This window comes from Aphelocoma coerulescens, chromosome 10 (genome assembly GCF_041296385.1).
Source record: "Aphelocoma coerulescens isolate FSJ_1873_10779 chromosome 10, UR_Acoe_1.0, whole genome shotgun sequence".
Taxonomy (NCBI): Eukaryota; Metazoa; Chordata; class Aves; order Passeriformes; family Corvidae; genus Aphelocoma; species Aphelocoma coerulescens.
This window is the reverse complement of record NC_091024.1, coordinates 18,067,763-18,138,440: the sequence shown is the minus strand read 5'-3', so window position 1 is coordinate 18,138,440 and position 70,678 is coordinate 18,067,763. Positions and strand designations below refer to the sequence as shown.

Sequence of the window (70,678 nt, the reverse complement as noted above, 5' to 3'; positions counted from 1 at the left end):
ACTGCTAGAGAGGAATCACACAGACATACATAAGTTAATTATACAGGATAAAAAAAAGAAAACCAGAACATTTAGTAAGCCAGATGCTTTGTTAATCACTTTATGTGTACTACTTAGGAAACAAATAAATGACCCTGTGAGTCAGATCTATTACCTGCTGAATCAAATATTTTGCTACTCAATCAGATACCTCATCTCTTAAAACAGAAACATAGTTTCTTAAACGATAGGCAATATACTGCCTTGCATGTCATATAACATGATGTCCATCCACTGGGAAAAAACACAGAAGCAATGAGGTGCACCTGGAGGGTAAAGATAAGGTCACAGATGCTGCTGGGTAGAGCTCCCCCGGTGAGCTCTGTGTGGCTCAGGGGCACCACAGGCTGGAAATAGAGAGTAGATGTGCCCCCTTTGGGCACTGCAGCTGCCTGCATGGCACGTTGTGTGCTGAAGACAGGGCCATGAGCACAGCCCTGGCAGGTTAAGAACTACAAATAACCACCAAATGTCCATCCATCAGTCTGGACTGTCACAGGAGTTTGCTGCTGGGGAGGAGGACCCAGCCTGTTATTCAGCATCAGCCCCTCACTACCACCAACCCCCAAAATATCAAGCATTTGTGGGGGTTTCCTTGCTTGGAAAAATAAACATTTCCTGAGTTCTCATAAGCACAACTGCCACAAAGGATAATAAACCCCATAAGTGGTTAGAAAACTGAGGCCCTATTAATGATTTCCTTTCAGTCATAACTGATTAAATCCACACAACAGAATCCCAAGATGTTGCTAATGATAGTAGAATCTGTCAGTATGTGAGACACTATAAGACTTTGTGAATTAAAACTCATTATTGCCCTAAATTATATATAAATTTCTCCCTTTCCTTGGTGATATGCAACATATTTTTTCTCCAGGGCAGTTAGATGATGTCAGCACAAATTACTGCTTTCACACAGTGCAGATGATAAAACCAGAGGCATTAAAGAAACTTACAAAAGCCAAATCTGAGGAGACAGAAAGAAGCGCTTCCTTTGACTTGGAAATAACAAATTCTGCTGTGGTATGATGGGCAAGGCAAAAAAAAAACCAACTTAATTTGGGACACTGATGGAGCTTCAAAAGTTTCACATACTTAAAAATCTAAATTCAATTTGGATTCTTGCTCTAAGTTATCAAAACCCCTCATCAAATAGAAGTGCCTGTCTTTAGATACTCATATCTCTCCATTAAATGTATATTGATGTGTAATTGGGTTATTATCTAGCAAACTAAGGAACTCTATTTTCAGCTTGGAAAAATAGTGAATATACAATTAGAGTGTTTTTCTAAATGGTTTCCTATTCTTTTAATTTTTCTTAGTATATCAAAGTTGAAGGAAGGGCAGAGGAAATGCTAGTGGTTACATGACAGGTTCACAAGTTCTATACATGGCAAAGTTTGCAGGCAGTAAAACCCCAACAGATTGTCAGACATATGACTCTATAAAATTTTTTTGTTACTGAGATAGAAATACTGAATTTTCAAATCCAAGGCCTGGGAATTGCTTTATTATCCTGCATAATATCCCTTTACTATGCTTCCATTACTGCCGTGTGTGCACCAGCAGCCAAGCTCTTGGTTGCCATCTGCTGTTCCTGGTTCTACACGTCTAGCACGGCCAGGCCATGACAAGGAGACTCCCAAGCATTGTTAGGAACCGGCACAGCTGCTGCTTTCACACACAACCTAGGGTCCGGCTGGTCACATGGAGAGTAATCAATGCCCTCTCAAACCCAAATGCAGAGCACGAGTAGGAAGGTTCAGTAGCAGCAGATCCAGTAGACTGGCTATGGATCATTTGGTGACCATGCATTGGTATGAAAGCCTTCCTTCCCAGGGCTGCCGTCCTTTTGCCAGCTCTGTGCTCGCCATCAAGGTGACTGGCAGCACTCCCTGCTGCCACCCCCTGCTGCCACCCCCTGCTGCCACTCGCCCCCGTCCTGTACCTGGCTGTGGACAGAACTAAGAAAGATCCCACTTAGACTTCCACTTCAGCCCTGGCACCATTACCCCCTGCATCCAACCTGGAGCTCCGTCTCCCAGCTATCTGCTCTGGTATCAGACCTCTGGGTTCCAAGTCTCCCAGTGCCTGCTACTTCCCAAGCTAAGAAGGTATAAAAGCCCTAAATTTAAAGTATTAATTTTGGAGCCTCTCTCTAGGCCAGAATTAAAGCTGTACCTGCCCCTCCACCTGTGAGACCTTTTCCACCTGTGTTTTCAGTTCCATCCCTCTCTGCAGTGCAGCAGGAACAATCTGACTTGTATCCAAACACTTGTAAGTGACCTTGAGGAAAGTCCCTCATATTGAAGATTTTATGCATAGTGCCTTCCCATATTTACAGAATCACATGCCCTGCTAATCTGTCCTGGCCACATTTCTTTACATTTAACATGTTTAATTAATCAGTTTAGAGAGATAAAATTCACTTCATGACAGACAAGCCCAGGATCCATTTCATTTGCTTGTTAAGGAAAGCAAAAGCCTCTTTGGTAGTAGAAGTGTGAAAGCCAAAGTACTAAATGGCTTCCTTGTGTTTTCATGATTCTTTTTCATTCCTTGCCATCCAAGCCCTCTACAAACATTAGTTAATTCTTTGCAAATCCTTATCTTTGCTTTACACCTGGGGAAAATGAGCAAGGATGGTACTTATCTAAACATAGCCCCAGAGACTCACCGGTAGAGCTGAGAACAAAGCCCATGTATTTTGGCTCTCAGTCTTGTATCCTAAAGCCCTCTTTTTTCAGTGCACTTTTTCATTTTTCTCATTTTGAAAAGTAGCAGTTCCAAATAAAAAGGTTAACCTCAAACAGTACAGTTGTCCTTCACTCTTCTCCTGCTTCTCCATTTGAAGGGATATGCAGATACAGAAGTCATGATTCCCTCCATCTTGGGTGCAAGAGAAAAACCTTTGGACTGTGCCACAAACAGTTGTGAGTTTATTTATTTTTCTGGCACACAAGTGATCTCAGTAACAGGAGATTAATCCACAAATGCCAATGTCTCATCCTAAAAGCCCAGTGTACAAAAGAGCCATTACTATCCTGGCATGGGCCCAACACAGTGAAAGCAAGGAAGGAGGTAGCAGTGGCCAGGTCTGTCTCACTGAAGAGCAGTGGTTAGAATTCAAGTAAAACTCTTCACAATTTTGCAGTGAATGTGTTCTGCACCACAGCACTGCTGGGTTTTCCAGATGACCAGGTATGTACTTATCCATTGCTATTAGCATCCTGTAGTATAGAGAGGCCTCTTGAGAAGCAAAATCATTTTACTGCCAAAAAAGTGACCCTTCTAATACCAGTCTGTCCAGTACAAAGTTTGCCAACCTCATGGATAAAACTCACATCACCCTACAGTCCGAGCAGGATCTGCAGGCCTGGCCCTGCAACATTAAATTCCAAAAAAACTTGAAAAGATCACGTTTGATTTATTCATAGCATCTACTTTTGGTGAACAGTAGAGCTTTTCTCATTAGCTTACCAATTACTGCAGAAAACATAGTAGTAAATGGTATTAAAATTTCAATCTGCATAGTTGACTGTGCATTTGCCTTAGCCCAGGCTGCTTATTCTTTACTCTTGGGATAATGATGTTTTATTTCACAGCAATGTTATTATATGCATTAAAATTTTTGACACCCATGGTAAATAGTTTTTTGCTGTAGGTTTTCACTACAGGACTTTTCACATATTTCAGTAGAAAGGTGTAAATACTGAAAAATGCTGGAAATAAATCCTTAGTAACTGACTCTTAGGCTCTGTTTGATAATAAAGTGATGAGGATTAAAAGGGGCAATTCTACTGAATCTAGAAAACACTGTGAATACTAAAAAGTTACAAATAGACCTTTACCAAGAGGTATAATACACTCTGTCACTACACCAAAACTGGAAACTGCACAACAATTACAGTAATTCAGCAAGTAAAGAAGCACAGTTTCTTAGTCAGAATAATGTAGCAAGACACATAAACTTAAGAAATTGTTTCCTACTCCTGGAATCTACATTTAGAGTTTTTAATTCAGAAAGTAAGAGCACACAAAAATGCTTATGCTGCATATAGAACACACTGGTATTGCCAAGGATGTGCATATACTTAGCCCCTTATTATTAACTTCATACAAAATACAGGCATTGCAAGAAAGGCTACAGCTTTATTTACAATGTTTTCAAAGAATGCATGACTGTTTGCCAGTCATATATTGGGCACTCAACAGGTTTTTGTGCAACAAATCTCAAAGCACATAAGAGGAAGCAAAAGAGACTAATAAAAATAAGAGTATCAGCTCCAAAACAGCATCAGCATGTCCAGCTGCTGCTTCTGCACTGCTTTAGAGAGCTCTCTGGACTCATTACACTTGTGCACTTTGAAGGTTAAAGATGTTGAAGGTAATCACTGACTGTTAGAGGCTTTAATATTATTGTCTAAGTACTCTACAAACACAACACACCTGTGACCCACAAAGCACATGGTGACAACTTCCAAAATTAACCAGGAAACAAAAGCACTGTTTTTCCAGGAGTGACTTGGTCTGCCATCAGGCATATTCCAGAGCAGAAAGGTGGCTTTTCATTTATCCATACTAATTCATATTTTAACCATGAAAGCTCTCATCCATTGCTACAGAGTCATTACTGTTATTAACATTGTCCCAGTGCTGTGAGTGGCAATTCTCTGGGACATTTTGGGGGTTTGGAGCAGATTCTGATGGGATAACATACAGTATCATCATTTGAAACCCTAAAGGAGAGTTATTTACCTGATTTGGTAGCATCCACAGCTGTTTTGCACTGCCATTTGCAAAAGCTTGATGGTGTTTTGCCTTGCCTGAAGACAGCTTATTACAAATACCTGTACAAATTGGTTAGAACCCATATGGGAAGGCAAATCATCTACAGGAATGCTGGAGGAAACAGATTTTATGATATGATTACCCACATAGACACAGTCCATCCCTGTAGAGTAAGCCTCTGGATGAAAACTAGTTCTCCTGTATAAAGTATCTACTAATCCAAAAAAAACTTACTAAATTCCAAAGCTTTAGATTACAACAAACTAGATGTTCCACATACCCCTGCCCTTCCCATTAATTTCTACTAACAGTTGTGAGCTCATCCAGCTGACAGTAATTGGAACTACAGTGCCACAGTTTTGTTTTGCCTTGCAGATTTTAAATCGGGCTACACTACAGCACTGTGAAATGAAGCTGCAGCAATACAATTTAACCCAAAAACATTAGCACCAGAACGACTGAGGCATCACATGTCTCTAATAGGACTGTTAGTGCACGTGTAAGAAAAAAAATTCCAAGAATGCAAAACATTAGCTCCAGCACAGCTGTTCTAATGAGCTCATCTAGGTAGTGGTCAGTAGGGAAAACCAGGATTTTACTTCCAGGGCCCTCTGGGTATTTGGAGAAGTTACCTGTAAGAAGTTCCATTTTCAACCGATCAGAAAGCAATGTAAGCCTTGCTGCTGATGACACAAGCCAGGACTTTTGGTAGATGTCATTAACTTCATGTCTATAAGGGGCTAGGAAAAAGAAATTGCCATTAGTTGACATTTTCTGTAGCAATTTTCAATCAGAAAGGGACAGCTGTTCTGTTAGTGCAACAGTAAGTCAGTCCTATGTGTTCTGAAACATCATTTCAGCATCACAACTACTGGAAACTAACTGTGCCCTTCCACCTAGAAGCGTTTACTTCTGCAGCAAACTCCCTGTACCAGTACTTGTGTCATTAAGGAAGCCGGCTATACCCCAGGTTACTTCCACTTTGAAAGCCCCAGCATTTCTGACTGGTTCTTTCCTAATGCAGACAGGAGATGGAAATCACGATAATAAATCCAAAGAAGGGGACTGCCAGTTTCCCTGGACACTTAAACATCTTGCATTCCTCATGCATCTGAGAGCTCTAATACCCTAAGGTATGCAAAGCATGATAGTACCAGTAATAACCCCCAGCCAGTTCAGTGAATGGCTCTCGGCCATGCCATTCCCACGCTTTCACAGTGCATTAACATGCAAATCCACAATATCACATATGCTAATGTATGCTAAAAAGGCTTTTCATTTCGGGACCTCAGCTTAATGAACAAATGAAATCCTGCAGCATCACTGTGGGGAAAACAATTGCAGTGCACAAGTGATGAAGGAAGACCTTGAGTGCTGTGTCACAATGAATGAACACAAGTGGATAGCAAAGGAAGGAATACGAAAACCAGCTGTGGTAATTCCTCCCTCCCACCTCAGCTTCAGCAGGATAACCAGAGCAATCAATGCATGGCCTGTGACCCTTTGGCTCTGTGAGGGCCCACTGCTTTGATGAAGCAATCCCAGCCTGTTTTGTTATACCCTGAGCGGCTACTCAGCTCTCAAGCACCAAGTAGCATAGATGATACAAGCGCTGTGACTTCAGGGGCCATACATCTGTTCCTTCTACAACGACCGCAAAAGCACAGAGCCTGAGTTGGCAGATGGAAGATTTGCCTTTGGGGAGAAATAGGTCACATATCAGAAAGTATCAACTGAGAAACAGATGCACTCTTTCTTCCCCAGCACACTGGCACTTTGCTCAAACACACCCTTATTAACTGAAGGCTCAGCTCTGAGAGCAATTCCCTGTACATTAGGAGAGACAATCTTGCCCAGCAGGCTCAAGAGTGTAGCACGGTCTCTGATGTACAAGCCTCTGACAAGGTACACGACAAGCATACTGTCGTGAGAAGCACAAAGTGGAAGGCTCGGAATAAAGACTTTACTTGGGACACACGACCTAGGATTTCTGACCGTTGCAAGGGAACAATTTTCCAAGGTCTCTTTTCTACATGCTGTTGATTAAACATGAGAAAAACAGAGAAATGGTGTTATATTTTCATGCAGTTGGTCTATTTACAGGTATTCACTGGGACTGCACTGGTATTTTAAGTCAAGTAGATTTCCCCACCATGACCGTTCTGTTTGTCTTACTGAAACCATTCTCAGTGCCCCTCAGGTCCCACACTATTTAGAATCATAGAATAATTTCAGTTGGAAGGGACCTTTAAAGGTCATCTAGTCCAACTCAACCCTACAATGAGCAGGGACATCTTCAACCAGACCAAGTTGCTCAGAGCCCCATCCAATCTGACTGTTTCCTTGGATGGGGCCTCTACCATCTACCACTTCTCTGGACAACCAGTCCCAGTGTTTCAACATCCTCATTATAAAAATGTTATTCCTTATATCTAGACTGAATCCACCTCTTTTAGTTTAAAAACATTTCCCCTTGTCCTATTAAAACATCTGTCCTTATCTTTCTTATAAGCCCCTTTAAGTACTCAAAGGCCACAGTAAGGTCTCCCCAGAGCCTTCTCCAGGCTAAACAGTCCCAATTTAAACCAATTCTAGCTAATGGATAGTGAATAAGGGAGAAAAGGGAGCGATGAAAGCGGAAAAAAGACTGAAAATAACAGGCAGTAACTTGCACAGGTGACCTCTGATACCAGGCTCAACTTACCAATTACAATCTGCAGCAAACCCAGCACATTTATGTTGGTATGTTTCACAATAAGGCAACAGTGTGCTGCAAAATTTTTTTGAGTACACAGAAGTCATCAACCATCAATTCCACTACACAGTCCACAGAACTTTTTATCATCTGAGACATTTGCATAGCACTAAATACAATAAATGCAGCTCTAAACAAAATTGATTACATGTATATGTAGAAAAGTTTAGAAGCTACAGGGGATCAAAGTTGGTTTGGTTTTTTTTTCTATCCATGGACTTTAGCCTGTCCTACAGTGCTTGCAAAGGGCACATAAGGTCTTCCCCCTTCCTTCTACACAAATCTTCCTATGGCAAGTCCCAAAACACATGACACTCCACACTCTGCTAAACCCTTCAGCTCTAAGAGATGAATTCCATAGAATTCCTCTAATGCTCCTCTGGAGTGTCTTTATCCGTACTGCTACTTCACCACAGATTGATTTAGCGTTCCTTAAAAAATCCTATCAGATGCTAATGACAACAAATTTTCTGTTCCTCTCTTGGTGCTCCCAAAAATTTTTTGGAGCTCTAGTTTAAAGAGATCACATGTGTGGGCCTTGGAGTGCAAAAGGGTTGGCAGTAGGTAATAAACTTTCTCTCATGACACAGAAAATAACCCTCTGCTGGGGCTATAATTTATTGATACTAAGAGGTTTTATGGCACAAAGTTATAACCAGCTCTTCCCACACAGCTATTCCCACCCATTGCACTCATTAATCAGAAAGCTTTTTAAATGTTATCTAGTAGCAAGAATTAAGCAGTTGTCTCTCACATATCATGTCCCCTAGCTTGCTCTTTCATTTCCTCTTTTTCAACATTATCACATTATGTTCCCTCTTCTTATTTGCTTTTCCTCTTTGCAAAGCTCTTTAAACAGCTGCAAAGGGGGAGGGACCACTATGCTCACGAAAATTCCACTTTGCAGAACGCTTCTGTCAGGTTCTACTGTCTGTCTCTTTCCAGGCATTTCATACCTCCAAGATTCAGGTTTGCTTTTACATCTCTTCCCTGTGCATCCCTGAAAACAGAGCCTATTGCCAGCTGTCTAAGCTGAAGAACAGTAATCCACCTCTCCTTGTTACTGCCAGGAGGAAAATGTACACCCTCGTTCTCTTTGTAGTGGGCTCCTTTTGTCTGAACGGTAAGTGACCTTTTCTTTCACATACAGTTTCAGAACAGTGAGAGCTTTTGGGAGTAGGAGGTAGGACAGTGACATAAGCTCGCAAATGATTTGTAACCATCACCTCAGGAAGTTGCTGACTTTAAGAGGATGTATAAAATTGATTATTTTAGTGTTGTTTTGAGCTTGTTTGATATCAGCAAATGCACTACGATGGATAGGGACAGACAGTTAAGTTGGATATAAAATTACATAACTGTAGGAGATGATAGTGATAATCACTAAATAATATCCCTTTAGATGCTCCCAGGATCATCTGTGATAGGAAAAGCAGATATTGTGCTGAAGGTGAAAAAATGAACCATGACGTGATCCATAAAATAAGACAGATCTCATCCCTCCACCATTATTTGCTCAAGTTCCTATATTTTGCAAAGTTCATACTTCCTAATTTTTAAAATTAGAATGTAAACAGTTTAAATTAAGTTGCCATATGTAAATATATGCTACAAAAAGCAAACATACTTCAGGAACATTTCCTTCAGTCTGTCAGGATTTCTTGGATATGTTTTAGCCAACATGAACAGCCTGACAGCAGCATGAAATAGTGCATTTACCATGGGAGCTTCTTCCCATGGAGAGGCTCCACTGAAGTGTTCTGAGAGAAACTGGCTGAAATTGAACCAAGACAAGATCACACATTTCCCATTATCACGTATTTCCCATTATTATCTCACACTTGTTTTGTTTCTTCAGTCTCTGAAAGGCAACTTTAAAAAACATCTGCTTTGTAACAAAAGAAGAGTGAGGGCCCACTTCAGATTTTTAAATTATACATTTTTAAACTCCTGAGTCTTTCCTTTTTTATATGCATTCATTGCAATGGAAAAATTAAAAGTCTTTAAAATACAATAAATTCACTGCTAGTTCCATTGGAAGAATAAGCATTCCAAATCAGCATGTGTTGTTCTAAGAGGTTATGAAAATCTTTTTGCTTGAGAGTATGTTGAGAATTAACATAAATTCAGAGAAGATAACAGGGCTGTTTCATTGCTGCTTCTCACTTGCTCTTTACTAATTACAGATGGGAATTTGGTATGTCACTTATTTGTGAGAGAGTAAAGAACTAAAATGATAACACATGCTCCAATGTTACTTCTAAACAAATACTATTTCAATGTTTATCGCAATAACTGAATTAAGGGAAACACAGAAAATATGCCTTATGTTAAATTTTGAAATGTAGACAGTGGTAACAGTGGACTTGCCTGTATCTCTCAGCATTGCTCCTTATTCTTTTCTGTGGAAATCACTCTAACAAATTTGTCATTACACTGAAAACAAACAGCATAAGGCAGCATGTCTAGTTATTTCATTTTATGTATTTAAATTAGACTATGTAAAAAGGAAAGTCTCCACAGGGGAGTGAATGAAATCTGTGGTTTAGTTTCTTCTGCTGTGGAATTGGAAGCATCTTGGTGCAATTTTTTTTTAATGCTTATACTCCCACAGAGAAAACAAACTTACTGAGGAATGTGTACTGCAAGTTATGTGGCAATTGCTCTCTTTGTCAAGGAGCAGATGTGTAGCATGTTCAGTGAAGCTAAAATAATTCCCCCAGCTCAGGATACACCCCAATGGGCTTTATTTATTGCTGCTTTCCATACACAAAAATACTCCACCCCCAAATTAGGACTGCTTGATCATTGTTGTAAAAATCATTTGTCTAAAAGCATCAGTCTACCCTCTGCAACATCTCTGCTATTACTGATTACTGCTATTTGATAAAAAAACAGTTTGTGGGGGAAGCTGCTCTTCATTTCTTCCAACCCTGAGAGGAAAAAGAGAAGTTTCAAAGGCCTGGAAACTGACACACAATGCACGTAAAGATGAAACTGGATGCCTGGTAACTTTGTTCTCATTACGTGCCATCTGATTTATATGCAGATTGTTAATGGAAAGTAGACTATAAAAATTATACAAGAATCACTCATTTTCCCCCAGTATTTACAGAGATTGGTTTTAACAAGTTTTAAGGCAGTGCAGGGCTGACATCTACTGGTGTATGATACAGGCTTCTGAGTAAGGTGACAGAGTAGCCCCTTTGAGCTTTATTTCTGAATATTAAGTTACGAAGGCTTGGATGGAATGGCAATTTTTTAAAGGATTATCCCTAGTGAAGGAATGCCTTCACTAAGAACAGGTAATAATTTCTCAAAGGGATTCATTGTTGAATAAATATTTTTTATAATTAAAGTCATGGCTTGTCATTAATCTGCATAAAGTTTATAGAAGTCAGTACTTGGAACACTGAGCTGTTCTCATCAGACATGCAGACCCCACAGTATGTTTCGATTTGCAGACCAGACGACTGTGATTGCTAAACATGGGTTTCAGAGTAAAAACTAATTACAAATCCAGAATTAGCTTTCTGCAAATATTCTGCAGTTCCGACTTCTTACTCCCTGTTTAGCAAATACTCTCTGTGCTGGAATATTCACAGACAAAGGTAGCAACGCAGTGAAAATATAGTTAACAAGAACTCAAAGACAAACAAGAACTTACCATCTTTGCTAACAGCATTCAGTGACCACTAAATGAAACAAACCAACTGACAACTTATTTATATTAGAATTATAGCCATCTTATATATGCAACAGTGGGAATGTCTACTAAAAAAATACTACAAACAAACCCAACAGAAAACTCCACCAAACCACATAATAAAATAACTTCAACCAGGATTCTCTCTTTACCACAGGGCTTCTAACCTATCCTTATAACCACAAAAAGATTCATTCCTAGAATGTGGCCCACTTTTCTTCACAGTATCAAATTTAGCTTTTGCTTGATTGCTATACACAAAAAAACCACCCCAGAATCTGAAGCTGGGCAAGACTCAGCACAGCTCTGGCTTGATAAGCTTTTGATTAGGCACCTTGCATTGAGAACAAATGTAATATTAAAATATCACACAGTATAGGGCTTTTATAATGACTTGCAGGGAGGTATAAAGCAAGTGTGAATCTAAAAACACACTGACCCAACAAACACAGATACATTCATCCTAATTTGTTTTCCCAAATGCCTTGGAAAGTATTTGAAAAGCCTATTCTGAAGAACAATGTTATATTCAGTAATTGTGAAAAAAATTGGGCTACCAGGCCACAGCACATCCTGGTCTTATAAGAATTAAATCAAGCCTGGTGTTTACCTTAACCTTTCCACAGAGCTTGAGTAAAAGTTGTTCTTAGATGTGAAATCTCTGTTTGATAATCTTTCCTTTTACCTCACTCCGCTTTCTCACAGGATCAGAAACAAGAAGGTCTTAGGGTAATTTTTTAACCTGAGTTGGATTCAGAAGAATTTCAGGTTTCAAGAGAGACTTGTTCAGCCTAGCAGCTTACAGCCCAGTTCACAAGGAAACTTGGCACCTTCCACAAACTTTGGCTGCTTACTCGATCCTGGCCTTTTGATGTCTGCCTTTCCCCAGATTTCATACATATGCTACAACATAAAAAAACCCCAAAACAAATTAATGCACCACAAATTTAAAATACTTGCATGGCCAGTGTTTTCTTACTGTGTGGAACTGCTCTGGGAAGTAATGAAGCAAGTATGCTGTAAGGACACTACCCTCATTTCTCCAATATCTAAAGTTGAATTAGGTGAGCTGAATTAGGTGACCTTTTCTACAGAAGAATCATTCTATCAATTGCATTGGAACCTGCTTTCACTAACACTGTAATTTCATCAGCATCACAACACAGAAGTGCCCAACACACAGCACAATGTCTCTGGGTCAGTTCTGTTGGCAGGATGTTACCAGGACCTTGCTCATCAGTATTATCAGGTAGTCTGATAATGGTTTGAAAAGTCCACTGGGATGACTTTAAAAAGCACACAAAGAACATGAGAACAGAATGAACTACCCTGGGGTTGTGCCAGAAGCTGTTCTGCTCCATGGGGAACGTTCAGGCTTGTTTGAGAGTAACCTGTAGATACTATATTTTGTATTCACTGGACTCCAGCTTTGGCAATCAAAGATTTACAGTATTTGTGCTAGTCCACAAATCAGATTTTACTTCCACATAAAATAAGGCTAACATACTGCCCTAGGTTTTCAAATTTTGAAACAGAAACATCACTAGCTACCAGAGAGTCCTCGGTCATTAAAAAATCCTTTATGACTCCTACAGCTTATCCCCTGGTTTTCTCTACATAAATCAGTCTTTAAATTTGTATGTGTACCTGCAACTCTGTCTCCTATGGCACTAAAGAGAGAAGTCACAGCTGGACCCCCTGCCTTTGGATCATAGAATAATTCTTCACTTGCTATTAAGAGGGTGGTTTGCTCCCAGTTTCTATTTCTGAGTGTAATCCCAAAAGTATCTATCAATTTTAGTTTCACATTTTATTGCAAAAAACCCCCAAAGGGTTCTGATTGATCTGCTTTCATCTGTGCTCTGTGAAAGACAGTCAACTTCAGCAGACCAGATATTGGTGCAAGCAGCATATCCTCCTGTTCACACAAGCCTACAGTCTTTAGAAAATCAAAAGCTGTCATTATTTCCCAAAGATGATCTGATGCACAGATATTCTGTGATCCCTACACCATGTCACTTTAGTCTCCCTTCCATAATCCTGTTTTGTGATGCTTTACAGGAAGCATGGCAGCAGATGCCGAAGAAAAACTAATGAACCACCTACTGAGTCCTGACAGATACAATAAGTTAATTCGACCAGCTGTCAACTCCTCCCAGCTGGTATCTATAGAACTGCAGGTTTCCCTGGCACAGCTCATCAGTGTGGTAAGTTCAAATTAGGCTATGCCTTTAAATTCAATACTACCTGCACAGCACTCTAAGTAAAAGTGATATTAGTATTGCTACATCTCTGTTCATTTCTCATTTGTGTAATACTATTAATAGGCAGAGCCCATACGTGCAATTTACTGGTTTTATACATCACAATGGAGCTACAACAGGGAAATCAGTCTATGCCTAAGCATTGAAGGACAGGACCAGATCTTCATCCAATAAAATTCCATCTAGCTAAAATTCAAAATCATTCCACTAATTTCAGTACAGCTACTTAAGTTACCCCAGGTCAGGACCTATCCTGGACTGTGCAGACCAGCAATGTGCACTCCATCCACCATCAGTGGAATGCTAATCCATTTTCTTCTGAAGTGGTTCAATGGCCTGAAAATAAGCTACAAAGCCAGATTCGAATCACATGACATATCAGGCATATCAACAAAGAACAGTGGAATGTTGTAAAGAAAAACACACATTAGTTCTGGCTGGAATAGGTTAACATGGTTAAAACAATCCTCATCTAAGCAACTCCTCATATTCAATAAAATTATTTCAATGGGTCTGAAAGACATTTTCACCCACAAGGTTAGCATGTGTTTGACAGTTATTCCACGGTATAAACACATCATTGCTAGAAGAGGTTAACAACGGCAATGGGAACGAGAGCCAGCAGGTAAGCAGGAATAATTTTCTGCAATGGGGCTTTCAAGTCTCTCCCTGGATGACAAAGAAGATACAGATGACTGCCTCCCTGTCAGATTTTGTGTAAGGGCTAGCGACTGGACTGCTGCAAACTTTTACAGACATAGAGAATTTATATTCTGAAATTCAAGAGGAAATGAGAGAAATTCTGATGGAACGAAAGGGAAACTGTACAAATAGTTGAGGTATCATACACACATGCAGACTGGATATAATATATAGAGATACACATGGATGTATATACATATACATACAGGATTTAATGCCATGTATACCAGATGATTCGAGTTCAAATGCTCTCTCTCTCCTGGGGAACTCCACCTGGACACAGACATGCCTCCCTACGTCCTGCACTACCACCACGAGCACAGTGTCCCCCCAGACTGCAGATTCTGGGCATAAAAAGGGAGATGTCTTGCCCTAGAGGCCCCAGTGATCAACAACCTAGAAAAGGTAGATGAATGGGCAGGGATCGAGAATACCACAGCTCAGTTCCTATCCCTCTATAGCCTCACTCTTCAAGCAGAACACAAAATTAGGCATCTTGTAGGCTCTAACAATCTCAAGCATCTTCAGGATCAGAGAATTAACTCATTTTCCTGCAGAAATACTCCTGGCAGATCTTCTGCAGGGAGGTTTCTCTTCTGGACTGCTGTCCAGAGACAGTAGTTCATGAAGCAGAGCCTGCCAGCTGAAAGATTACATGGCAAACCTTACACCAACCTCACACAACCTCCTGTAGGCCTCCTTAATGGTCAAATGTCCCTTCTGTTTCAAATCAAAGGTGGAGAAGTGGGGTGGGGGGAGGAAATCAAGCTTGGCAAGAATCATACTCACTCCTCCCATAACTGTTCTTATTAAAAGGCATTAGGAATTCTACATTTATGGGATTACTATTTATCATCAGTATGTGTACAAGTCTGGCCATCTTCCTCAGAGAAATGTCTGTCTTGAACTACACTAGACAAAATCATGCTCAAAAACCCACTGAATAAATCTTATTACTGCAATAAAGTAAAACATTTTAGAGGCCAATTTTTGTCTCTGTTTTTCCCTGCAGAATGAACGGGAGCAGATCATGACTACAAACGTCTGGCTGAACCAGGTAACAAACCCACAGAGAAACGGCTCTCGCAAACCACAAATGCGACTGCTTTCACTCCATCAAATGATTGTTTTGTTAGTGCTGGTCAGGACACTCCCATCACTACTGTACAATTCTTCTCTTAGGAGTGGATTGATTATCGGCTGTCTTGGAAGCCCTCTGACTATGAAGGAATAAATAAGCTGAGAATACCTGCAAAACACATCTGGTTGCCAGATATTGTGCTTTACAATAAGTAAGTAAAATGGGTGTAGTTTATGCAGACAATGAACAAAATTTTAACCAAGGAACAAGCATCAGAAACAATGATGTAGGTCTGGTAAAATTTTAAAACTGAATTTTGTAACTTTTAGATAGTTTCAAGTGTATCTGACTGGGCTACTGGGCTCAAAGATAATTTTAGTAAAATCAGTGCTCTGGTTAAAGAAATTCCGGTGGAGCTGGAGGATGTCTGCAGTGTGAATGGTTACAGTAGAGGATCCATGCCAAGGCTCACAACTGAGACAGATTTATATGAAAATAGACTGTATGGAAAGAATGGATTGTAGGTATAACTGCAGTTGCAAGAAGACATCTGGAATCCTATCAGACATCTTAGGGTCTGAGATAGAGTTTTGTCTCCTTCTTTCCCCACTCCTTTTTTCTACCACAGACCCCAGGACATAAATCTGTTACAAAGTTCACACACACCATAACTCCAAGAGTTCATATTCATGCAGAAAGCCAAATTATATTCTGTTTTCATAAAGCATTGAAAAAATCCATTATATGAATACATAATAAATCTGTCAACACTTGACCACGTTGCTTTATAGTACTGAGAAAAATAAAAACTTGATGACAGATCATACCTCAGTTCCTCTTTCAAACAAATAGCTGTCAATTTTGTTTTGCTTTGGTTTAAGTCTCTGGCAAAACCTTGAAGTGGATGATAAACAGGGTTCTTTTGAAAAACAATCAAAATTTATACTTTTATGATACTTTGAAAACCAATGAATTCATGAACACATGATTTATGAACATATACAGATGGGAAGCTCAGGAAGTTTATATATAACTGAGTTAAGTCCTTGGAATCCTACTACTGGAAATCAGATTTGATGCACCTTTAAAACTAGTGTATTAGTCACAAAATAATTCAGCCAGTGGATTAGGATGTACTCTGCCTGCTCAAAGCTTGTTCTAGTAAATTGTGCCTCTGCCCTCTGCTTCTTTTTGCTGCTGGCCAAGTGATACCATTTAATTGTTTGTAAGAATAGAAATAGTTTCAAAAGGTTTCTTAAATGTACACGAACAAGCCCAACCATATTGATTTCTATGTTAGTACAATGCTTCAATTAAATTTTAGCTAAAGGACAGTTCCATGTAATTTACTGCTGCTGGAGCAGAGTTTCACAGGCATCAGTCTGTTCAAGCTGCTCAGGAAAACACAAAGCAGATCCCACGCACACAGCTCTGTCTGTGGTCTATGCAGAGGGCTCTGAGACTGCAGCCCAGCCTTTTCCCACAACTGAGACAGGGCAACCAGCACTAGAACCCACATATTCCCAGCCCAGGAGTCTGCCCAGCACATGGTATTGCACAATGGCAAAGCTAACTCAGGGAGCACAGATATGTGAGAACTAAGATACAATTCATTTCTCAAAAAAATAGCTAACTACCCCTATTAGAACTAACAACCCCTATTAGTGGCTGTAGCCACTCACTTCTCCATCTGGTTGTTTCACTGTCTGCATGAATTAACTACAAAGATCTCATCTCGGTGCCAGGGACTCATTGCTTCACCCAGGTGAGCCCTTTCCAGAGCCAAACCTAACTGATTCAGGCACATGTGCCAAGCTTTAGATATTTGTAGCATTTCCCTGCTTAGAAAAAAAATCACCCTTAGCACTGAAATAACTATTTTCCATTACGTCTTGTCAACAAACAAGAATACTACCTCAGATACTTACTGGCTTAAACAGCCCCACCTTGTTTGCCCAGAATATTGAGCAGGAGAAGATACTATTGACTGATAATGATCTTCTCCCTGAGTTTAAGGGCCCATCAAAACGTAGAAGACTCCCCTGGTGGAAGCTCAGCAGTTGGAAGAGATACAAAGCCAAGATTATTTGTGGGCACTAAGAATGCTGTGGCTTGTCTGTTCTGGTTTTGTAATAAGTAAACATTAACTGGAGTGACGCAATAAATTATAACCAATATAATTACATTTCCTCTGCCTAGACTCTCCCTGCATTTCTAACTAATGCTGCTCATCCTTATTTCCTTGTCCAAGTCATTTAGGAGTGTTGCTCTGTGTTCTTAGCAGTGGCTGTGTACCAGATCAAAGGTACCTCCATTCTCACATGGAATGATCTCACTTCTGCTCAGCCTTCAGAGATGTAGTAAGCTTTAATTACTTGAGCAAACAGTTACAAAACACATTGATGAAACAGAGGTGTGTATTTGGTTTTTAATAATAATTTTATAATTTTTTTCTCTAAGTATTGGACCAAAAATCAACTCTCTGACTGGGAGAAATGCATACATTGATCTCCCTATCAAGTCATAGCTCTCTACAACATGGATTTCAAAACAAAAATATTACTAAACTTTGATTCTTGGACCAACTGAGGCCCACAAGACCAAGAATATCAAACCTTTTCTCTTTTCAACTGTATTTTTCCTCCTAATATTTTATCACCTTCTCTCCCTTCTCTCCTCTCCTTAGTGCGGATGGCACATACGAAGTCTCACTGTACACAAATGCCATTGTAAAGAACAATGGAAGCATTCGCTGGTTGCCACCAGCCATTTACAAGAGTGCCTGCAAGATTGAGGTGAAGCATTTCCCATTTGACCAACAAAACTGCACACTGAAGTTCCGATCCTGGACATATGATCACACAGAAATTGATATGGTGCTTAAGACTTCCATGGCAAGCATGGACGACTTCACGCCAAGTGGAGAGTGGGACATTGTAGCACTCCCAGGAAGAAGGACTGTAAATCCTCTGGACCCCAATTATGTTGATGTGACATACGATTTCATTATTAAAAGGAAACCACTTTTTTATACCATCAATCTTATCATTCCCTGTGTGCTAATTACATCCTTAGCCATCCTGGTATTCTACTTGCCTTCAGACTGTGGTGAAAAAATGACCTTATGCATATCTGTGTTGCTTGCCTTGACTGTGTTCTTGCTGCTGATCTCCAAAATTGTCCCTCCAACATCTCTAGATGTTCCACTGATTGGGAAGTATCTCATGTTTACAATGGTGCTGGTGACCTTCTCAATAGTTACCAGTGTCTGTGTGCTCAATGTCCACCACAGATCTCCAAGTACTCACACTATGCCCCCCTGGGTAAAGATGGTTTTCCTTGAAAAACTCCCAGCCTATCTGTTCATGAAGCGCCCAGAAAATAATTCTCCCCGGCAGAAGCCATGCAGCTGCAAAAAGACAAAAGCAGAGAATCCTTGTATGGAGCCATCTGACTTCTACAAGAACTCTACCTATTTTTTGAATACAGCCTCTGCCAAAAGATATGATATGAAAGTCTCTGAGACACTTGACAATGTCAGCAGTCATCGAGATTTTAGGTTAAGAACAGGTGCGAAATTTTCTCCGGAAGTGCAAGAAGCAATTGATGGAGTCAGTTTTATAGCAGAGCACATGAAAAGCGATGACAATGACCAGAGTGTAAGTAAAACTGAGAAATCCCTGTCCTTCCAAACTTCATCTCCTGCCCTCCTCTGTAACATGCTATTCCTCAGAAAGCATATTTGACCTATTGTCAAATTTTAGAGAGATTCTAGGTATAGCTCATAAGAGGAAATAATTTATGCCATTAAAAGAACTTAATGAACAGCAATTTGGTAACTGCAAATATTCACCTGATAAATAACATGGCTATTTCTACAAAAGGAGTTTGCTGATTTCCCAGTAAGTCATGAAACACTCTAAAAAGCTTTGTTGTCACATTCAAGTGGTGATTGGCAGGGGAAGAAAACAATATTCAGTTCCAGGTTAGAAATAGAATATTTCTCACCACTGTGAATCAGTAAGACTGTGATTCGACCCATGGCCAGGCCAAGTTAACCAGAAACAATGTACCTGCAGCTCAAGCATTTATTTACCTGAGCACAACAGGAGGATTTAGTAAAATTGGCAGAAGGCCTTTGCAGACAGCCTTTCTGGGCTAAGACAACTGTCTGTATATGGCAAACACGATGGGTAGGATTAAAAACCTCAGCAGAGCTGACACTTCTTTTCATTTGAGTTAAACCAGATTAATTACTGGTTAGGAGAAGTACTTTATTTAAGCAGTGCTGCTGCTGCTCTATTCCCCCACCCTGCTCACAGGCCACTAGCTAGCACAACAGAGCTGATATAAACACTCTACGAATAATGCTGGGAAACCCAGGGGTTTTTTTAGACAAGCACCCACTGTTGGGAAAAATCATCCTCATACCTACCATTGTCCCCTCTCTAACCCACACCCCAGTGAGACTCCAGGTTCTCTATTTCTGTTGTGCTTCCCCTCCCTCAGCCAAGCAGATTAAATAAATTCTGGTTTCTGATCTTGCAGAAGTCCCTAGAGGAGCATGCTGCTGAGTAGTTCATGTTTTCTATTAACTGAAATTACTGTCAATATAAATAAAGAAGTTCAGCTATTAACATTAGACATGAGCTTGTAAACACTGAAGCTGACTGAACAGAAGCTGACTTCATAGTGCAGGAAAAGGTCTTCTAATAGCTCAGAAATTCTTTCAGGAATGTTGCACACTAAATGATCTACAAAGCTTTCACTTGATAGTAAGAACAATTTTCAAGAGCATTTTATATATTTAAAATCCACTTAATGCTTTTCACATGGGGTCCTCTGATATTTTATATAATTTTTCTAGATTCATAACTTTATTCTCTGCTTCCTTCCCTCATCACAATGGTCTGATAACAACTGCTCATGTACATTTATATGGTCTGGCTGCAGAAGTATTCGATTCCCATTAGCAGTGGTGGGAATTAAAAGTGTGCACTGAAGGAAAAATATGTAATATTCTAATATCAGATATGATTCAACTGACAAGGATGATAAAGTCACTGATGTGAGGACATCCCATCTGTAACTAGAATCAATGAGAGGAAAAATTATTCCTGAGATGCAAATGAAAATTGATATATTTCCCCTTTACAATAATAGCCCAGTTAGTCACTTCAGTCTGAGACAGACTCTAAGACCATGATTTTTACAGACAACACATGCAAGGCAAAAACGGATTTTAATAAAAGCAATAGTATTAATATGCATTAAACCCCATGAATAAGATGACTGCTCATAAGAAAAGAACTCTGGAGCTAACCTTGTTTAACAGCAGTAAACACCATTTTTGCCCACTGAGATTAATAGCATTTACAAACTAAAATTAAAGAAAAAAAAAATTCCCTAATTGGATTATACTGTGGGTCCTTCGGGGCTAGCACCACACCAGGCAGCCACACTCAGTATCTGATGTATGCAAGAAAGCTAAAAAAGATTTACTGTATTTTTCTCCACTGCTCAGAAGGGTTGTAGGAAAAAAATTCCTTACCAAGCCTAAAGTCAGTTTATTCCCTGAACCTTGAGATTTGTTTCCTTTTATTTTCATAAACAAAAACTCAGCATTAGCACAAGGAAGACCAAAAGAATATGACAAATTGCTAATATCTTTAATTGGCTTTTTCTTACAGGTCATTGAAGATTGGAAGTATGTTGCCATGGTAGTGGACAGGCTGTTTCTCTGGATATTTGTCCTTGTTTGTGTCCTGGGGACTGTTGGATTATTTCTGCAACCACTTTTTCAAAACCATACTGCTGCCATAAACCCTTAGTTGTTATTTAAAATTGTCAGTACTTACACAGATATTTGGTCTCATTCTGCTCTCAGTTCCCCTCTGTTAAATCCACAGAGGTGCCAAGTGAGTTGCACTTACATCCCTTAGAGTACAGAAAAGGAAAGTAGAACTTGACTTACTGGGATAGGAAAAAAAAGCAAAACAAACACAAAACTATTTTTTTCCAGTGAGTCTAGTACTTCTGGTGATATCTTGCCCTTTTTTCAATTATTTGAAGTCTGAACATTACAGTGAAAGATTTTTACTGTACAAGGTGTCATCCTAGCATAATCATCATCATCCTATTATTATTATTATTGTTATTATTATAATTATTATGTTTACATATATTGCCTTAGGAAGAATATTTTCTTTCCTTAGAATACTGCAATTTCCCTATTACAAAGTAAGTACTGCTGTGAAATTTATTTCCTTCAAATGCATCAAAACTATTTGTGTCTGATTTATAAAGAGCTTTGCAAGTGGGTTTGATACTTAAATCCAAACTGAGAAACAGAAACACTTCTGAAGTAACCTCTGAAAGGTTCATCACCTCACCAACTCTGGTAGCTGATGGATCAACAAAGGCCAAATTAACGTATGATAACCAAACATGTATATAATACTCTCTTTGATGATGAAATATAAATAAAACATAAAATTTTCCTTTATATAGATTTAGTCCTCAAATTTCCTGCAAGTTTAACAGCTCATGTAGTTGGGGCACAAACACACTTTAATGAGTCTAAGGCTAAAAGCACAGGAAAGCAGTGGGAGAAGACAACGGTGAAAGGCAGCAAGAATGAGAAGACACCTGAGAACACACAGACCTGCATGTTTTTCTGGGGAGATTTTAATGTGGATTTAAGTATAACCCACAACAAATCAGCTAGGGAAGCATGTAGAGTCTTAAAGTCTTTGGCAAAGGACAGATTGAGGCCCTAGACCTCTGTCACAGGACAATCCCACCACAGTTTGTTCCACATAACTTGCAAAAAGAGAAGTGGGCCCCTGGCACTTTTCAAGTTAAACCAATCTCAGTTTTTCCTTAGGGTGCTGTCAGGACATACAACAATTGTACCAGCATTAGTAAGTACAACTAATGTTGGTGAACAAACTGTTAAAACCCACTGCTACTTGTGAAGGGGATTTGAGGCTCACCTGTCCCGGGGGGATTAGTTGACACCTAAACCTGTGTTCTTCAACAAGCCACAGCTGAAGACAGTTCCAGCTCTAGTTGCCTTCATCAAGACCAAGCTACATTTCCACCTAGATTGCCATTCCCCAGGCAGGCCCAGGTAAACACACAGATTTAGATGTGCCAAAACATCTGCATCCACACCTTTTCAATTGTTCAGAGTAGCTACAGGACTGCATTCACTCCCTCCCAGCCTGTGGCTGAACTCCCCTGCACCAGTGGCACACACACCCATCCCTGAGTCATGGGAGGGCTCCCTGAGGGCCTGAGCACTTCAGCAGGGCCTGGTGCCCAGCAGTCTGGGAAGGAGATGGGGGAAAAGTATCACAAATGGGGTAGGTGAGGCTGTCTTCAGCCCCATGTTAGAAGAAGGAAGGGTTGTCACACTGTCATCCTCCCTTCCATTCCCCTTCCTCTAAGCACTGTAACTGTGTCCCTCACACAGGGCAGAGAGGTGATGGATACCTGTAGGACTGGCCCACTGATGCAGGTACACCCTGGGATCACCATATCCTCCTTTCACAGAGAGGGCAGCCCCCTGGCCATCTCCCCAAATATTAACTATTCTGGACACTCCCATGGTGACCAGTGGGTGGTGTAAATTTTAGGTGGGTCAAACGGGCTTTCCCCACCTCAAATGTTTCCTTCTCCTTTTCAGACCCAGAGAGCAGAGCTACTCTGCAGGCAACTGAAACAACAGCTGTGAGGTGAGATGGGGGCACGGACAGGCCCTGGCAGCAGAGGAGTGCCTTCCCCATGCAGGGAGATGCTGCTGTATGTTAGGTTATATCCCAACCACAGGTGCACACACTGCCCCAGCTGCTGAACAGCTCTTTCTGCTTACAGAGAAGGCACAGGGAAGCCAGAGCAGCTGCCAGCGCTGTGCAGGCAGTGTAAAAGTGAAGCCCCTTTAAATATCAAAATAACCCTGAACAGGGAATCTGAAAGAGGCAATGCAGACTTAAAAACTGTGAAAGCTGCTGCACACTCCTTCAGGGCAGGAGGGAGAGGGACTCACCCAGCCAAGGATGCAGCAAGGCAGCTGCAGTCCCCCTGACTGACACGGGCCTGTGCAGAGCAGACACCCCTCTTTACTGTTTTCACCCAACATCAACAGGACTTAGGGCTCTGTCCCCCTCCTACCCTCATTACTCTTCCACCCTTCTCCTTCTTATCCTCCCCCTCACTGCCTGAATGCAACCGTAATGAGGCCTCAGGTGCTCCCATCTCAGAATTGGCCTTATCTTTATGAGCAGTAAAGACTGATAATGCTTGGCTCTGTAACTGCAGCCTTCAGCTGAATTATCCTCAGCATGGACAAAAGTTTTAGAAAGGATTTGGCAGCTCAGCTAGCAGCTAACACAGAGTACAGGCAGATGAAGGCCTCAGACTTGACAAACCCAGAAAAAGCTTTCAAGAGGCACATCGCTGGCCCCAGGGAGATCCCTGCAGAACCAGAGCTCCTCATCCAGGAAATGGTGGGTTCTGGTGCTTTCCATACACTGTGGCGGCCTTATTCCTTTTTTAATCTTGAGTGAAACAATACACTCTTTCCTTGTTATGTTCTTGGAAACTACCACTGCATCTTTAACATTTCCAGAAATAATTTAATCCATAGCAAACTTCAGAATGAAAAATTTCACCCAAAGTCCTAAAATTCTGAAAAATCTGACCTCCTAAAACTGCACTTTCCAAGTGGCAAATGCTATTTTTGCCTAACCCTCAGCAGCTCCACCTACATAATACATAGAACTGCTCCCAGTTTAACTTGTCAAAGAATTACAAGGTTTTCTGCTTTGATTTTTTGGGCAAATTTTTAAAACTAAAAGACTGGAGAAAAGGAATTATCAAAAATGTCATCTTCCAGGCAAACATGAATATGACAATGTCCCAGCTCATTGAACAAAATAAACTTCAACATTTCTACTTTTCAGGGGTTTTACCATAATGCTTTCCATTAAAAAAAAAGTGGATATTCAAAATGTATTTTACACTAAAATTGTTTTTGAGTGGTAGCATGCAACCAGTCTTTGCTTCCCTACCAGTGAGGAAAAGTCTCTATTTGGTCTCTCTCCATTCCCTACCATTACAAAACTCTTTGATCCAGACCAATCTTGCCTTCCATCAGAACACATAGAAATGCCAACACCACCACTCACATGCACCACCTGCACCCAGCTGAGTTTACTGGGGACTGTTTCTGCACCCCTGCAGCCACAGCAAACTGGGAACAACTGGGAGCATCAATACCCCAGACAAAGATGGGAAAATTTTCTTTTCTTCATCTCCTGAGTTAATTAAGATTTGATCATAACAAATCTTAACAAAGTGAAACCCCTCTAATAGCAGCGCATTTATTAAAGAACAAAGGCTGCATATTTTGTTACTGCAGATCTTCTTGGGTAGATCAGCTTCTCCCTACCCATACAAATTCTTCTTCTGTGTAGTTCTGCAGTGCAGTCATGGTGACGTGTTCTCATCACATCACCCTCTCCAGCCATAAAAATAATCCTACCACAATTCTGAGCTGATTTTACCAGGAGATCCAGTATGGGATGTTAGAAACAAAATATCTGTGCCATACAAACACCACTTAAAATTTCAGTAACCAAGCAAATTAAGCTAAAATACCTATATCTCTTGTTGCTATGGCTCTCTGCTTCCTCTGCAGATCAGATGTCTCCAAATTATTCAGGTTAAGCATTGACTTCTGGGGAACACAGATTATGATCTGATCTTTGAAGCTTGAACTCATTTCTAGTTGGGATTAAAAAGAAAAAACAAAATTCTCAGTTATAATGCTGCTTATAGCAAGGAGACAGAAAGGGAAAACATTTAGTCTCAATGCCCTGGAAATGCAAAACCAAAAGTATCCACAAAGGGTTAAGCTAAAAGACCAAGCAGCCAAGTTCTCTGGAAAAAAAAGAAATAAAATCAAATGGACAGTAAAGCCTATTTCCTCCAAGATAATAGAATTACAGAAATTATCATAAGAGCATGTGTCTGGGGACAAAGTGAATGATGCTCTGAGAGACAGGGCTAACAAGGATAAACAAGCTCTGTGCCAAGAACTGAGCCCAGTCTGATGCTCTTTCTCCCACCGCTACCTCTTAACACAGTACCATATGGGGTCATTGCTTATCCTTCCCTAAGGGCGGGCAATGAAGCACCTATTGGTGCTGTCCCACAGGGCTTCCTTCTCCTCTGTTCTAAAAATGAGGGTAGAATCCCATATTTTTCTCTCCCTCCTTCCTCCTTTTACACAGATGTGTGCAACGACCACTGCATGAGCCTTGCAACACCCGGTCATTCCAGATGGGGAGGGGAGTGCAAAAGGTGACATGTAAGTTAACAAGGAAGCCTGGGACATGCCTCACTTTGCAAATCATGATTTTATGGTTGAACTTCAAACAACTCCTCCTTCTTTCCAGTGTCCTTCCCCATGAACAATTAGGTTTTGTGGGATCATGTTGGGATCCTGTGCTCATATTCCCCTTCTCAAATTTCACCTTTCTAATCTACAAAAGTAGGAATGGTCCAAAGACAGTTATTCTCAAGGGTTTGGTCAAGTTCGATTACCATTCAAAGCCCCAGATTCTTGCCAGATCCCAGCTGCTATGTTTACCACTCTGGGCTCAGATCCCACCAACAGTTGTACATGCCTTTAATTACTCCTTGGGAATAGCACATCCTTTTTACATGGTCGAGAACCAAGCACATGCTCTTGCAAGATGAGACACAAGCAGGAAAAAAGCCTCAACATTAACAGCATAATTGGAAATTCAGGTCCCATGATCTCAGTTCACTGCTAAATCAGGCATCCCTAATGTCAATAGTCATTTCAGTACAATTCAATTACAAGATTTGTATTAATTAAACTTCCCCTAGTAGATTGGCATGAGCTTCTGATAGATAAGAATTCTGTATAGCAGCTGGCTGGAAAACTCTTCAGCATTGTCAGATTACCAGGCTCATTTATGCACCATTTTAAGGAATCTTGCCTACTATCTGTGCCAGAAGACTGCTCTTTGCCTACAATAACATCTGTTTTTCCTGCACTTTATTTGCCATTTCCAAAGCTCTGACAGCCTGGGTAGCTTGAAAGGGGGCAGCACAGCAAACCTAATGGGATCTCAGTGCGCAGAGCTGTGCTCAGGGTCCTGCCGGCTGCTGCTTGCAGGCATTTCACGCATCGGAGGAGCGGAGCTCGCCCCGCTCCCTGTGTTCGTACAGTCCTGGCAGTGAAGCTCATCCTCAACAGCCCCTGTCCACAAGCAGTAATTCATAAGACCATGGAGAGCCTGAACACTCTCCTTCTAACTGCTGCTGTTTGCTTTCTCTGTCAAGGTGAGTGATCCTTAATTTGTTATTCTTTGATGGTGAAGGGAGGGTTGAAAAGGGGAGCAGGAGATAGCTTTGGTGCAAATTATTTTTAAGAAGTGCAGAAGCACTCTCCAGCCTAAGGGGCAAATGTACAGAATCATGGTACAGCTCTTTCTGTTACATAGTTTGTTGTTCAGTGGGGGTTTTTTTAAGTTTATCCTTGCAAAGTAGTTAGGTAGTCAGGTAGGTCCTGATTAAAGATACCAAACAGGACACATAAAGCCATTTTAACATGAAGAAAAAGCACCTTATACATAAAGGTGTAGTTTCATATATTGCAGACAAGACGAGAAAGTGACAACATTAAAGAGCTTTAAGTATGTGCTGCAAACACCATGTCTTCTCTCTGCAGATATGGAAAGCACGAGATATTTAAATAAAAAACCACATAAATGCACTCCTCTAGAGACAGTGGTTGCTAGATTTAATTAGAGTGCTGGTGACATGTAAAAAGGCTGGAAATTTGGGATTGACTACAATAGTGTTAACATCTAGATTTAAAATTATTTATCTAAAAGATTGAAGGGTATTTATTCCAGGAAATCTCAATCTATGAGGTAGAAGATATCAAGGAATAGTACAGGCAAGACTGGCAGTTAAAAATGTTCATTTTTTAGTTAGCAAGTCAGCTTGAATGATTTCAGTAATCTGAAAACAAAATTGCACTCCAAGGGAACAAGAGAAGGCACAAGGGGTAAAAACCAATCAAACAAAACCAAACCAAAGATCTTTTACCTGAATAGTTTCACATGAGGGGAACCCTCTTGTCTTAGGAAGAGGTGAGGTCTCGCAGATTCGAAAGCAACACCTGCTTGGTGCAATCTGTCACCTGCAGATACTTTTGCCTCCCCCCTCTTTCTCTACTAAAAAACAACTGGCAAAAAATAAACATGTCCTTGCAAATATTCATATTTCCATTTCAAAGGAACTGTAGAATATGTTTGACAGACTTCAGTTTGTGACTTTGCCAAATTTGCATAGTGCTATCCATTAATGACAAAACCTTTTTTCGTTTTTCAGTTGGAATTCATGAGGATGTGTAGTTCAGAAGAGAGTTTAAGATAGCTCTCTAAAAATAAAAAGGCCACTGGCTTCTAATAGTGTCAGGATGGTTATTGCCTAGTTTGATAGTAAAACAGTAGTGTAAAATACAAGCTCTCACAGCTCATCCTGAAACAGGTGAAGTACCTTGTTTAAGAATTTCAGCTTGCAGCTTTTTTGTTGGCCACAGGGTACGATGAATTGCACTTATGACTGGCAAAAGGACAACAGGAATCTACTATAAATAAAAACTACTTAGAATAATAAAGGGGTAGCTAGCACATTTCTTTGAGTGTGCTGAAAAGTCTGTGAATGTAACAGTTAATCAAATTTTAATTTTTTTTTTTTTTAATATTTTAAGAAGCAGGCTGTTATCCTCACTGTAATCATGCAGTCATGACTCAGACTAGAAAGCAGACTTCTCATTTCCTGGGAGTCCTCCTAATGTAAGGTGTTCTGACCCCTTACCAGAGGCCTGGTCTGTTTGCTTATACTTTCCCCTTCCTCTGTTCCACAGCCCTGTGGCCTTGCCAGGTCTGGGGGATTGGGACTGTGAGGGAAAAGGGTTTTTGCAGCCCTAGTTCTTCAGTAATTCCACAAAACTATTTTTTTAACTCACTTTGCAGACGTGTGTTAGAAAACCTCTGTCATAGCATTACCTTTCACTGCTTTTCTTCTCGCAGCCCAAGCGAATGCCCCCCATGGCACACTACTCCCCACTTAGGCGAGGCTGGGGCTCTGCCCAGGGCACAGGGATGCTGAGCAGTCAGTTCAGTACCGGGGCGGCCCTGCTCCTCACGGGGCTGGCCCGGCGCTCACCCCCTGCCCTCCGCAGGCTGCGGCGGCTCCGAGGCCGAGCACCGGCTCTACGCGGCCCTCTTCGAGAGCTACAACCAGTTCGTGCGCCCCGTCAAGAACGTCTCGGACCCCGTCATCATCCAGTTCGAGGTGTCCATGTCGCAGCTGGTGAAGGTGGTGAGTACAGCCCCGCCGGCCGCCGCGGCAGGGCCGGCACATCTCCCGACACACCTCTCTTTTCCAGGACGAAGTCAACCAGATAATGGAAACCAACTTGTGGCTGAAGCACGTAAGTAGCGCTCAGTGACAGCTCAGACGGCACCGACTCACTTCCCCTCCAGCGCGGGAGTGTTCCCCGCTCCACCGGGGCGACCCGGGGCGGGAGGACCCGCCCGCCCAGCGAGGCGTCTGCGGGCTCCAGCAGCACCGGGGTCGCGGGGGCGGCGCCAGGCTCGAGTCCCTCGGGGCACAGACCCATCCCGGGACAGCATCCCTGGACAGCATGCCGGGAGAGAATCCCTGGAGAGCATCCCTGGCTCTCCCGCTCCGTGCCGGCGGCGCCGCCCGAGCCCTTCCCCGGCGCGCTGCTGCCCCCCAGCGGCCGCCGCACCGCCCGGCGAGAGGGGACGGGAAGAGACGGGACAGGAGCGGAGGAAGGGACGGGACAGGAGCGGAGGAAGGCTGCTACACTTACTGCAGTCGCTAAATACAAGATTTTTTTCTCTGGAGACTTCCAAACGCGCTGCCTTGGCAGACACCAACGCAAGGGAAGCACCTCGGCATGGAGGTCCCGCACAGCGCCGCTTGGTGCTGGTTAGCTCCCGTAAAGTCAGAACAAACCAAAAATGTGTACTTCACTTTAAAATGGCTTTTTAAAAATGCAGTTAATCACTTTTGCAGTCAGCTTAGTAACCAACTTAGTTCCCACCTTCACCTTGATATTCAACTTCGTTTAAAATGGGGTTTAACAAGTCCTAGCGACAAAGGCTATTACCTGAGCCATAACACCCTGGAGCTCTCTCTGACCTATCTACCCAAGGTCCCTCGACTGATGCTCACAAATTGCACCACAGCCTCCAGGAATCTCTTTTCACTGTCCCACGGATACCTGTTTTTTTGAGATCAAAGTTATTATTACTCTCTTTTCAGAGAGTGTGGGACTGTATCTTAGTCCCTCTTTCACCTTGTTCCAGCTACTGAGTAGACATTCCTGGGACAGTCACATATATTTAAGTCATATATGGATATGACCAACAAGGTCTAGCTATCTAGGCCCACCTAAAATCTGCATATGAAAAAACACCACACATATGTGTTTGTTAAAGAAACATCTAAACACTGTAGTATCCAAAATAAATCAACCGTGGAAGTGATATGACAGCACTCAGTTCAGATCTAGTCCACTGAATTTCAGTTTCTTCACAAACCTAACATAGACTCATTTCTACCATAATTAGATCTGGAATGATTACAAGCTTCGGTGGAATCCAGCAGACTATGGAGGTGCTGAATTCATCCGAGTTCCATCTGGCCAGATCTGGAAACCAGATATTGTTTTATATAACAAGTAAGGCTCTTGCATATTTAACTTCTTAGTTCAGGGAGAGGGGTCGATGTTACCAGTTCTAAAAAAATCAGCAGCAAGTTGATGCACTGAAAAGCTGCTTTTCAACACACCTCTGTCCTGCATCCCCCCACTGCTGTTCTCACTTTCGTGCCAGCCACATCAGCATCACTGGGCAGGAGTCAGCTCTAACCTGGAGCTGCAAGTGAGCAGGCCAAAGTGAACTTGGCTTTGCCCCTTCACAAGACCCTGTGAATCACAACTTTAACTGAAAGAAATGCAAATTCTAGCTTTTTAGCAGTTAAATTCACAATCTGACACCTTTTACTTTAGATGTCAGTTTCTGAGACTGTGAAGAGCCAAACTATAACTAAATGGATCTATAAGAAAGCAATTCTCAATAAATGGACTCAGCTACAAGATCCAAAACTCAGGTCTATGGATGAACAGTGATGACACTCCTTTTCTAACTGGGGCCTCAACATTTCAAATTACCCTTTAATTTTACTTTTTCATATACTCAACTGGCTCATATAAGATAGCAAAGTGGGACTTAAAAAACCTCTTAGAGAATACACTCGTTATGCAAAGATAGACCCCAAACCTAATCCCTCTTTCCATAGTTACTACCTGCACTGCCCACAGAAGAGGTGGAAATATCAGTAAAATTCTTATCATCCCTTGAGTTCTGATGGGCTTGATCGATCTAGAATAGAATAGAATGAAATAGTTCAGTTGGAAAGGGCCTACAACACTCATCTAGTCAGACTGCCATTTGCAATCTGTTATTTGCCATTTTGAATATTGATTGCACCAAGCCATGCTATTAATAAGAAAGAATATTTCCTTCCAACTCCTCCCTGGTGAGTTTATAGAGCTTTTGTTTCAGTTTAACTGTGCAAATTTATGACGGTCACTGACTCAGTCTTGCATAAGCAATTGAGCTCCAAGTAAACAAGTAATTGCTGACTTCCCCAAAACAGATTAAAGAGTTAATGTATATGATCTGAATGTATGGAACTACCTGGAGTAGATCATTCTAATTTTTGTTATTTTTACTTGCTTTACAGTGCAGTTGGAGATTTCCAGGTTGATGACAAGACAAAGGCCCTTTTAAAATACACGGGTGATGTGACCTGGATACCTCCAGCTATATTTAAAAGTTCATGTAAAATAGATGTAACCTACTTCCCATTTGATTATCAGAACTGCACCATGAAATTTGGTTCCTGGTCTTATGACAAAGCCAAAATTGACTTAGTTTTAATTGGCTCTACAATGAACCTGAAAGATTACTGGGAGAGTGGAGAATGGGCTATAATTAAAGCTCCTGGGTATAAACACGACATCAAATACAACTGTTGTGAAGAGATATATCCAGACATCACATACTCTCTTTACATTAGGCGTTTACCTTTATTTTACACTATCAATATGATTATTCCCTGCCTGCTGATTTCTTTCCTGACTGTATTAGTTTTTTATTTGCCCTCAGACTGTGGTGAGAAGGTGACACTCTGCATATCAGTTCTTCTCTCTTTAACAGTGTTCCTTCTTGTTATCACAGAAACCATACCTTCTACTTCCCTGGTAATTCCCCTTATTGGGGAATACCTCCTTTTCACCATGATATTTGTAACTCTATCAATTGTCATAACAGTATTTGTACTAAATGTGCACTACAGAACACCCAAGACACACACAATGCCCCTGTGGGTGAGAACCATTTTCTTGAACTTACTTCCCCGGATCATGTTCATGACAAGGCCTGCCAGTGATGAAGAGAATAATCAGAAGCCAAAACCATTATTCACTTCTGAGTTTTCAAACTTAAATTGCATCAACGGTTCTGAAGCCAAATGCTGTAAAGATGGCTTTGTATGTCAAGATACGGCATGTAGCTGCTGTCAGTACCAGCGCACGAAGTTCTCGGATTTCAGTGGCAATCTCACTAGAAGTTCAAGCTCTGAGTCTGTAGATCCTATGCTTTCATTCTCTGTTCTGTCACCAGAAATGAGAGATGCTATTGAAAGTGTGAAATACATTGCAGAAAATATGAAAATGCAGAATGAAGCAAAAGAGGTAAGAACATATTTTACTGTTACTCAAACTGCAGATACCTTTTGCCATTAGTGTGTTTGGTAAGAAAAAGATCTCAAACAAACAGACGAAAAAGATAACAGAGACCATTATTTTATGCAAGTAAATTACACAAGCTGTATTACAAGTATGTGCAGTTTTGAACTTACATAATTGAGAAGCAGCTTTGCTGCACAATGATCTCTTTTACTGACAATATATGTACTGAGTGAGGCATATTAAGGCAACCACTGCTAGGGGAACATACGAGAGCACCCATCCCACAAGAGTTGAAGTTAGGATTTTCCAAGTTATAATCTTAATAGTGGAATTTGCTGACCCTATGACCTTTAGAAAGTTACATTCTTCCTCTCACAGCTTACCATCAACAACAGAAATGTAAGAGTGAATATCCCTCACAGTGATGATGGTGCTCATTCTGCTGCTGCTGCAGAGTAAAGTGCTGTAGCTAAATGAGGCAACTACTGCAAGACGGGGACCAGCATCTTTCATAAAGCTGCATCTTAACACAATAAAGGAGAAAAAAAATTACATTTTTTTTTCTATTCTATTCCTCAAACATACTATGAACAGTAGCCACACCATCACAATTATCACAGAATTTAAATCCCCACACTCTGGCACTTCATTCTAATCACTTTGTTTATACTGAAATCAGAATTCTATTCAGATTTAGTTGGTACAGAAAATACAGGGTTGCTTTGGATTTTTAAGTTTCCCTTAACAAACAAGTTCTAAGCTAAAAAGAAAAAAATTTAAAAACAAGAAATGCATTATTCATTTCTTATCATTCTTGAAGAAAACAAAAAAATTTGAACTGTAATCTCAATAGTAACTAAAATGATCACCAAGTTACTATTAATATATAACATATAGAATACTTCAGTGTCACTCTTGCTAGAACATTCACTGTAAAAAAAAGAAAATTAGAAAAATCTGTTGTTTTTTGAAACTTGGTTCTCTTTTTACATGAAAGGGACAGAGATGAATTTTGCATTATGCATGAAAACAGTCAAATTTCAGTACTACATAATTAGCGTACCAAATAATTATATACCAATTAATTTTTGCTTTTTACATACTACCTAAAGACCAGCAGGAGCAGTCTGTTTCAGTAACGTTTTCTGGACAAACCTGTTCATCTAAGAATCTAAAGCTTTACACTTTCATCTTTGGAATAGAGAAGTTGTATCTCCTCAAGTCCAGCGTCTTGGTGATCAACCTTTTGGATTTGAAGCAGCAGCTTTTTGCTTTGCTCCAAAGAGCATATGCAAATAAAGCTTCTTCAAAATGAATTAATTTGTCAGTGAAAACAGATGTGTAAGTTGTGTATACATAAAGGTATCTACATTCTTCAAAATGAATTAATTTGTCAGTGAAAACAGATGTGTAAGTTGTGTATACATAAAAATATCTACATACAGAAGAAAGTGCACTTCCTATATGAAATGGTATTATTGCTAATGCAACTTATTCACCTAATAAATATGCCAACTTGCTATTCTTTTTTTTTTTTTTTTTCAGATTCAGGATGATTGGAAATATGTTGCCATGGTAATTGATCGTATTTTTCTATGGGTTTTCATCCTGGTATGTATTCTAGGAACAGCAGGATTGTTTTTACAACCTTTGATGGCTGGAGATGAAATGTAAAGATTAAATAAAACATTGTGAAATCAAATAAAACTGCCAACCAACTCTGCATCCCCCTCCCAGCACCTCGTGTCTCTTCCATGTGTAGTAGAACAAGGATCTCTTGGCTTAAACTTTGCTTGACCAAGGCGGCTTTGTTCAGAATGTGGAAAAAGAAATTATTTTGAACCTTTATGACAGCTAATCTCAAAGTAACACGAGCTATGCTTTACAGCTACTTCTTGCAATAACTGGAAAAGATGGAAGCAGTGTGTTAAACTTTATAGGAATTATTTAAGAAGGGGTTCATAAAGAAATGGAAAATTACATGAATATTTGGAAAGTCAAGATGGGTTGAATGCTCTGGCCTACTAGGTTTGTTTCCTAGTCTGGTGCCAAGGCTCTTCAGACCATGACAGAATCTTCTGGAAGGAGTTCATAGTGAGTTCCATGAATACCCTCATGAGGATGGAATGGTGGGAAGCACAAGTACCAAACTGCTGGAATGCAGACATTGCCACCTGCTGTACAAACTGACCCACACAGTGTCAAGAAAGGACCGAGAAGTTTATCACAAAAGAAAAACAAATAGGTAAATAATAGATGATAGTTATAAAGCAGTCATAAAGTAAACTCTCTGTATCCCCAGAATGCAATGTATGTGAAGGCCATCAGAAAAAAAAGCTGCTCAAACCTAATGATGTTTAGAATTGTGTACAAGTGAAACACACACTAAGTCTGCAAGTGATGCAAAGGATCACAATGCTCTGATTGAATAGTTTGGATACAGAGGCATCCTGCTATAGCAAAATGTTTCATGCCAAGGGAAGGCAGGTAGACAAAATAGTCCTGTAAAGTGTGCTAAAATTGATGCTTAGGCATACTTTTTTTTTTTCCCATCAGTAACTGCAGATTATTTAAGAGCATGAATAAAGAATGCAACAAAACACTGTACATATTTTGTAAAAATATGAACTGTTCTCTCTGTACCAAACTGAAAACTTTCTGGAAATACAGTGTATCATGTGATATAACATTTATGAAAATAAAGAGAATGAAACTGTTGAAAATTGTGCCTTATTTTCATTTATTTTGAGCAAGTGACAGAAATCTATGTAAGGTACCATTACCTACAGTTCAATACATTCAGCAGTAAGTTACAGAAGTAAAAGTCCATGCTTCTGAGTATATTAACATTCTTTTGTTTCAGACACACCTGATAAGCAGAAGACCCCAAGGATTCCAGTGTCAACTGTTACCTGAATCTACCATGATCAGACTAGAAGTCACTAAAAAAAATTCATGCATTTGCAAAAATTGTGAGTTACTATAACAAAGAGAGTGACTCCATTGGGCAATGTGCTGCCCATCATGATATAACTGGGCAGCCTGGAGACATCCCCCTTAACAAGGGGAAAGAGATGAAATGGAGAGTTAAAAAAATAAAGATATATATCTAATCTACAGTTTTACTCACTTTGCTTTCTCTTCAGGTAAGAGTAAATTTCAGTAATTCAAACCTATGGAAGACTTTAAAAAGAAATGTTGTATTTGAAGAGGAAATAAGCTATCTGAAGTATTTCTGCAACTTGCACACAGAGAAAGTCACTGATGCATTGTTTAACCTTAGTAAAACTGAGAAAGTCAAAGCTCTTATATCTGAATTAAATCAGATAATCTTTGCAAATTCACCTTTAAAGTTATGATGGGAATAGAGGAAACATGGATATCCAATGTCAGATGCAACTGAATTGTAACTGAAGAAGAGTGACTCCCTAACTACTATTAAAAAAACAAAAAAAGAAAAAAAAGGCCTGCCTGACATCATTTTCCTACTCATGAGCCTTTAAAAGCTACACAAAACCAAGAATATCCTGCAAATTAAAACATTTTGAAATAAATATTAAATTATATATAAGTTATGACATAACTAATAACTATTATAATCAGTACAGGGCTATTATAAAGGAGATCTGGGAGGGGGTATGGAAGAAATAAGTATCGGTTGTTCAAATTTATAATCACTATAAAAATGTAAAATTACTGAAGATACCAGAGTTTACATTAAAACTTCTCCCCTAAACATGTTATTATTAATGTAGTAATTTAAACAAACAAAAACTTCCTAAGACTTGCTCTAGCCTGGCATTCGTGTGTTAGCCCTACAGGATGCAACTATATTATGAACAACACAAAAACAATTTTGGTATAGGAAAATACCCAACTATTTTAGAGTCTTTTCCAGAAATAAAACTATTAAGAGAGGAAGAAAGGTGGCATTGGAATCAATGTAAAGAATGTATTTAAATGGAATAATTGAAAAGTTGCAAGTTCGTTTTCAACAATCTTAGGAAAAAGGAAACATAGAAAACTCTAAGTCCTTGCTGCTTAGAGTTACATATGGTTTTGTAAGTGAAAGAACTAATTTAAGGTAGCTCTCAAGTTCAGCTTAATAAATGTGAAAATCATTAATCATTTGTATTTGGTTCTACAGCATAATAATTTGTTACCCATTTCTTTCAGGAAGATGCTCCACAAATTCCTTCTGCCTTGTGCTTAAACTCTTAATTCTGAGAAACACCCAAAGACAGGAAATAATTAACGTGTCTGCAAACTCACATACTGTATCAAATTCTTCATGAAGAGTAAAGAAATCTGAATGTTCCAGCCCCTTAGAATACAACTTGGAAACTCAGTTAACTGCCTTCGCCTTCCTTTCCAAAGCTGATGGAGACATCAATATACACATATGCTTTAGGCATTTTAAGGCTTATTAAATGCTCCTGTTGGTATCACAGAATTAACAAGCTTTAAAATTTAGCAGCAAATTCCACTGAAAAATTATAAAGGCCAATCATGGTCAAATTGCTGTTCTTAGGTGTGTATTAGATATACAGGAAGTTTAACTTATATTTTTATTATTATTTTAATTTACTCGGCAAAATTTCATACTTCTACAACACACTGAAGAGAGCTGATAAAAATTCTCCTTTGTATACTAAATTGAAATAAGCAACTCTACTGTGTAACTGCAAATATTTAATATTCAGTGTAGCAATTTATATAGTAATTTAATAATTGGACTACAGTGAGTATCATTAAAAAAATTTAAATCCTTCTATTTCACAGTAGGTGTCAGTGTATGCTTTTTTGATAAATCATACATGCAATGGCTTGAGAAGGTTCTTTTAATTCTGACCTGGCTTAGCAGTAACTCAGTAGACTGGCAATAAGCAAATTGACTTCTATGTGTCCTGGGAATGCCATGCTTTAAGATGAACCTAATTTTCTAGTTTTGGATTTTTTTTTACTCTAGCAGAAACATGACTACAAAGAATATGCATGGAAACAGAGCTGCTGCAAAACTCAGAGACATATCAGTAGGACATGGCTCCGAAAATATTTATGCATTGGTACTGCCTATATGGGTAGGTACTACTATACTTGCCCATTTATGAATAACAGGAATAAATAACACAAGTGATCCAATTATTGAAACCAGAAGAAAAGCCCATAAGAACATTCGATCAAGCACCTGAGCAATGTATTTCCAGTCTTCAACAACCTAAAAGAGAAAGAGCACAAGAGTTGGTCAGTGCGTGCAAGAACAGGTAAAAACACAGTACCAAATCATGCAATTCTTAGTTATTTCAAAGTACACTTTTTTCAACCATGTCCATACAATAACCCTCTTGAACAACATTTTATAATTATGTTGTGAGTTAGAACAGAAGCAAACTTCCCTCTGTGAAGATTGATAAGCTATGTAGATTTTGATGCAGAAATTGACCCTGACAAGCACCAAACATCCTCATCTACAGAGAGATGAGACTGCTCTGCCGTCTTCTAACATACTGCAGGATTCATGGCCTGTGACATCATAAAGCAGAATTCCCAAGCAGGAGTTGGAAGCAAAAGTTTTAAAGAAAACCCAAACAACCAACAACACCAACCCACAACAAAAAACTAACCAGAAAACCAAACTAATCAGAAAACCAAAACCAAACCTCCCCAAATAGTAATAATAAAAAAAATTTTTTAAATTGTTAGTACAGAGCAGCTGTTGTGTTACAAACAAGAGCAGAAAGCTGCAAAGTTACTGCTCCACAGAATTATACACTGGGGAGAATACTCACAGTAGTTTCAAGACTACTTTCCTTTTTGATAAAATTATTCATATCTATACACAGTTTTGCAAGTATTGCAGATATAATTGTGCAAGCAAATTAAAACCTTGCAAAACAATTGTCTTGGATTTGAACTGGAGCTATCTACATTTCCCAAGCCTAATGCTTCCTAAGATGTAAGGCTACAATAGCACTATGTGTCTAGCGTTTATTAACAACTTTTGCAATTAAAGCTTGCATTCTCTGGAGCCCAGTAATAATAAAACAAGTGAGTCCCCAGTCAGCTGTACATTAATTTCCAAGGTTTACAGTCACAACAACATTACACTTGTAAAACAAAATACTTATCACTTGTCACTCACAGTCAACCTTTAATTTAGGAAATTATGTATTTAATAGCAAACTATTCTATTTCTCTTGTTCATACAATGCAGGGCTATTAGATGCTGCTTTAACAGTACAGCAGATACATTTCTTAAAAATCTAGGCCGCATCCCTTATGACAATGTCAGAATCAAGTCCTGAGAAGGCACATCAGAGGAGGCACGTTACTCCTAGTCTAGTATGGGAGAACACACTCTCAGCAACCAGAGACAGCAATTCCTGAAAGAACCTCAGGCTCTGCCATCAGAAACAGACAGTACACAACAAACTTCTATATTTCTACAAACTTCTACACTAGACTGGAAATAGCATTTAAGTCTCTGATGTACCTATGGTGCTAGCGTAACATGCTTTTGCATGTAAAGAAAAGAGATTTTAATGCTCTTACACAAAAGTTGTAAACATTTATTAAGGATAATTCAGAGTGCAAATGCACAGACTGAAAAAAAGCCTTTGACATCTTTTGGTATGACTTAGAGACAAATAATAGTAAGGGTAGAAGAGAACAGTTATGAAGTCATTGAGTCCATATTTGACAATATGAGTCCATATTTGACAAAATGACCAACATATGGCTATAGCTTGTATTTAAACTAATACATGTAAGTTAGAGCCCTTATTTGGAATTGAAAACTGTAAGATAAGTCTTGCCAGTATTTATTTGGAAAATATAAGGCAAATGCATTTTTCAAGATAGCCCTCAGGTACAACATTAAAGTGAAAAATAGCTCCTTCTCTCATCATCTCAGCAGTGCTGTAGGGAACAGTTACAGTACATGCTCTTGTAATAGACAAGGGTCTCACAATGTGTAACTAATGACAAGAACTTACTTCTAGAAGAAAGCAAAAGACTTCTAAAGAACCCAAAGACTGTACAAATATTCTCAGTATTGTACCATAGTTGCACCTCTTTTCAGTGGAAACAACTACACAGCTTTCAGTGAAGTACAAAAGCTGTAGCACATCTTTAATATGCAACTGCACAGTAAACCACTACTTGGTTTTCTAATTTCCACTCATACAAAATCAGTGTAGCAGGACTAGCATACCCACCTCGCGAACCTCATTCTCCTTCATAACGTGTCTTGTAATATAGCGGATAGAATCCAGAGCTGCTTCCAAGGTGTTCCTAGATGATTCTGATCCATTCATATTTGCTGTTTCCTCCTTCTGAGCAAAGTATCTATCGACATGGCTTCTCATGCAAAGCAGCTTGGGCAGTTTGTGAAGAAATATCTTGCGAACCCAGGGTGCCATCGCATTGTGTGTGGATGAGGAGCGGTGGTGGATATTGATAGCAAAGACAGTTATCACAATGGACAAGGTCACAAATATCATAGTAAACACCAAGTACTCTCCTATGAGTGGAATAACTTTAGAAGATGATGGAATAATTTCTTCAATAACAAGAAGAAAGACAGTCAAAGATACCAGTACGGAAGTGCAAAGTGAAATTTTTTCACCTTCATTTGAAGGAAGATAGAAGACAAGGACAGTTAGAAATGAAAGCCCAATACAAGGAATAATGAGAAACAAAGTGTAAAAAAGTGGCAAACGTCTAATTATAAATGAATATGTAACAAAAGGATACCAGCAGCATCCATCAGTCCTGTTTCCTTTGCTCCCTGTTGCAGTGACTATTTCCCATTCTCCATTATCAAAAAAATCTCTTTTGTCAACATCGTAATCTTCAAGAATTAGATCAACCTGTGAGCCATCGTAAGTCCAGGAACCAAATTTCATTGAGCAATTTTGAAGGTCAAAGGGGAAGAATGTTACATCAATAGTACAAGAACTTTTGTAGTTTGCTGGTGGAGTCCAAGCAATGGTGCCATCATATTTTACCACAGTTTTTGTAGATGTTCCCTCAAAACGTCCATCTGCACTGAAAGAAGAGAGATAAATGCATGCAATTACAATGAAGTGTGGGAGTGCATTTAAATAAGAAATTATGCTTTGTTATTGTCATTTCTACTATTTATGCCTGGATAGCCAAAATTTTGTATTGTCTTCATAGTCAACATTTTTCCTCAAATCTGAATCCCACATAGGTAAACAGCTTTGGAAGATTGAAGAATATTTTCAAGTCCTGAAAAGATCTGTGCAACTTTCTATGGTCCCAATGACTTATGAAAAGATTGTAAAAATCCTGATCTTTAATAGCATGACCCAGCTCTGGTGTTTCTATTAGTAATACAGAATAAGTACTTTTAAATTTGGCCAAATCATAATTATTGAAGAAAAAGAGTCATGAAACAGGTAAAGTAATACTTGTGTCCAAACTGTAATTTACAGTCACTGCAATAGCCTTTTATCCTGACTCGACAAGTCAGGAAATGTAAAAGCATTGCAAGTGCACATGAGTTGTGCAGAAGGGTTAATTCAAAAGTTATTGTTTCTGAGATCTGTTAATTTTCAAAAGAAAAAAACCAAGAACAACCCAAAACCAAGGCAACCGCCCCTTACAGTTAAATGTACCTGACTTTAATTCCATTAATATGACCTACAACAGCATAAATTAGTTGCTTCCCTCCCATCACTACACTATTTGTACCCAGCACTTTGCAAGACATTTTTTTCTAATTAAGAAAAAAGGTTACACAACAAAATGGAAATAACCTTTTCAAAGGGACTAGAAACTCCATTCAGAAGTAAAGCAAAACATTGGAGCATTTAACATGGCAGCAAAGTCCATTTGGATTCAGAGGCAAATTCTTCCACAGATTCTTAGCCCACTAAACGTACACATTATGTCTCTCCAATGAGCCTCCTAGAAGCAGTTTGGCCAGTGAAGTTATAACATAAATGCATTTTGTATGAGAAGACTGAAATCTTACTTGTCATACAGCACGATATCTGGAATCCAAATAGAATCTGATGGGACACGAATAGATGTTATCCCAGCATAGTCTTCAGGATTCCACCTTAATTTTACATCTACCCATTCCTGTGGATATGAGAGACATAAAAATCATTATTATTGGGAAGTGGATTTAAGCAGGGTGATACTACATGAAAATACATAATGAGGCAATTAACAACAATCAAACTGGCTTCTTAAATTTGCATAAAACAATGAATTTGCTGAACGGACATGTAGTTACCTCACTTAGTATTTGTTTTCTGTTCTAAGAGCTACTTGACAATGCTTCTGTACAGAACTTAAGATGTTCCTTTTTCAGAGCATGCATTTATAAGTAAGAGCTATTATAATGTAATTTAATTGTATAAATTAAATTTGAAAAAAGCTTGTTCTGGATGAATACCAATGACTGGAAGCTAATCAGAAGCAATTTAGACATTTTCATTATACAAAAAACCCCATCATGCTCCAACTCTTGAAACTGGTTCAACTTCAAGAAGATCTGCAGAAACTATTAAAGAGGGCACAAAGTATCATCAACCCACATGGCCATCTCATTTTTGCTGACTAGTCTCAAAGTTTTCCTAAAAATAAAAACTTGGCCTAAAATTACAGTTACTGGAAAAGAAGGGAATGGGAAGCAAAAGGAAAAAAAATCAAATAAACAAACAGAAAGGAATTAGCCCAAACAAAAATAATTCCATAAGCTATTACGTATAACCAGCATCTGCAAAGATTCTTCTCGGTTACATCAAGAATGATCTGCGAGCAGCATTACCCAAGTGAATAGTGGCAATTAAGTTTAGTACCAGACTCTTACAATTACAAAGCTTGAGGATTTTTCCTGCCCAAACCCAAATATTCTTCAGAGGAAAAAGTACTTCCTTCTAGCAAGCATATTTAATTGAGACTGGAATTCTTCAGTAATGTATATCCAATAATTTCAAACATCCCACAGGAAAAAGACCTCAAAACTATTATACAGAAGAATATACCAACCATACTTTTCTTAATAAAGCTTTTGAATGAAAACTTTTGTACTGAAGCAGCAATTTATGGTTGGAAAGACACTCCTTGATGTATTAAATGGCCATGCAATGCCGTAACAGATTTCTTTTAATTTGGTGAATTTTTACTTACCTTGTTGTTATGGTTTTTTTAAGAGGTTCGTCACAATTAATCCTTTAAAGCATTTCCAGGGACATTTTATAATGATACTATGTGAAATAAAATTTCATGCAAGAACTAAGTTTTTTGAATATACAATTAACTAGAAAAGTTTCTCCCAAATTTTGATTTGCAGTTATGAAGCTTCAGAATTTTTTATCAATATTTTACACATACCTGTTTCAACCATACATTTGTTGTCATCAATTGATTTTTCTCATCCTGTAAAATAAAGTATATATCACAAAAAAATCTATCCATAGGAAACAGCTGCTTTAGTTCACAGAGGTCTGTAACTTGAAATACAAAGTACACTGCCTAAAGCATTCCAATCACTAAGTATGTTTATATGAGAACATCATATATCCATCTACAGTGCATTTTTATTACACTGATAATAATTTTAGACACTTAATCTATTGTGTTTAAGCTAAAACAGCCACAATTATTTCACATGAAATTGTGCTCCTTTTAAAGTTAGTGGAAAAATACAACTTATTTCCTGTACGTACCACATCTACTAGCTGAGAGATTGCAAGGCCAAACTTGATTTTTATTGTGTCATTCAAGTGTTCCACTGGACGAACCCATCTTTGATAGTCTTCAAATAAATGCTTAAACAAACGATCTTCACTTTTAGCAATAAAAGAAGGTTCAGATACACCTATATTTTAAAAAAAGAATTTATTAACATTGATTCAAATGAGCAGTGTACATCTGCTTTCTTGTGTCCAAAGAGTTACAGCTGTGCAGAGTTCAATTTCTCATCTCATCCCCTTCTCTCTAGAAGCATGGCCAAGGTCCTGGAAGTATACTTTATTTATAAAGTTACCTGGTTTGATTAGCATCCTCATACCATTGTCACACTCCTGAAATGGATGACTCAAGAACATTAAGATAATCTCAGTAGGCAAAAAGCTCTTATATCATTTACCCAATGCCATGCAATTATGGAACTCCTCTAAAACTGAAAGCTGATCTATGAGGGACTGAAGTTCTGTCAGTCTCAAACAGGGTGGTACTTTTTAAAAACCTACATCCACATTATACATGTCTGTAGTATATTGCATAACTTGCAATCCAGTTTGAAACTTCAGTCTCCTCATGTTTTAATGTACTTCTTCTAATGTTTGGGAACATTTATCATGTATAAATTTTGCTGCACTTGTAGAGCACTTTCCCTCACACTGTTTTGCATCTTAGATGCATATGCCAAACTATTTACCAGTTGACTCTACCTATTCTAATGTTACACTGACTGGAATGCACCTTTCTAGTTCTTTTTCATAGTTCTCAAGGAGTCATTCTGGGGAAGATAGAGGGGAGGAAAAAAGGCAAGATCAGTGTCTAGCTAAGTAATTCAAGTAAGAATAGCTTTCAAAGATGGTGTGAAATACCTGAAGATGGCCACTGCCTCGAGAAGCACAAACTACACACACCACCTTGCACAAAAGGGTCTCCAATTCCCAGACATAATTTAGGGTGACCACCAGAAAACACAGACATACGTTCTAGATAAAGATTTTTACTACTTACCAATGAGATTTAAAAGGATACTACTGCCAAAAAAAGACATAGCAACTACTATCATCAGTTTAAGGGACAGCATAAGCAAAAGAACAGACCTCACCACCATCTCTTTTTAATGCAGACTTAAAATATTATGCCATTACATAAATCCGTGGCACGACCTCTCTAGAAATCATGTGCTCACTAACAGCATCCATCTAAAAAAAGATGTATCAGAAGCAGAAAAGCACCAGAGAATGTCATAAACAGATTAAAACCAGAGACAGTCATCCATACAAGGAGAGATTGAAAAGATTAACATTACTTTGTTTGGAGAGGAGGTGAATTTAGTCAACACAACAGAAGTAGATCAACTAGGAACGATACAAGCAGAAAAAACTTTGGTGGTATTTAATCTTTCTTATAAAAGAAGCTAAAGGAAACAAAGTATCAATTACAGGCAGCACAAACAATGTCTTCTTGAAGTTCATTACCATCAACACTCAGTAAATCAGCGATTCATAGATACTGAAGAGGACTAAAATTTTAGAATTGCCTGGGATGTCAGGCAGTGTCATACCTGCACAGGGTATCAGTTCTCATTCCCACAAAACTTGCAAAAGCTACCTCAGAGTTTGACCAACAGTTCCATGACTTGGCATTTGTGGCAGAGGCTTGGCTAATACCATTTAAGCCATTAATTTGAACTGACCTAACCCAGTTCCATGTGACTGCAGCCTAGACAAAATAAGATGGGCATCCTAAGTTTTAAGTTCCCTCCCATCCATCAAAGTGTGACAGCAGTGGATTTCTGCTGTGCTGCAACAGGCTTCATGTACAGGTCCTTTGGATGAAACACCCAAAGCACTGCAGAGCCCAACAAGGCAGTTCCCCTCCTTTGGCACTGCAGTTGTGGGGCAGTCCAGCAAAACTATTATTTTAAATACTAACCAGATTTCTCTGAAGTGTCATAGTAGCAGCAAAAGCAAAATGTAGCTTAAGAAATAGGACCCACAAAGTGGGAGCAGCAGGACTCCTTCTTCCTACAAATCTTACCCTCACTAACGTGCTGCTGAATGGTTCTTGCTGCAGGTCAAATCAACATTTGGGGTTTAAGACAGGTCACCCTTCGGTTCCAAAATACAAATTATCTGTTTAGAGTGTATTTCATCTGCTCATAAACCTACTGTTCTTTGAGATATATTATTTGTACATGTTCTACAATTTGACACATCTCCATTTCAAGATTGTTGACTTGTGGGATGTGCAAAGAACTGATGGGCACTTGATACTGTACCACTGAGATACCTCAGGTGCATACAGTAAAACTCACAGGACATAAGAATTGCTGCCAAAAAGGATCCAGCAACAGAATGCTGCACATGTACAAGTTACCTTGTAAATGTACAAGTGCCAAAAATATATTTAAGTGGTTCAGTATATCCTCATTAGCCAAGGGTATTTTCTTATTTATAACTGTATAGAGATTTGCCAAGCCTACATTTTACAGACACTGAAAAGAATGCTTCCTGAAGACACAACTTAATTTCTCTATTTCTATATCTCTATTTCCTGAATTATTAATGGTTCTGTGTATATTTCAGTCTAATATTTAATAAATACTTGATTTTTATATTAGCATTAATTACATTTTCCGCCTCCAGTTAAAACTCTCAACTGAATTTTTCGTACAATTCAAGACTGACTATGCAGCTGGATATTATCTCTCCATTAATTGACCTTGAAGCAATGCAGAGGCAAAGTTGCACTTTCACCATTTCTGTGTTCCTGTAAGATGACCTCCTGAGCATCTTCAGGGTACATGTTGTTTCCAGATTAAGCTTCTCTTAAAACACAGCATCTCCTCTGCTATGCTAAAAGGGGACATGTTCCTTTACTGCTTTTATACACTAACAGGTTATTTTTCAAATATTTTATACTCAGACCTATAGTATACTCACTGGCCTATTACAATGACCATTATTTACTAACAATATAGTTCAATTATTTGTTTCTTTTTTTTCTGATCATGGATGTGTCCACACTTTTCAGTATTTCTAATTTATTCTATTTACTAATATGCTGGGGCAAACTGGTCTATAAAAGACATCTTAAACAAAGGAGAGCTCCATGAGGAGGCTGGGAATGGTAACAGTATATTAAGAGTTGGCAAAAATAAAGTAAGTAATCACCCCTACCCTGTACATTTTATTTAATAGGGCCATTGAAATAATTTGTTACACAGACTGTATGTGTTTAATATCTCTTTTCCACATATCTGTATGATTTTAAGATTATAACAAGGGTGGTGATTCTTAGTAACTCCTTGTATTAACATCAATAAAAAAAATTGTGAAGAGCTGGTGACAAGTGGAAAAAATGTAAAGAGAAGAAAACAGATTAAAAAGTTTTAGTGGCTTAAGGCAGCAGACTAGCTATGCTGGTTGGAGAAAAACAGAAAGAGGTTAAAACCTATGACTAGCAAGATTAGCAAACAAACAACTCAGAGTACAATCTCATACTAAATCAGATGGCAAGAGATTATGGAAACACTCACCCCTGCCACTAGCTCAGTGTACTAAAAAATACTTAGAAGATCTGTACCCTTTGAAGGGCAGTTCTAACCTTGCCTGTATTTGTACATCTTCATTTTTATTGAGGCCAGATAACCTCTGCAGTTTAAATCAAAGGCAGCTCTCTGCACTGTTCAGTGGTAACTCCCAATGACAGTGTTTATTATATCTGCACCTTAAACTCTTCTCACAGCCCCTCAGTATGAGTTCATATTAAGCAACAAAAAAAAAAAAAAACAAAAAAACCCCACCTAAGTCACATATGATGTTGGATGGCCTAAATTTTAATTCTGCACAAAGGAGACAAAAGTTATGCACAAAGCAGACCAATAATTCAAAATTTTTTAAACTCTGAAGTAGTTGAAGGACACTTTTTACAAAAGACTAGGAAAAAATTCTAATTAAACACTTAACCTTGGAAACATTGTACTTAAAAATTAGTTTCTACCATTTCCTCCATAAGTATTTAACAAACTTTTTTATTAAAGTACTTTGGAAGAACCATTTAGAAAATAAGATGAAGCATTACATGGGCCTCAGATGCATGAATAGCATAATGAAACATGTACATGTCTATTCATCTTGTTAACATTCTCAAGTCAAAATTTCACATGAGCTGCTAATGGCAGACTTTTAAAATGTTGTAGATAAGAAACAAAAGATGGGTTTTACAAAAGAATAACACTTGTAATTTACTGTACCATTATGGGATTAAATTTCCTAGCATCTTAAAATGATTTAGCAACATTATTCCTTTTATCAGAATTACCAGTAGAATACTTAGTGCTACAGCTTGATCTCAGATGTATTTTTAAACATCTTTGGTTTGAAAAAGGAGAACATCATAGTCCATGTTTCTCCAAATAACAAGCTTTCTTTGAACTCTGTATTCCTCTGCATTTCCTTAGATAAAGTGTCTAAGAGCCAGATGGGGACTGCAGGTGTAACGCTGCTCCTTACACATTAAACAATGTAGTTCAAAGCATTTTCTAACTGACAGAATTGAGTGTTAATGATTTCAGGCTTTCTTTGCATCACTACTGGGTGCAGTTTCAAAGGGGAAAGGGTCACTTTTTAGAAGTGTAATGTTAAGATGTAGATTCAGAAGTAATATATATTACTAACGCATGTTTATAATCAAATACCATTATAATGAAAAAAACCCCACTACTGAGGACAATAAACATTGTCAAATACCCATACTTTGTGGTTAACATTATATTATTTAACTCTAGGCTATCATAACACAGACTATTGTCCACAGATCTAACTACTACATACTAAAACTGATAATTTGCTTAGAAATCCAGAAGGTTAATGAATATATACAGTACACCTGCCTCCAGTACTCTAGTATATTTATTAAGACTATCTCCCACCATTACTTCATTAGGTAGAAAAGACAGGTAATGTAGTAAATGGAAATTTTATTTTTGTACTGATTCCCCTGCCTCTTTGAAAAGCATCATGAGTCATACTTCCAGCATGGTCTTTAATTTTTTGGCCTACTTTTCCTTCTATGCATTAGCAATTGCCAAGAATCCAGTCACAGTCGAGCGTTTAATTAACAGCAAGCATTTAGAAAGATCACAATCATCTTAACTAGGATTTCTGTAAGTCAAAGCAGCAATACTAACACTATTCCATTTACTGAACAAAAGTCAGAAAAGCTAACAATTACATTCTGAACTTCCCAGAACTCTCTTTTCCTCCCCTGTTTAAAAAATAAAGGCAAACCCCATCACCACAACTACAAGCATGGAAGAGGTGGCTTCAAAGTTACTGAGAGGACTTGTGCCTTCTCTCTTACCTAGACATCAACATCTGGTCAACCAGCAGCAAAATAAAATGACATATATTGGACAGGAAACTATGAGGAATTTTGAACTGCAATATTGCTTAGTACTTACCAATATGCACAGAGGTACAACAGTTGCTCACAGAAAGAAGGGAAGGTGCTTCTTACATTCAACTCAAATTTGAAAGGTTAAAGTTACAACTTGATAGTTGTAAAGTAGAATGAAGCTATCCCCTAACAGCTTAGCAACAAGGTATAATTATGGCACATATTTCTAAATACATTTACAAGTTTGATTAGTAACCATAATAGACTGCCATGTAGTTTGTAAACTAAACAAGAAATAGATGTGAACTGACAGTCTTTAGATTAAGAGCTAGTTGCCCCACAAACCGTTCCTTTCTGTATATTTGTGCTATGGATTCTAGGGTAAGTACACACCATGTGCCAAACAGCTTCCTGACCTCTCTAGTGACACGACTGCCAGCAGCAGTGACAGCCACCTGCAGCTTTAACTGCAGGTCTGTGCCGTGCCACAGCACTTTCTCCCGAGCTCACTGACACACCAACGTGCTCCACTCAGCTTCCCACAGACAGAACTGGGATCCTTCTCCCTGCCCAACAGCCAGGCCATGAAAAGGCTGCCTCTTGTCAGCCTCCCGTGAGGAAAAATTCTGTCACTCTGAAGTCAGGAGAACTTCTCTGTAACCGATCCAGGATTTTGTCATCTCTCTTTGTACCACTTTTAATCACTGCATCATTTTCACTGATTTGCTGACCTGTCAGTAAATACTGAAGATGGACTGTGAAGTCAGCACCGAGGAATGCTGAAAGCAAGCAGCAAAAGGTGTCCAGAAGTGCAGATAGCACAAGGAGCAAACGGAAGAACAAGTATACAGAATCTTGTCAGAAGAATCATTTATAAATTTAGAGGCTATCTGTCACAGAATTAAACACAAATCCAAAACATACCTAAATAAGACCTTACAGAAATAAGAAACAGGCCTGGGCTTCTCACAGGTTGTTGCCAGTGCAGGCTGGGTGCTGCAGACACTGGGCACTGGACTTACCTTCTGCCTCAGTAGCATTTTGCCCACTCAGCTTCATTCCAGTCTTGGATACACTGGAACATACAACCCCCTACAGCTCACAGAAATCAGCTACATTGCTCAAAACCAGATAAAAGAGTAGGAGATTTCAAAACCTATAACATCACACAAACCCCAGGTTTTACCATTCTAAAAAGCAGGAAACTATGCAGGTACTTCCTTCCACAGCTCCTTCTACAAACCAATACGGACATTTCTCCACAAATCAATGCTCACGTTTATCCCCTAAGAATCTCTAAAGAAAGCACAAAATATTTTAAGAGAAAAATCACATACAAGCAGGAAGGTTTGCAGCTTCCTGTTGGGTAGGGAGAAGGATTTGATTCATTAAACTGAGTGGAAAACACTTGGGTACATGAACTGCCAAGGAACATTATCACAAGTCTGCAGCACAGCACAGCAGTGCTAGAGGTTGTTGTTAACCTCAGCTCTGTTTGGGCATTCAAGTCTCACCTGTTAGTTTAAAATTCAGAGCAATAACAAAACTTATACTTTGACTGTATTTTAAATCAGCAACTATTTTCTCCTGACAATTCAGAGTTATCCAAGATAATATATTAGTTCACTATTAACTGAAGGAAACACCAAATTAATTTACAAGCACTCTTACAGCAAATTTAATTTTATTTTAGAAAAAAACAAGTTGTGAAGAGAAAATTTTAGCCTCACTATGTACGATCAGTTCTCAGTGAAGTCAAAACTGGCTTGTGCCAAAAGGCAAAATTTGGCTTAACCTGACTGCAGGTAATTCCATGCAGTCATATAAATCATAAAATGTAACATAACGATTTTGCACCTTCTGTCATGACAAACATGAAAAACACTACTTTTCCAAATGTTGAGACAAAGAATAATTTTAAAAATCACATTCAGCAATAACAGACTGAGTATTTGTAGGCTGAATGAAAACCAAGACATCGATACAATCAACCTTCCATAAACCATATTTACAACCACTTTTTCAATTTTCAGTTAATACTAAAAAAAGGTCAAATTTATCTTTCATTAATTTTCTTTCTGCCTGTAATTATTGTAGCTATCGTTTCAAGACATTCTGCAAAACTCTTGGCAATGTACTTACAAATTATGTAAGTGCAGTGTTTTGAAACAACTGTTTCTAAATAAATCTATGGAAGAGCAGTGATTTTGCTCCTTTAATCTTTGTGTAAGTCTATGAACACTCCAGCTTCACATGCTATTTTACATCCTTCAACTCGGAAAGTTAAATCCTGATTGAATTACGAGACTGACTCTTTTGAAGTCAAAGAAATAATGCATGACCAAACTAAAGAGAGTTCTGTTATAAATTCTTACGAGGGTTGTTTTCATGTGCAGTCATATTCACATGCAAAATTACAGTTATTAAAATATATTCTACAAGTTTACCTCTGTACCAGCTGCAGATGCAGAGCACACACTACAACTGCACCTCCGCTCAAAATGTGAGTGGAGCAAAAATTGAAAGCTATGGCAGCTGAGATCTTTAAAGCATTATATATATACTACATTTAGAAAGTGTAACCACTACATTTAGAAAGTGTAATGAAATGCGAGGCACTCAAGACTGCTAACGCACCTGAAAAGCCGTAGTTTGGCAAAGACATTTTCCCCCTTTTCTGTGAGGGGGCAGCCCTGGTGAGCCTGTTTACCGCGGTCTCCGGAGGTCCCGCTCGTTTTCTTAAAGCCAGCGGAGCTCTACGATCCTCCTTCAGCAGCCACCGCCGGACCCGGCACTAGCCTTACTTTAACCTCGTCCGGGAGAAGCTGATGGTGCGGCAAACGATGCTGGTGCGCAGAGACCCCATTGCCGGCAGCGTTTCCCCCCCCCCCCCCGCAAAATCCCGCCTCATTTCCCCTCACGAGCTGCTCCCGCTGCCCACGCTCCCAGCCGGGCCACAGCCGGGAGGGGCAGCGGCGCACCCGGGGCCGCGGTACCACGCGATCCATCCCCGGCGTCCTTGCACAGCGCCAGGAGGGCTCGGAACCCCCGGCGGGCCGTGCCGTCCCCTCCGACACCCCCCTGGCTCCTCACCGGAGCGCCTTTTACCCTTCATTCTTCTTCCCAGTGGCCCCGCCGAGCCTCATCCCCCCGGGGCCGCCCCGAGCCACCTTACCCGCGTGCGAGGCTCCGGGCTGGCCGAGCAGTGGCGCGCAGAGCCAGGTGAGGAGGAGCAGGGAGGGGGGGCGACCGCAGCGCAACCACGCTCCGCGCCCGGCCATAGCTGGGGCAAAGCCCCCGCTGCCTCCGAGCCCCGCGGTGCGGACGGGGCGCGGCGGCGAGAGCCGGGAGCCGCTGGGGCCGGGCGGCGCTGGCCCCGCCCTTCGGGGGCCGTGAGGGGGCGCGAGGGGCGGGAACCTCCGACAGCGCCGTCCCGGCACCCACCGCTGGCCTCCCCCGCGCCGCCCCCCCGGGCCGTGAGGCGCGGTGCGGGAGCCGCTGTCGGCGAAGGAGCTCTCCGGCAGGTACCGCGGGGAAAAGGTGGCAGCGCTGCACCCACAGGCTCGGCCCCCCGTGCCTGTCCCGCAGCCCGGGAGCGGCTCCTGCCGAGGCCGAGCAGGTGCGCGCTGAGCGGGGCCGGGGCCGCTGTCCCGCGCGGCAGCAGCTGCAGTGCCAGCGCTAAATAACTCCAGCACATCCACCCGGCCAACGCCTGCTGCTTCTACACCGTGGTTTTGAGAGGGTACAAGTGTAAGTGACTTCTAGCGAAAAAAATAACTTTTAATTTCCATTCCATATGAAACACTCAGTAGGGTTGGGTTTTTTTTAAAGTTTTTAAATCAGTACCATTTTAAAAGTTTCTAAAGCAGAATATTTTGGAACTTTTAATCTAAAATAGATAAACTGGTGCAAGCTAAAAAGACCTAGGATATTTCCACATCTTTAGGTATATTATAGATATACAACATATATAATAAATACTCTGTACAAAATACCACTTTTTTCTGTATCAGATAAACAAAATCTGTTACAAAAAACAACTTTTAACACACAAACTGAAATTTAATCAGTGACTTTTCCTAAATCATCCTAATGGAAATGTACAGTGTACACGTTGCCACAAAAAAAAAATAGAAGCAGCTGGCATTAATGCATTTTTTACATCTAAGATAGTGTTTAATATTTTATACAGAGAAAAGACGTGGAAAGAAGGGCTAAATGACTTTACAGTGTTAATCATCTACATGAAAAGTGCTAGATACTGGATTCCTCAGGAAAATGGTCCTTACTTAACTCAAATAATTTTATCAACTTTATACCTTTCTAAAATGAGCATTACCCAAACAGCAGTTTCATTAACCATGTTGTCAATTGTCAAAATTCTTTCATACCAATTGTTCATTTTACAGAAAAACAGTGCATCTCTCAGTGCAAATGGTGATTCTTTTCAATTACTAAAACAGGATACTGGAGCATTTCAACCCCTTTCCTAATTTTTAAACTCATGTTTTTCTGTATTTTCTTTTCCTGCAGCCATATTTGGGTTGTGCATGTCTGTGCAAGACATAATGCAATCTGTACAAGCACACAAAAAAAGGGTGCTTACACAGGAGTTTCTTCCAGCATACTTCTAGTGACAGGATGTATTGATTTGAATGCTCTGCAGTAAATATGGTCATTTTATATATTGAGAAGCCACTTGTTTATGCCATATCTTCCACAATCAAAATATTTGTGTAAAGGATGCAGCATGACTTATTTTGAAATGCTCAGTGTATATGCAGGGGTCAACCTAAGATTTTGTAGTAAATGAAAAATATATTTTAGCCTAAAACAGGGCATAAACCCCCAGGTTTTTGGTTTTTTTTCTTTATGTGAACTGTAGTTCTGTTATTTTCTGAGTGCTTCAAGAATTACTGGGCAATATTTATACTGAAATTGCAACTCTGTAGTTTTTGATGGAAGCTAGTTCACTGCTGCACTGCACCTGGTGCTCCTAACATGAGGTTATCAGGTAAAATTGGTATTTCTGTGCACTGCACTAGATGCAATTTAGAGCCATAATGTGCTACTACCAATGTTGAACATAGCTGCCACTAGAACGTGCAGGACATAGGAAACTGGTTTTATTACATAACTGTGGATTTGTGTGCAGCTGGGTCCTAACTAGGCAAAACAGATGCTGTAAGATATAAAAGGATTAAAGTCTCTGGGTTACATGCCTAACATTTTGCTAAATATTTTATGTAGCATCATCTGGCACATGTTAATTATGTTGTATTACTACTGTTTTAGGAAACAGTAGTTATAAATAAGTAGCTTTTTTTTCCTGCTGCTTTGAACTTGGAGCAAAATGTTAATAATATCAGCAGCATGTTAAGTTTAATATTTATCATTAAGCGAAAGCCTAAACAATTACATGAGTAATGCTGTCTTTCAAAGGGCCCTTGTCAGCAGGAAGTGACATCTGAAGGTCCCCACTAAAGTATGCTCTGAGAATCTCCAATAAATTGGCTTTTACTGTGCACTGAAGAGTAGTTTAACTGGAAAGCCAAATGCCAAATTAAACACAGATAAAAATAGCCAGCTGCTCAGTTCTATTTGTAAAATAAAAAGTATTCTAAAAACTTTGTGAAGCTGAATTTTCTCCAGATTAAAGCCAGAGAAGGGTACTCTTAGATCCAGTAACTTTAGTGGGTTTTCATATTGGAGTAGAAATAACTGCAATTAAAACTTGAAAATGAGGACAATTTTTACTACAGAAGAACTGTAATGGAAAATACTTTAAAGAAAATGAAAGACATTTAAATAAGTCTTAGACTCTCATCCAGTCTGAAACGACACGATTTCTCTCATGTATGAAGTATTTGAGTGCATCAACTTCTTGCCTTACATGTCTTGTATACTTATCTGTGTTACCTATGTATCACATACAGTCCTGTGGCTTCTAAAACCATTGACATCTTTCAATCATTATATTCATTTTCACAACACAGTGGAGAAGTATCGTCCCTAATTTTAAGGTTATGAACAGAAAGAATAAATAATTACCTTGGAAATCCATAAAAAACCAGAAGTAGCTGTCAAATTTAACATTCGTAGTCTTTTGTTTTTCATCTTAATTTGGGTGCTTTTGTATCTGACAAGTAAAATATTTGGATGAAGAGGAAAGCATACCTAAAAGAGGTCATATAGCAAGCAGTCTTGGAAGTTAATTTGACTTTATTTAAACAGAATACAGTCACCTAGAAAACAAGCTAACTATTTTTAAACACTGACAGATGCAAGAGACAGCACAGGTAATTACTGGAGAAGCGGTAGTTTCATTATCTCTTAAACTACTTACAATAACAAACCACATTACTATTTCTTAGGACAATCTATTTGTGAATATTTGCATACTTGCCCTAACAAGTTCTATCATGCACTCAAGTGAGATATAAGCTATCCAGTTTTTTAAGTTTACAAACATCATATTATGCAAACAATTTTAAGTAAATACTTTTACCTAATTTGAAAAATCTGTCACCTTACACAGCACCACATGAAGTTCTTGTTTTAAAATAACATTAAATCCACAGCAATAGCTAAATATTTTAAATACTTATGTAATACACTGTAAATTCTACGTAAACACTACGTACACCAAAAAAACATACAAAGAACAGGAAGATCATTTTGATTAGCAAAGATACCTCAAATGTATCGCCAGAATCATTTTTTCTGTTCTTACGACTTATCCCCAAACCACTCCCAGAAAAGGCACAGTTGGTGGTGATTTTTTTTTTTTTTTTTAACACACAAAGCCAGAATCAACACAATAGGCCAATGTAGTCAAACACTGCTCTTATTTCCAGGAAGAACAGGTAAGGAACTTGCATTAGTGTCCGGATGGCTCAGGAAGATTCTAATCATGAAAGATCTCCAGTATCTGCTTACTGCCCTAGGCTCAAATGCAGAAAAGAATCACAAATTAAATTTAGGTTCAGAGAACTTGGCTGTACATCTTGGACATGACTGCCAGCTAGAGTTACTTGCCTATTCCAAGGCAGTACTGAGGCTCAGGTCACAATCAGCTATTAATGGCACTCAGGAGAGATGATAGTTTTTTAAATTAAATTGATAATTACTGTTCAAAGACTATACTCGTAAAGTATTAGACAATACTTCCACTTTGTGCAAACAAAACCTTTAAATAAATAATCTTTTAAAATTTATCACAATGCTTCAATACATTATGCAGTACAGTTCAGAATATTAAAGTCATTCCAACTTTTTATTATTACAGTATCTAAAAAAGTTCTCCTTTACCAGCAAATGACACCATATTTGGCAAAGAAATGGTATTGTTAATTCTTTAAACCAAGATATACATATATGAGTTATCCCCATTTTGTTAGAAAAAGATGCATTTAAGAAAAATATTTTAGTAAATCTATATTCTAAGCTATCTGATAATACTTACACTACTACACTAAACAAACTGCCTTTTATGGACTATATACATTGATGAACACAAGTTCAGATGCTCTAAGTTTCCTAGAAGACAGAAAGCATTGCTGGAATCTATCACGTATTGTTGCAAGTAATCTTTGAAAAGTGAGAAAAAACTCCATTTTGGGATTGCTGCTTTTAGAGCATATTCCAAGTACCTGTATAACCATCATCCAGAAATCTGCAAAAGATGCTGATATATTGTATTCATGGTATCAAAAAATAGAAAGATTGAGCATTGGATTTCTACATAAAAATGGAGCTTGAGGTATTTATACAATCCTTTATAATGGAGATTAAATATTACCCACTGCATGTTGTCTGCAACTATTCAGGACTTGTTACACAAAATACCATTCCTATGTTGTTATTTGGAAGACCTACTGTTGCACAAGGTGTAAGTTAATTAAAGTCAGTTCAACTTTCATTAGCTATAAAATTTGAGTATTAACCAAGTGCTATCTAAGTTCAGTGCAAAAGACTAAAGCAATTGGTCTGCACCAAGACTTAGATAATGACCAAGCGGGTCCTGCAAAGAACCCACAGCCTCCCTCTCTGTACAGAGGCTGCCAGAGTGAGTGCAGGACAACTACACAAGCTGCAGCACAGACATCTCCAGTCAGATTCCTTCCCTCTGTTCTCAACAGTGACCCTTCCAGCAGTGAACTCAAAAATGGGTTTACTCAAGAGGAAGGGTCATTTCTGGCCATGTTGACAAAGTAGATTTTAGTCAAAAATGTCTGAGATGGATTAAAACCAACAAAACACTGTTTAGATTCACTCAGTTTCTTTAAATGGTCATATTAAATCCTGTATACATCAGGTATCCTTTGGGGTAAGAAAACCAAACCAAACCAACCAACCTACAAGATCAATACAATCCAGGGTGGGCACAAATGGGCTGGATCACCACTGTCATAGTTTGAAATTCAGCAAGACCTCACATTTAAGCATGTCACTCAGGCTTTTCACTTTGCTTTTGATATCTGCATGGGTGCACAGTAATTTTCAGTAACTTGTTTTCATTTCTTTTGTTCACTCCAGATGATTTTTTTTTCAGAAAGAGATTTTTGCTAATCTGACAATCATATACTGTTTTGCATTCAGTATAGGGGCAAGCTGGACAAAAACTACTATAATTTCCAATTCATACACAATTATGATTTCTTGTTGGTTAACTGATTAGTTTTCTTGACTGATGCGTCAGAGAAAGGAACCAAATTCACTGGGGAAGTATCAGCAACACTACGCTAAATATAAAACATCTCATTTTCCTTTCAGGATAAAATGTGAAATAGTCAACGTGGTCTAAAATCATGCACTATTTTACTTACCTATTTGTATTTTGACAAGATAAAACATTTTCACGTGGCCTTTGTAAAATGTCTTTCTAGTTTGTGTGAATATAACTAGTGTTGTATGATTAATTCCTTAGAAAACACATGCACTTGTGAAGGCTATGATAAACTGAACACATTTGCTACAGGGCATTTTTAAAACACTACTGGTTGCAAGACCATCAGTTTGACAGAGCCTGCTATAGAACAAAATAGGCCAAAACTAAAACTTGGCATGCCAGCACACTTTAATTCCATATTTGTGAAATGACTTTTCAAACTTAGGAGCTCTTTTCACTACCTTAAAAGGAAAACCCACACATACACATGAAATTCTTAACAATTCTAACACCATATTTGTTCTTTACCAACTAGCATATACCTTGTTTTAATGGTTTAAAGCAATTAAATTCCTCAAGATTGTGCATATCCAGGCATTACTGAGGAAATAAAGACACTGATCACTATTCTTCTTAAATTTTATTCCATAATAAAAAATAGAAGATGAAAGAAAGAGTGTTCAAGAATTAAAGCAATTATTGGTCAATGTAAGGAGCAGTAAACTAATTATCTAAATGATGACTAAGGACCTGGTTCATCAAAACTAATTCTGGGTCCTCCATGGCATAGTTGTAGGTTGTAGGCTTCTACAGAACAGAAATCCAGATTATCTTTTGCTGAAGCAGGTCCTTTATTATCTAGAGAACACTTGATTTCATATACTATTTATCCTTCTCTTTTTGTTCTTTCTCCTTCTTTTCACGTTCAGCTTTTGCTTCCTCCTCCTCATGTTGTTTTATCAATTGTTCCACCTCCTTTTGCTTCAGAACCCTTATTACTGTCTTTCCGTTCTCTCTTGTCAGTGTTGCAATTTCAACTGAAACACATGGAACAGACAGCAGCGTTTAGGCAGAGCAACCATCAGCAGGGCAAGGTTTGAGATTACAAGTGACAGTGAGGCAGAAGGCTCCAATCCTCCCTCTGCCAAGAAGCCTGGCTGGAGGCAGCCACCCACAGTCCCCTCCTGCAGCAGAACACAGCAGCAGGGTAGCTCCTCTCAGGGGTTCTGCTCCCAGACACACAGGCATTTAAATCCCGAAACTGCAGCCTCACCTCTGCAGCTGGCCAACAGGGATCATCCTGGACTAAGCTATCTGAATGCCTCTTAGGCTAAGGTTGAGAACTGCTGCGTCTTCTAAAAATGGGGTTTTTTTGTGACAACTAAAACTCCAGGAGCCACATCTGGAATATGTGCCCTCACTGTTCCCTTTGTTTAAGCAGAGGGTGCCATCCCATCAGCGAACGCTCACCTTTCTCAGCAGAGAGCTTGCTGACATCCATGGTTTTGTTTAGAACCTTAATGGCCAATGCCAGGGCAGTCTTTAAGGTCATTTCCCCTTCTTTGTAGTCTTGCTTCAGCATTGACACAGCTGCCTGTAAATGTCACAGAAATTAAAATGGTGTCTTTGGGCAATCAACCAAACAGTTGGAGTTCTGCCAGATAATACTAACACATGAGTTAACAGCAGCATTTCTACAATTACCTGTAAATCTCTCCTGCACAAATAATCAACAATTTAGCTTAATTAATACAGTACAATTTACACTTTTTAACTTGGCTTTTTGAAAAGAAAACACCCAGAACTTACAGCACTATTATTCCCAATGCATGTGGCTTTCCACCCTCCATAATTTCCACTAGGATCACTTTGATACAGCTGAAATCCATAATGTTTATCCCAGCCAATGTAGAGCAATGAAACACCAAAAGGACGTTTTCCTGTTGAAAAGAAGGCTATTAGCAACCTAAATTTAGTAACAAGATTGGTCGTGAGTGACAATTATTTTCTTTCATTTCATTTTTCAATCTATTCCTGTGAACTAGGATTTAACAGAGAGTTCTGCACTTCTGTTGCTTGAGATAAGCACGCCAGCATTTCTTTCTAAGTCATGGGGTGGGAGACAGTGGAGGTTTATTCCATTTAACCTTAAGAGCAGCTCATTTGTGTCCCCACAAATTGTAATTTATCATCTCAGGACTTCAAATCACAATTTAGTATTTCAAATATGTAGCGTAGCTGTTAAAGCATTTAACTTAGCAGTGTCAAAAGCCAGGTAGTTAAAAAGGTAGTGAAAATTCTCTCCCACTACATATATGTAAAACAACAGAATCATCAGTTCACATACTAAGGAACACTACTTACAATATCATTTTCTAATATGTTGCTTGAGCCACAGAAATAGTATTTTTTTTAAGTGTTACAATATTGATATCACTACATACAGCCTTGCTTTTGATTCATTGTGCCATTATGCTGGATAGGCCCAAAATGTTGAAAGGTTGCCTAAACAATTCTCTGCTGGTCTTTTGAAGGTATTCATTAAATGGAAGAGCAATCAAAGCATTCTATGCAGTGGCCCAGCATCTCAGCCATCAATTTCCCGAGCAATAAAAAGTAGAAGCCTCAGCAGCAAAAAACAGTAACCATGACTACCCATTCCCCTCTTATTTTTTTCTAAGCATAACTTTTTAAACAGAATTCACTAGAACTGTCCACAGACTTAGATCCTTCATATTATGTAAGAGAATTGTTCTTGAGACATTTAGTAACACAATGATTCATAACACTTCATTACCTCCAAACTGTGTATAAGCCTGCTTGATATCACACAGTGCTGTTACTAGTTGTTCACAAGGAATGGGCTCTTGATACTGCAACAAATACCTAATATCAAAGAAGAAAAATACCAGTTTCAAAACTTGTTTTGCTGACCGTATCCTGTATCACATTTAAGAGGAAACAAGTTCCCAAGTTAGAGCCTCTTTGATCTAGCTGGTCTATTTCAATCTACTTCTGATCTACTAAGGCATGTTCATTCTGATCAAATGCATAAAGAGAGCTGAATGTGACAGCACAGGCAAGTGAAACCATGTTAGCTGTCAGCAGACCTACCTCTGTGCAATCAGTCTCAGCTCATTTGTTAGAACATTGGCATCTGAAGTTATTCCTGCAACACTGCACGCCATATCCCTGCAAGAAAAGCATACAAATTAACTGCATTCCTGTCAATCTCCAACCAACCGTCAGGTCTTTATACAGGGATTCAAGCAGAGCACCTACTGTCGGGCTTTTCTGATAAAACTACACAGCTGCCATACAAAACAGGTTCATCAGCTCCTGCCTTTAGGGTACACAAAAATATCAGTAACCTTTTGCTAAAAGCAAAGGTGGACAGCAAAAGTCAGTGAGTCAGTATATTAGTTATACATATAGTTCTGAGAAGAGGGTTGTGCCAAGGATGATTAAATTCTGAGTGGCTTTACAAGAGCCATTAGGCACATACAGGTGCCTCTCAGGAAGCCACCTGACACAGCACACCACAACACCAAAGGAGCCACACAGATGTGACACGCCTTCAGTGGGAGTTGCTGGCTGACACATGGCATCTGTGTAACTGAAACTTAGTGGTCTTGATAGGACCCTAAGAAAAATAAGCACTTCAATGCTTGATTGTTTTGTTAGCTCTTAATTTAGGATCTCTTTAGCTCAATCTGATATGCTACAAAGCTTTCACTACACAAAAAGGATTCGTGAAATTACGAATTTTCCAAAAGATGGAAGGGCTGTTTTAGGTGACTACTCCAGTGTGCTGTTACACTGCCTCCTTGAAAATCCAGCACTTCTTCCTGCCATTCTAGATGCTTTCAAGATCAATGTGGAATAGGAAGCTGACAGGATGGAAAACTGTGTTTCATGTGCAGCTTTTGTCAAGGATGAAGCTCTACCTCCCTTGCTACGAGAAAGCACAATCCATAAAACTCCTTGCTCTGACATCACAAATTTAACTTCCAGGAGCTAGAAAGGAAATGGTAATAGAAAGACATTTTATCTCTGCAACAATTATGGTAAAGAAGCCTAAGGCATGTTTTACCCAGTTATCTTGTTCTTTTTGAGTCACCAAAGAAAAACAGAGACATAGAAAGTGAGCTAAAATAGCATGGTAATTTTTGTGGGCATTCTTTATACTGCCTCCCAATGGCATTTTGTAAAACTGAGATTTCCCAGTTTTCTTAAATGCTAAAATACCATTACTTTGTATGACGTAGTACCAACAAACAAGCTATTCCACCTAGAAAATTCTCCTAGAGATAAAAAAACAAACCAGCAATACTTCTGCTTTAGAAGAACTACTGAAGTGAACAATGACAAAATACTCCTACTTGTCTAAAACACCAAACAAAAAGATTATTAACACTTCAAATAAAATAAGACCAGGTTATGTGCTAATTAGTGCTTTGTTGCTAATAACATCACTGGACATTTAACCATCATTTCAACTTACTCGTTAAGTTTGTATATTTTCTCTGAGAAAAACACTTCATCAAGAAGCTTGTGAATGTTGCGCCTCTCTGCTGCCAGCAGAACTCCATCATTTGCTAGAATTCCCAGGCAAGTGCCTGCATGCCCGATGGCTTCCATTGCATACTCAACCTGGTACAGGCGACCTGGGAAAGGATTGAAATTCCTATCATCAAAAAATGACACTGAACAAGACCAACTACACAAGGTGACTTAAAGTTACAAGAATCTGACAAGTGCTCATTGTACCATCTACTCTTACTTCTTCAGAGTGTTACCAGTCAATAGAAAATTAACTGGCTGAAAAGGAGGAAGGAGTCAGAGAAGGAAAATAAGGTAATACTGGACATGGCCACTGGGGAGAAAAACCCTTTCTATTAAAAAGAAAAAAAATAAAGGAAAAAAAAGGAAATTTAAAGAGCTCTCCGCTGTAGTAAAATGAGCCAAGACAAATTTTCAATAAGCAAAGAAAATATTTAATATTGGACTTCTTGAGTTTATCCCATCTAAGAAGTAAGAAAACATGGTTTGTACGTACTTGTTTCAGCATGTGCAAGAGTAACAAGGAGAGGTGTGATTGCACCAGCAGGTTATTATCCATTCTCAGGGGACAGTGACATAATCTAACCATACTCAAACAAGAGATAAATGGTTATTTCAAAAACATGGCAGGTGATATTAATGGGACAAGGTCTCATTATTGCTTCAATTAGAACGAATTTGAAAGTGTCCACTTTGGACCCCTGTTGTTCCTACAGAACTGTCTGTGGGTAAATATGATTTCTGTAACTTATATTCAGACAGAAACATGCTTCAAACCACCCTTTGTGCAAGTGTTTTGATAGTTTTGAGAAGATGGATAGAACAGTAAGAGTTTACTTAAAAGTGTCGGGTTAAAAAATACCTTCCGGAGAAAATATGGTAGTTCTGGAGTCATATCTTCGAGACTGTAAAAGGAATAGCTCAGTAAGTATCACCAGTCTCCTGTCACCAACGCTCTAAAGCCCCTGTATAACAGACCCAGCCACTCGGTGACCAGGCTGGTCACTGGTGCCCGCAGCCCGGCCCCTGCAGTGTGACCGCCGCCCGCCGCCCCCGCCCGGGCCGTGACTCGGCAGGACCCGCGGCTTAGCAAAGCCCCTGGGAAGGCGGGTCACTCACCATGGTGCCGGGGACGCGCCGCGGGCAGAGAGCAGCAGACCGGCAGGAGGGCACAGGAACCGGCACGGGAACCGGCACTGGGTCTGCAAGAGAGCACAGGGCACGTGAACCGGGAACCCCGGGAGCCGGCACCGAGCGCACCCCGGCACGGCCCCAGGGGGCGCTGCCGCCCGCCTCCCGCGCCCGCACTGCACAGTCATCCTCAGCGCGGCGGAGTGCGAGGGCCGCGCCGCCTCCCGCGCCGCGCAGAGACGCGTCCGCGCCCCATCGTCCACCCGCCGCCCGTCCTCACTCACGGCGGGCCGGAAGGAACCGACAGACCGGGCGGGGAGGGGCCGAGGCCCGGCCGGCGGGCAAGAACCGGGCGCTGCGGCCGCGCCCGAACCTTCACTGCCGCGCCGGAAATGGCCGCCGCGCCTGCGCGGTGCTGCATGCCGGCCTGGGGCGGGGCCTGCGCCCGTCCCTGTCGCCGCGGGGCGGGGCTGGCGCGCATCGCCCGCAGCGTGACGTGCGCGTGCCTGCGCTCCTGCGAAAGGAGCGGGAAACGGCTCCCCCCGCCCTGTGAGGGCAGGTAACGGTCACACCACACCCCCGGCGTGAGGGCGAGTAACGGCCCTGCTCCTACCCTGTGAGGGCAGGTAACGGTCACACCACACCCCCGGCGTGAGGGCGAGTAACGGCCCTGCTCCTACCCTGTGAGGGCAGGTAACGGTCACACCACACCCCCGGCGTGAGGGCGAGTAACGGCCCTGCCGCTGCTATGAGGGCGCATAATGCCCCTGCCGTGAGGGCGGGTAACGGCCACGTCCCTATGCCCGCCGTGAGGGCGGTAATGGCTTCCTCTCCCGCTTCTCTGCCAGGGGGATGAGCCTGGCCCGGCCCCTGCCCGCGGAAACAGCGCGGCGGACGCTCCCCATTCAGCCCGAGCAGCGCTGCCTTTATTGCCTTTATTCAGTCCAGTGTCACCCCCAGTACCCCAGCGGCCACGGACCTACGGGGCAGGTGCGTGGTGTATGTACGCCTGGGCAGTCTCAAACCACGTCTTCTCCACAGCTTCCTGGCCCACCTCGAACATTGTCATCAAATGTTTCCAACCAGTTTTGGCCGTGATTGTGAGGTACTCCTTGTTTTCCGGGTACAGCAGAGCCGTGTGGGCAGCAATGACGAGGGACTGTGCAAACCTCCCACTCACCAAGAGGAATAGGGCACCTCTCTCCTCGAGGGTGAGTGGCACAACACTCTCAAACCCTGCGAGAACATGTCCCCCAACGCTCAGAGGGTCTGGGCTCTCAATCATCATGTACATGATGGCTATCGCAACCTCAAACACATAATACCCATAACTCATGTCGCTGAAGTCCAGGATGCCAGACACTCTGTACTGGGGATTCTCCAGGGAAGCAGAACTGGAGTCTACTAGAATGTTGTGGTCATTAAGGTCGCCATGATTGATACCTAAACACAGAAGAAATAGAAAAAGTATTTAATAATTATTAAACAGCTGAAATAGCTTTGAGAAGATGCACATCAAACTAACACTCAACTACAAAACCACTCTAGTCCCCTGCAGCATCAAGTGCTGCCTTTCACACCTTTACTGCTTCCCATGAACCTCCACTGCACTGCCAGATGACTGACAGCAATGGGTAAGAGGGAGTGTTACAAGATCTCACTCCAGGCTGGTGTGACCTGCAATCCACTACGTGTTTGCAAATGCACAATAGTAGTTTCCAACTGTAGAACTGTCACATCATCATCATCAGTATCAATGTCAATTGAATTCCAAAAATATGATTAAATACTTACATGGGCCTTTTTTACAGTAGTACTGTATTCCATATATATTTAGTAAGCTGATATAACAGCATGAAAATCATAGCCTTAAGTGGGAGCAAACTCATCAGAAACATAAAGAATTGATCCTGACTGGACGGAACATTCCTCTTGGCTTACTCTGTGCTGTGCACATTCAGCACAATATTTGTCCAAGTCTAAGCTAGGAAAAAGAGATATACTTTGTTTGCCATTTTTGTTTTCCTTTTCCACAGACCTAAACTCCTGTAAGAAATTTCTGTGTCTCAGTTCAACATAATTACAATAAGAATAAAATACTCACAGGCTCGGAAACTGCTTAGCTTAGGTATTACTTTGCCTTTAAACTGCTCAATAACTTGCTCCACCACTGCACGGTATTTGTTGTGGCCCAAGGCATGAATGTACTGATCTAGAAGAGGAACATTTGCCAGGTTCCAAATGAACTGACCTCGATGCAGACTTTTGACTGATGGGTGCTGGAATTTCTTTGGAAAAAGCACACAATAATATAGGCCATAAGAAAAAAATGCTGACTTCATGATTAAAGGGCTTGATTCAAAACCCCTATTAATTTTAACAGGTTTCTAATAAGACTGAGAAACACTATGACTTGGACTATTGCTTTAATAGTAAATAGTAAAAAATAACCTGAAGAATGATTAAGGCAAGCATCTTAGTGTCTACATACAGCCTGAATGGTTTTTCCCCATGTTTTAGGTACAAAGGTTATCTTAAGTAATTTTTCACTTTAATAATCTAAAATTGCTGTTGACTGTCCATAGGGTGACATTATGTAGCAACTTTGAGCCTCTGCCAAGGTCAGAGTCCCATCCTGGCAGAGCTCAGCCTGCACAGCTGGTGCTGCAGAAAGCTGTGGGAGCACCAGAGACACAAAACCTGCCAGTGTGCTGGGAACAGGCATACTCTGTGCTTTTAAAGGTGAGACCTTTGGGGGACAAGCCTTAGGAACAGCTGGTGTGTGAAAAATCCTGAGCACAGTAGTTTATGGAGACACTGACCATGGCTTTATTCTTATGGAAATTTGCCTTTGTACATCCAGGTCTCACTACTTTAAACAAACAAGGTCCTTAACCTCTCTTCTCAAATGGAAGACATGGTTTGGAAAGTGACATTCAGAGGGGAAAAGCATCTCTCCCACTGCACATCCCATGCTTATCTTGGACTCCTCAGATGCTTATTAAGGTTATCTCTGGGCCAGATTTGATCAGTGCATAGGGCAAATTAAAAAAAACTTCCCACAGGAGTAGCTGGCTTCCTTTTAAGAAAAAACCCAAAAAACTATGCTTGTAATTAAGGCTCTTAAAGATCACTGAATGGTAGTCAAAAGTGGAGAGCGTATGAACAGGTGAAGAACAAGACTGAGCCTAAACCACCTTGGTGGATGATAATCCATATGTTAAGGGAATAAAGAGCCTTTTCCATCAGAATTGCTTCTCATTAACTACTTCCTCCTTGGAAGACGAGTCACAGGCATATTTTGAGACTTATTTTAATCATAAGAGTGTGACCAATGTGTAAGAAGGCAACAGTAAGTTATCTTTCCCAACTGAAAAATGCTCCTGTAATTTAAGAATGTGGTTAGTAAAACTGGCAATTCACATTTCATAACTGTCTGAAGCTGGTAGCCAGAACATGAGAAGAAAAGGTTAATGAAAGGTTAATAAATAATGTGAGTTCTTTCATGCATCAAACTTAATTACTGGCTGATTGATCAGCTTTATTGTCCTGTATAACTACAGAGTAAAGACAGAACTTATTTTGCATTAAAACTATTTAAGTGGAAGCAGTGCAAATGAGAAGTGTCACAGATCTCTGTTTGTTGGCACAGCTGGCACTGTAGGGAGGGTACCAGCTGCTACCAGTGTGAAATGGTCACATTGCTAATGATGAGGAGAAAGTCAACAAGTCAAAAGGAATTCAAAGTAATAGATCAGCCAGCTGTGCACTATGCAAAAATCCTTTAAAACAAGCTTGGCATTCTTCTAATACAAGAACCCTAGGGTTCATTCTCCTCTACTTGCCAGGTTTGAAACACTAACAGGTGAGCTTTGCATAAGTAAAAAGAACTCCTTATCTCTCTGTGGTACAAAAATGCATTGCAGAAGGATCATCAGTACCAAGTCACTTGCCATGTACTTGGAGAAAGGCTTTAAGTAGCAGCCAGCTTGGAGGCTGGCATCTGAGCCATGAATCAAACTGACATCTGCAGTCACCAACTTGCATTTTGCAGGTCAGAAAAGCAGGCAGCAAGCACATGAGCAAATACTAAGAGACATTGATTAAGAGAGAAGTTTGAGGCTGAAGCATGAGAACTCACCTCTGAGAGCACTTTATCCACCCTGGCAGCAAGCTTCCCAATCTCATACAGAATCTGAGCATTGGTAGCAATTTTTGCTACTGGTGTACCTGGCAGGTAAGTCAGCAGTCTGACCATGTACTTCTTGCTCCCAGGTCTAGTATCTGACAAGGACACATGCAGTCAGTCACTCCGATATGTGCTATTGAGTACTAATTAATGCAAGAGGCAAAAAACGTTTATCCCAGTATAGAAGTTGTCAGATGTAGCTCATAAAACAGATTTCATGCAAAGATTTGATTTACTAGAATGTTGTATAATAATGTACAAATCTTAACACACTTACAAAATCTATGCTGGATCTTTAGTTCTTGTGCTTGGACCCAACTCAGCACTAAGCAGGGTTCCTACAGTGCCCACGCACACCCATGTAAAGTTTTGCAGCAGAACAGGTCTCAGGAATCCCAAATGTTGTATGGAAGTTACAGTGACAGTAAAAGCTAAATGCCAACACAATCTTTCTTCCAAACACTTAAAGCAATTTGTTCTGGCTTCAGAGATGGGCTAGAACTGTATTTTACACCACTCTGCAGGCAAATAATTTCGAGCACCATGTAGTCAATGAGGCATTTTTTAACATTTCTTGTGCATGGACACAGACGTCAGATAAATGTTTTCTCCAATTTGTTAAACTGAAGTGTTTTCCTAGTTAATTATTACTCTCTCTGAGTTGCTTTGCTTCTGGTATTTTAAGTTTGGACTATTATGGCTGGAACACAGGTCACCTGATATATATCCCTACTATTGAAACACAAGCCTAGAGTTTCCCTTTAGCACATACATGGTGTGCCATATAGCAAGCTACTGCCGAGCTAAGGGTGAGAGTGGGCACCTGCTCTCAGGTGCCCACTCTCAAAGGTGCCCACAATGGCTCACCTCCCAACTCCAGAGACATTATGTTACCATCTTTTGTGAGATAAGGAGTAGCTGAAGGGAAGCCTTCAGCACTGAGAAACATCATGGCCTGGGTCTGCGCTTCAATGAGGTCAGGCTCCTGGCTGTCTTCTGAATTGGTGATTTTGAGGACATACTCATCGGTACCTTCAGCTGAGACACGCACATGGAAGTTCTGATCATCATAGCTGGGGAGTGGCCTGACCCAAGATACCTTCAATCCAAACACCCTGTCAACCAATTCAGCTGCCTCTTTCTCACCAAGTGTTGGTTTGGTCAAGGTCTGGGGTTGACAATCGTTTCCAGAAGACATTGTGTCTCTAGGAGAAAAAGAAAAGCTGGATGATCTGATCTGTAATCTGACATCAGAAGCAGTAATCACTGCAACAAAATACATTCAGCTACTGGAGAAGAGTTTCCCACATTTATTAAACAAGTAAAGAAAACCAACCCCCCTTGCCAGCTCGGGTTTCTTACATCGTAGCTTATCAACTACTTAGGCTGCAGCCACTCCAAAGAAAGACTGTTAGAGAGATGCACTCAGTCTGTTCAGAATAGCAGGCATGAAAAGCTTATTAACCAAGCTTTTATTATCTCATTTCTAGCAGCAGCCTAACCTGGTATTGTTGATAGGTAGGAATGACTCCCTAAGGAACAGAGTTGCTGAATCCCTGATCAGGAAGTCTTCAATTCGTGCCTGCAAAAGGCAAAAAGTACTTTAGTAAATCATAACGTTAAAGCAGATTAAATCTTTCCGCTTGGTCACGGCCTTCCACATTCCTATGCTAAGAAAGGCAGCACAAACCTGCAGACGCTCGCTCGTCTCCCGCCCGCCCAGCTGCAGGAACCTCGAGCCTCCCCAGACGAGCAACCCTTGGACTCGGCGGGAGCCGCGCCAACCTTTGCCCAGCCCGGGGAGGCCGAGATGCTGCGGAAGCTGCCGTCAGCCGGGGGCCCAGCCAGCCCAGCCCCCGCCAGCCCGGTTCTCGGCCGGAGCGCCTTGTGTTCAGCGGACCTCGGGGCTGCGCCCGCCCTTGCCCACCCCGAGCGCGGGCAGGGAGGGCCTGGCGCTGCAGCCGAGCCCGGCCGGAGCCTCCCCGCGGCGCAAGAGCGCTACCCCAGGGCACGGGCTTTGTTTTTCAACAGCACGAGAGGGAAGGAAAGCTGCGACTTCCTGTCACAAAGGCAGAAGAACACTTAAAAAGCCCTGCGCCCACAGCGAGCAGAAGGGAAGACATCCGTTTTATTCTTTTGTTTAAACCCTTTTATCAGCACACCAGATAAAAATCTCTGCCAAATGCTTAGCCTGACGACCACATATATAAATATAGATAACAAACCTGAAGCATCTTGCTCAGGATGTCCTTTAGACTGTCTCAGAGATCAGACTGGGACAATGGATCCAGTCCTAGAAAACTTTTTTTTTTTTATTAGGAGTTTCAGAAGAGATTTCTATATTAATCTTGAAGTTTGCCATTATTTTCATTAAGTGTAATCTGTCATAGTTGACGTTCTGCTATGACAGAATTAGGAACCTGAACAAAAAGGAATTTAGGAAAGGCATGCTGAAAAAAGCCCAAAACCATCTCTGCCCCCCCCCCCCCCCCCCCCCAACAGCACCCTAAAGCATCTTGGGTTTAGGTAAATCAGTTAAGAATCCCCTATCACAAAATTTTAGTATTGTTTGTAATATTATGGACACAAAATTAAAAACATTATTTTAAGCAAGTAGGGAATTTAGAAAAGAGAAACTATTTCCCCAAGGAACAATTTTTTCCCTCCAATTTCAGAACAGATATTACTAAAAGTAATCAACCAACTCTTCTCTCTAGAAATCACAAAATTAAGGTTTTTTCAAAAAGAAAAGAGCTCTGTAAAACATTTAGGTTCCCTCTCTTGGTTTCTGAGGCCCTGAAGCTTTAGCTCATTGGAACAAAATTGATTCAGTGGGAAAGCATTCTTGCTGTGCTTTAACATAGTTGGTTACAGAAATGTACTCCTGCTTTCTGCAAACAAAATTACAATGCGCTTTGCAGATCTGTACCTCATTACTCTTGCTTCAGTTGCCAGACTGGAGTGCCAAAACTGAAGACCTATCTGTTCTTCTCCTGTCTGCCTGCTACGCTGGGGAAGCCCACTGGTTGTGAGTCAAGGCAGAGATTGAAGGTTGTACTTTGGCCTGTCTTATTATCTGTAGAAAGATAGACTTGAATAATTTAGCATCCATGAGATGAACTCCAGTCTAATGCCTGTGCTGAAAGTGAGGGTTGAAGTAGGTTAGTGTTGGACATCCCCAAATCTGAGGATCTTGTCATAACTGTAACCTTGGCCAACAGCTCGCTTTAATACAGGATTTCATCTAGATTCTAAATTAGAAAAAGTTATTCAAAAAGCATTTGATATAACATCCAGACTGGTGTCAGGAGCACAGCTAATCCAGAGAACATCCTTCTACATCAGCTAAGCATGCTTTGCGAGCCCACCTCAAATACTCCTAACAAGAAAGTGAAACAGGCATAATTATATGATACATAATATTATCCCCTTTCTTTATTCACCCTGCCCCTTCACACACAGTAGCATTTTAAGTGTATTCCATACTATCTATTCAAAATAGACAGTAACATATAAGAACTGTGATACAATTTTCTTTATTAAAAATAATTTACAGCATTGGTAACATTTTATGCACAATTTTCATCAACTGAACTTAAGATATATCTATACAATACTTACTGAACTTAAAACTTACACTATTCTGTTGGCTTTAAACATCAGACAATGATTTGCAGTTGCTTAAATATGATTAATATACATAGCTTCTTGTCCTTATACTTAGGTGTAAAATGTATAAACATCAACACTATCCCAAAGCTTTGTAG

General features: G+C 40.0%; 5 protein-coding genes across 11 annotated transcripts; 2 read left to right on the top strand and 3 right to left on the bottom strand.

Annotated features, from left to right (window-relative positions):
* Positions 1-8,479: 8,479 nt before the first annotated feature.
* Positions 8,480-21,846, top strand: CHRNB4 (cholinergic receptor nicotinic beta 4 subunit). Its single transcript, XM_069025951.1, has 7 exons — positions 8,480-8,554; positions 8,656-8,708; positions 13,353-13,498; positions 15,270-15,314; positions 15,440-15,549; positions 18,025-18,997; positions 21,029-21,846. Exons 2-7 carry the CDS (start codon positions 8,663-8,665, stop codon positions 21,167-21,169), a joined length of 1,461 nt encoding a protein of 486 aa, XP_068882052.1. The 5' UTR covers positions 8,480-8,554; positions 8,656-8,662; the 3' UTR covers positions 21,170-21,846.
* A 4,634-nt stretch (positions 21,847-26,480) lies between these two features.
* Positions 26,481-34,852, top strand: CHRNA3 (cholinergic receptor nicotinic alpha 3 subunit). Its single transcript, XM_069025338.1, has 6 exons — positions 26,481-26,717; positions 28,630-28,769; positions 28,837-28,881; positions 30,050-30,159; positions 31,227-32,238; positions 33,781-34,852. The coding sequence occupies exons 1-6, from the start codon at positions 26,663-26,665 to the stop codon at positions 33,907-33,909; spliced, it is 1,491 nt and encodes a 496-aa protein (XP_068881439.1). The 5' UTR covers positions 26,481-26,662; the 3' UTR covers positions 33,910-34,852.
* Positions 34,853-34,951: 99 nt separating this feature from the next.
* On the bottom strand, positions 34,952-51,721 carry CHRNA5 (cholinergic receptor nicotinic alpha 5 subunit). 3 transcript variants are annotated; one of them, XM_069025335.1, is made up of 6 exons: positions 51,533-51,721; positions 42,942-43,093; positions 42,607-42,651; positions 41,237-41,346; positions 39,453-40,284; positions 34,952-37,453 (listed from the first exon to the last, which is right to left on the bottom strand). In XM_069025335.1, the coding sequence occupies exons 1-6, from the start codon at positions 51,636-51,638 to the stop codon at positions 37,292-37,294; spliced, it is 1,407 nt and encodes a 468-aa protein (XP_068881436.1). In that variant the 5' UTR covers positions 51,639-51,721; the 3' UTR covers positions 34,952-37,291. The 3 variants fall into 3 exon arrangements, with proteins under 3 accessions (XP_068881436.1, XP_068881437.1, XP_068881438.1); XM_069025336.1 differs by lacking the exon at positions 51,533-51,721 and adding an exon at positions 50,995-51,149; XM_069025337.1 differs by lacking the exon at positions 51,533-51,721 and adding an exon at positions 49,380-49,440.
* Positions 51,722-57,418: 5,697 nt separating this feature from the next.
* On the bottom strand, positions 57,419-63,130 carry PSMA4 (proteasome 20S subunit alpha 4). 2 transcript variants are annotated; one of them, XM_069026383.1, is made up of 9 exons: positions 63,007-63,130; positions 62,711-62,793; positions 62,454-62,496; positions 61,533-61,695; positions 60,143-60,220; positions 59,826-59,914; positions 58,838-58,968; positions 58,499-58,622; positions 57,419-58,065 (listed from the first exon to the last, which is right to left on the bottom strand). In XM_069026383.1, exons 2-9 carry the CDS (start codon positions 62,711-62,713, stop codon positions 57,911-57,913), a joined length of 786 nt encoding a protein of 261 aa, XP_068882484.1. In that variant the 5' UTR covers positions 62,714-62,793; positions 63,007-63,130; the 3' UTR covers positions 57,419-57,910. The 2 variants fall into 2 exon arrangements, with proteins under 2 accessions (XP_068882484.1, XP_068882485.1); XM_069026384.1 differs by lacking the exons at positions 62,454-62,496; positions 62,711-62,793; positions 63,007-63,130 and adding an exon at positions 62,088-62,172.
* Positions 63,131-63,626: 496 nt separating this feature from the next.
* On the bottom strand, positions 63,627-68,914 carry HYKK (hydroxylysine kinase). 4 transcript variants are annotated; one of them, XM_069026381.1, is made up of 6 exons: positions 68,602-68,914; positions 68,414-68,493; positions 67,779-68,116; positions 66,864-67,006; positions 64,974-65,010; positions 63,627-64,165 (listed from the first exon to the last, which is right to left on the bottom strand). In XM_069026381.1, the coding sequence occupies exons 3-6, from the start codon at positions 68,107-68,109 to the stop codon at positions 63,702-63,704; spliced, it is 975 nt and encodes a 324-aa protein (XP_068882482.1). In that variant the 5' UTR covers positions 68,110-68,116; positions 68,414-68,493; positions 68,602-68,914; the 3' UTR covers positions 63,627-63,701. The 4 variants fall into 4 exon arrangements, with proteins under 4 accessions (XP_068882482.1, XP_068882480.1, XP_068882481.1 ...); XM_069026379.1 differs by having other exon boundaries at positions 64,827-65,010; positions 68,602-68,912; XM_069026380.1 differs by having other exon boundaries at positions 64,827-65,010; positions 67,806-68,116; positions 68,602-68,912.
* Between the last annotated feature and the right edge of the window lie 1,764 nt (positions 68,915-70,678).

Coding starts and splice junctions, on each gene's coding strand:
- CHRNB4 (XM_069025951.1), top strand. CDS start 8,663: ATGTACACCCTCGTTCTCTTTGTAGTGGGCTCCTTTTGTCTGAACG. Junction 13,499..15,269: donor TGGCACAGCTCATCAGTGTG/GTAAGTTCAAAT, acceptor TTTTCCCTGCAG/AATGAACGGGAGCAGATCAT. Junction 15,315..15,439: donor CAAACGTCTGGCTGAACCAG/GTAACAAACCCA, acceptor TTCTTCTCTTAG/GAGTGGATTGATTATCGGCT.
- CHRNA3 (XM_069025338.1), top strand. CDS start 26,663: ATGGAGAGCCTGAACACTCTCCTTCTAACTGCTGCTGTTTGCTTTCTC. Junction 26,718..28,629: donor TGTTTGCTTTCTCTGTCAAG/GTGAGTGATCCT, acceptor TGCCCTCCGCAG/GCTGCGGCGGCTCCGAGGCC. Junction 28,770..28,836: donor TGTCGCAGCTGGTGAAGGTG/GTGAGTACAGCC, acceptor TCTCTTTTCCAG/GACGAAGTCAACCAGATAAT.
- CHRNA5 (XM_069025335.1), bottom strand. CDS start 51,638: ATGGCCGGGCGCGGAGCGTGGTTGCGCTGCGGTCGCCCCCCCTCCCTG. Junction 40,285..41,236: donor GATATCGTGCTGTATGACAA/GTAAGATTTCAG, acceptor CTCTTCTTTCAG/TGCAGATGGACGTTTTGAGG. Junction 37,454..39,452: donor AGGAGAATGAGGTTCGCGAG/GTGGGTATGCTA, acceptor TTTCTCTTTTAG/GTTGTTGAAGACTGGAAATA.
- PSMA4 (XM_069026383.1), bottom strand. Junction 61,696..62,453: donor TACCATATTTTCTCCGGAAG/GTATTTTTTAAC, acceptor ATCCTTTCCCAG/GTCGCCTGTACCAGGTTGAG. Junction 58,066..58,498: donor CAAGCTCTCTGCTGAGAAAG/GTGAGCGTTCGC, acceptor CATGTGTTTCAG/TTGAAATTGCAACACTGACA.
- HYKK (XM_069026379.1), bottom strand. CDS start 68,109: ATGTCTTCTGGAAACGATTGTCAACCCCAGACCTTGACCAAACCAACA. Junction 65,011..66,863: donor TGGATAAAGTGCTCTCAGAG/GTGAGTTCTCAT, acceptor CTTTTTCCAAAG/AAATTCCAGCACCCATCAGT. Junction 64,166..64,826: donor GCTAAGCAGTTTCCGAGCCT/GTGAGTATTTTA, acceptor TTCTGTGTTTAG/GTATCAATCATGGCGACCTT.